General features: G+C 38.3%; 2 protein-coding genes across 4 annotated transcripts; one reads left to right on the top strand and one right to left on the bottom strand.

The window, feature by feature from the left end:
- Positions 1-25,745: 25,745 nt before the first annotated feature.
- On the bottom strand, positions 25,746-51,493 carry Atg3 (autophagy related 3). 2 transcript variants are annotated; one of them, XM_048422345.3, is made up of 12 exons: positions 51,296-51,492; positions 48,561-48,602; positions 44,502-44,551; positions 41,569-41,639; positions 39,828-39,935; positions 35,969-36,018; positions 33,179-33,260; positions 31,007-31,041; positions 30,734-30,889; positions 29,955-30,082; positions 27,627-27,695; positions 25,746-26,018 (listed from the first exon to the last, which is right to left on the bottom strand). In XM_048422345.3, the coding sequence occupies exons 1-12, from the start codon at positions 51,365-51,367 to the stop codon at positions 25,937-25,939; spliced, it is 945 nt and encodes a 314-aa protein (XP_048278302.1). In that variant the 5' UTR covers positions 51,368-51,492; the 3' UTR covers positions 25,746-25,936. The 2 variants fall into 2 exon arrangements, with proteins under 2 accessions (XP_048278302.1, XP_048278303.1); XM_048422346.3 differs by lacking the exon at positions 48,561-48,602 and having other exon boundaries at positions 51,296-51,493.
- Positions 51,494-51,807: 314 nt separating this feature from the next.
- Slc35a5 (solute carrier family 35 member A5) lies at positions 51,808-71,830 on the top strand. Of its 2 annotated transcripts, none has more exons than XM_048422440.3 (7): positions 51,808-52,031; positions 52,738-52,923; positions 55,412-55,510; positions 56,531-56,664; positions 60,611-60,678; positions 68,215-68,995; positions 70,252-71,830. In XM_048422440.3, the coding sequence occupies exons 2-7, from the start codon at positions 52,758-52,760 to the stop codon at positions 70,315-70,317; spliced, it is 1,314 nt and encodes a 437-aa protein (XP_048278397.1). In that variant the 5' UTR covers positions 51,808-52,031; positions 52,738-52,757; the 3' UTR covers positions 70,318-71,830. The 2 variants fall into 2 exon arrangements, with proteins under 2 accessions (XP_048278397.1, XP_048278396.1); XM_048422439.3 differs by lacking the exon at positions 51,808-52,031 and adding an exon at positions 52,117-52,270.
- Positions 71,831-72,089: the final 259 nt, after the last annotated feature.

Here is a 72,089-nt window from a genome sequence, read left to right as displayed (position 1 = left end):
ACATCTGGTCTTGTTGGAGGAAATGTATCTTTGTGGAGGGGGGTTTAAGGTCTCACATATGCGTAAGCCACACAAATGTCTCAGACTAATTCCTGTTGTCTATGGAATCAAGATGTAGCTCCTTTTCCACTCTCAGCTTTTCTCTAGTACCGTGTCCTCCTGCATGCTGCCTTGATTCCCAACATGATGATAATGGACTAAACCTCTGAAACTATAAGCCAGTCCAGTTATATATTTTCATTTATAAGAGTTGCCGTGGTCATGGTGCCTCTTCACAGCACAAGAAACTCTAAGACAGACAGACCGAGCTATATCTAGTTCAAGGTGTCATAATAAGGTCTGAGCCCACATGGATAACTAGGTTACTTTTCCATTTAAAGGGCAGGAATCACTCAGGTCTGCAAAATACCTATGTCCATTAGGGCAAAATCTTCAGAGTTTGAAGGATTAAGTTATGATCTGCTTTGGGTAGCCCATTATTCTGTACTGCATACGACTATTCTCATTGGCTGAAGATTAACCCCAAAGAAGTAGACTGTGCTCAGGGACACACAACCTTTCTTGGTTGTGCACAACCTTTCTTGGTTGTGATCAGAAAAGTAGATGTCAGCAAGTGGAACTTGAGCAGTTTTCAAAAAGTGACGAGGGTAGGGGATTTAGGTGGGAGTCAGACACAGTCTGTAATTCCTCTTAGATGCAAGTCAACACTTGGAAGGCATGATTATAATCTTTATTTAGTTTTTGTATTAAAACAAGAAGAAAGGAAGGAAAGATGGAAGGAAGGGCAGAAGGAAGGAAGGACACAAGGAAAGGAGGAAGGAAGGAGAAAGGAAGGGCAAAAAGACAAAAACATCAATTGTGTATAAAAATATCACCTATATGTAAAAGAAAAAAGATTCATATAAAGGTAGAAGAGGATCACCAAGTACATGAAGTTGACCATATTTTTAATACAGAAGGGGGGAGTGGGGAGGAAGAGAGAATCAGATAAATATAGAGAACTTTGAAAAATGAATGGAACTTCCTTCCCTTGAAAGAGGCTTATCAGAAGGAAGAGAACATAGTATTTTTTGGAAACCTTATGCTCACTGTTAAGAGTTCACTATTTATTTAAGGAAGATGGTGGTGGGACAATAACAGTGTTTTCTGTGTTACCAAATCCTCACATCAAAACACACAGAACATCTACTATAGCAAAATCCAAAGCTTGTAAGCAACATTTACAAAACTAAGGAGAATACAAAGTACCCCACAATGCACAGACCAAACATACGAGAAAAACCACTGACACTATAAATCTGTGTACCTGCCTTCTGACCAGAAGAAGCACAGAGAGGCTGGCCAATGGGATAAATGACACACAGAAGAAAAGAAGAAACACAAAGAGCCAAAAGGAACTCACTGGAGAACAGCATAGTCAAAGGCAAACAGAAGTTTAGCCTGGGTAGTTTGACTACTCCATCATCAAATAATCACAGGATCTTCTTTAAAAACCAAAGGTGCTAAGGAAGGGTGCTCACTGTGGTCTTAAAAACTCAGCTACCATGACTGCTTTCTAGGGCTGGACCCTCCCTACCACTGATGTGAAATTGACCAGACTCATCCAAATAGAATAGGACATGGATCATGAAGAAAAAGGGAGGGCTCATTAAAAGTAACTTTAAAATGAAACAACAATACTAAAAACTAACTTCTTGAAGATACACCTAACCCAAATCTTGAAGAAAAAATTTACAAAATAAACCATTCTGTCATACTATGCATATTTGTTTTGGATTTCAACCACAGTTCCTGGCCCATAACTAATCTCTCCAAAGAAGGCCATTGAGACTACAGTTCTTATATTTCACAGTGGGTCACAGATATTCTAATTTCCATCATGTTTCTGTCTTGAAGTTGATCATTAAAAAGTTCTGATCTACAGTTAAATTATTAGGAGGTTTTAAGACATTCTTTCCTGAGGAGTCCAGATCCATACTATTTAGGAAAGACTATTTCATGGAGAGGTCAAAAGGAAAATAAGAGGAGAGTTCAAGATCAGCCTGCTCTACAAGAGCTACTTCCAGGAAAGGCCATAAAGTTATCGGGAAATCCTGTCTTGAAAGAAGAAGAAGAAGAAGAAGAAGAAGAAGAAGAAGAAGAAGAAGAAGAAGAAGAAGAAGAAGAAGAAGAAGAAGAAGAAGAAGAAGAAGAAGAAGAAGGGGAAGGGGAAGAAGGGGAAGGGGAAGGGGAGGAGGAGGAGGAGGAGGAGGAGGAGGAAAGGGGAGAGGGAAGGAGAGGAGAGGAGAGGAGAGGAGAGAAGAGGAGAGGAGAGGAGAGGAGAGGAGAGGAGAGGAGAGGAGAGGAGAGGAGAGAAGAGAAGAGAAGAGAAGAGAAGAGAAGAGAAGAGAAGAGAAGAGAAGAGAAGAGAAGAGAAGAGAAGAGGGAGTTAATACATTCTAGACATATGGGTATGCTTGTGGGTGGCACTCTTAGAGAGGAGAGAACATCAAAGTTTTCCATTGGTCACGTGTGTTTTAATGTCCTTTATAAAAAAAAAAAAAACCAGTAAAAGAATTCCCTTGAGTTCTGTGAGATTCAAGCAATCTTGAGAGAAAAAAATTATAAGAGTTATAAGGTTAATATTCAGTGGGTCAGAAAGATAAAATAAACAGCATGGGGCTGTCACCAGCATCTGAAACAAGAGAAAACTTGAAGACTGAACTCTCGATCTGTGTCATCTGATTCAGTCTCAAGATAGAAAATGTCAAAGGTCAAGAGAATTAAAAGATACTCAGCCTTTTCCCCTAGAAATAGGGTGCCTATTAGTGAGTGATTAGAAAGCAGCATACTTCTTCACACAGTCTGTGTTGATTGTGGTGTAATATCAGATGAAAAAAATGAGAGATTTCCCCCAGCACACATGTAAAGGACATGAAGTTACCAGGGATATGTCAAAGGGACTTGAAAAAGTCCCATTAGCCAAAGCTGGGATAATTGAGTTTCTTCTAAATGGGTAATAATTGCAGTTTAAGACTCATCAAATGTGGAAGAATAAGGGAGGAAGGAGTGAAAGTAGAATGTCCATCTCAAGAACAAGAGAGGAGCTCATGTGACTTTGAGTTGGAGGTTTTCTCTTCTACACTGGATGGAGCAGTGGTTCCTGAAATGTCACAGAGGTTGCAAAGAGATTCTAGGCTGATCTACACGAGGAAGAGCAGATAAGCTATGGCCTACAAACTGCTATAAGCATTTGAAAAAGTGGCAGAATCTAAAAAAAAGCACATTTAATTGTAATCCATAGTCATATTTATTTAGCTTATTTGTTACAAGCACAAGATACAATGGACTGCCTCTGCCGAGCTAATAGCTTAGACTTATATATACACAAAAAATCTATAGTAGAGAAGAGTGAAAAATAAGTACCATCATAGAGGCACAATCAAAACTCTATAATTCAATAGAAACATTATTTCCCTAGGTCCCAGAGATAGGGATGGAAAAAGAGAAAAGACTTAGCACTGGTCTGCTTATGCTACAGACTCTAGGCACAACAGCTGAACAGAGAGAAGTAACTAAGCCAGCCTGACCAGTCTGGACATCCAGGGAGATACTCCCTCAGAGACCATGCCAAGTACAGCAGTACTTCACAGCCCATCTGCAGAAAAGGATCATTGTGTCTTCCTAATTTGTTGTGTTAAAATCAATAATGGTTGCTAGAAAAAAAATGATAGTGTTTAGATTGTTATAAAATTTTTTGCAAACTCACTTTCAATTCTTACATTTTCATTTTAGTTCATAAGAATAAACATGAGTGCACTGTAATGGAACTGCCGGATGGTGGGTCATTTATTGTCTCCGTGGTGCTACTACCTCTTTAATTTCAGTGTTAAGTATTTTCTTAAGAGGAACCTCTCCGTCAATACAAATAATCTCAATCAGACCAAATCAGACCGAATTAAAATATGCCCAGGTTTAATAAATGAGAACACTACCAGGTGGCCCCAGGAAAGCACTGAGAGAGTAAGAAAGAGAAGGGAAGACCATGCAAAACCCAGAGACTGTGTGTTCATGCTCTGGGGGGGACAGTTTAAATAGCCTGTGGGCGTGGTCTTGACCTTCTCAGGGGAGAGGTTACCATTTGGTGGGCTTTCTTGATCTCCCCTGGGGAGGGGTAACCATTTGCTGGGCTTTCTCAGAGATGGAGTTTGAACTGAAGTAACTCCCAGAGGAGGGAGCTTATGCCAGGAACTGGGTGAATCCCCCAGCCGAATAGTCCAGACTTTTTGTATAAAAGGATGCCAGGGAGCTGAGGTGACACTTCCAACCAAACATTCCAGACTTTTTGGATAAAGGGGAACTTGGAAGTGGTGGGCTCACGCTCAGCGAGAGGTGTGGCTGGAGCCCCATTCAGTTTATTGTCATCCTGGAGACCTCATTTGGAAACATCACCTCAGCTCTCTGGCACCCCTTTATACAAAAAGTCTGGATTGTTTGCCTGGGGGCTTAACCCCAGCTCCTGGCATAAGCTCCCTCCCCTGGAAGTTGCCTCAGTCCAAACTCCACCTCCGAGAAAGCCCACCAAATTGTAACCCCTTCCCAGGGAAGGTCGAGACCACTCCCACAGGCTATTTAAACTGCCCCCCACCCCAGAATGACCACATGGTCGTGTGATCTCCCCTTCTCTCTCTTCCCTCTTTCCATGTTTTCCCTGGTAGCACTCCATTAAACACTGGCGTCTTTCAATTCCGTCTGGTTTGTTTGATTGGGATTGTTTGCGTTGGCAGAGAGGTTCCTCTTGAGAACACACTTAACATTAAGTTCCTTTGTTCACGAATAAAACTTAAACATGCACTACAACTTTCTAAATTGCATGGTGCTTACAACTCTGGAAGTCTGTCCATGTCCTCTTCCTTCTTCCAACAGAGGGTTTGCTTCTGGGAGTTTTTACATTTTTTTCCTCTATAATATTTGAAGTATAAGGCTAGAGATTGAGGTCAGAAGGTTAGTCAGGGATAGACAGTCTTTGAAGGGACCATGTTGTCTGTAAAACTAATCTAGGCTGATCTGTAGTCACAGTGGTCTGAAAGTCACAGGAAACCAACAACAGAGCATTACCTTGGACCAGAGCGCCCAGCTTACGTAACAAGATCTGTGACTCACTCCAGATTCCTAGATAACAGCATCTTGCAAAAATCTGTCAGTGTTTTTACCATCTTTCCCCTACTTGAATGGCCAGAGGTTATTTATGCTTTTCTTATACATACCTAATTCGAGCAAAATGCTAGGCACATAAGAGGTACCTTTGAACTCTTTTCTCAAGTAAGTCAATGAATGAATGAGGATTTGTATCATTCAAAAGTCTTGACATCTAACTTAACCTCACTAAATTTTCTTTCCCTTTGTTTCTCTGGTTACTATTAGAATCACCCTGATTCCTGTGTGTGTGGTAAAGTGGAAAAGATGGTATAAAAAATGATAGGTTTCAGAGTTTTAAAAGACTTGAGTTCAGACTCACACTTTCTCTGTTTTAATCAGAATATATTAGACTTTAATACAACTGCAAACAACCTTCAAACCCCAGTAGCTTAACATATGTATCCCTTACTTTTCTACCCTCATCTAGAATTCCAAATGAATGTAAGGCAAATTCTTTCAGTAGTAATGGGGATGTGCAGGATTTTTCCTATTTGTATTCTCATTATCTCATGAGGGAAGCAGAGAGACTAGTAAGTTAACCATGTTTTTCTCACTGCTTCTTCCCCTCTTGCAGATCAGAACTATCAAATGGTTCACTCAACTGCAAAGAAGATACAATATAAGCTTTTCATGCCCAGGAAGGAAGAACACTAGCATGAATTCTAGACTGCAATGAGACTGTTTTAAAATTTTTGCAATCATAGAGTATGTACTTTGATTTTAATAACTTAGAACAATTTTAAGAGGTCTAGAAAAATCCCCAAATTAAAAGCAATAGGCTTCTTAAGAGTTCATGAGTCAAAAAAATCTTCAGAGAAACTATAAACCCCTAGAAAGTGCGAATTAGGATAAGTAAGTTCTGCATGTTTATTATAAAGAAAGTTGTTTATAGAGAAGAATAGTCGGTGGGGTAGTTTTACGTTACCCAAAGAGTGATCTCAAACATTTTCACAGTAATAAATAGGCAAGTATACCATATGAAGAGCATGTCCATGAAAATGATCTGATCGTTTCACTATATATAAGTATATCAGAACCTAACTGTCCAAGGTAAATATATATGATTTTACTAATAAAATCTTATTTACGCTTTGGTGAAGAATTATGAATTGAGTGTAAGTGAAGTATAGCACATCACAATTCGTGAATGAGGCTACAGCAGTGCTTACATGGAGATTTATAATTTAAAGATATTTTACTGTTAATTATGTGCATATGCCTGTATAAGGGTACATGTACCTGAGTGCGGGTGCCTTGGAGGCCTGAGGCATCAAATCCCATGGAGTCAGAGTGATAGGCAGTTGTGAACCACCTAAAATGGGTGCTGGGAACAGTCCTCTGCAAGAGTAGCAAACACTCTTAACCACTGAGCACTCTCTCCAGCCTTGAGATTTATAATGTAAATGCTTATTTTAGGAAAGAAGAAAAGTAAAAATCAGAGCAAAAATTTAAGCAAAAAGAGAAAAATCCAAAATAGTAGAAAAAATAATAAAAGTAAAAGAAAAAAGACCATGAGACCAAAAAAAAAAAAAAAAGGTATGAAAGCCAGAAGTTCAACAGCAAAGGCAAAGATTAACAAACGTGATTCATCTGGAGCCAAGAAAACTAGAGATTACAAGTAGAAGAAATGAAAAAGAAACATGTACCAACAGTTGCCACACATTTAAATGGTAAGAAAATATAGCGAATAACTTTATGCAAACAAATTTAGCATCATTGAATAAGCCTATAGGAAGAAGCTAAGTATGCAACAAAAATCTTCCCAGAAGACAACATTACCAGGAACATAGATGTAAATGGTTCTTTACAAAATATTAACAAAGCAAATATTGGATGAAAAAAACTCAATAACACATTGCAAATATATAGGACACATCCCAGGAATATCAAAGCAACTTAGTATTCAAAACTCAATGTAATTGGTAAAATATTTTAAATTAAGAAAAGAATTTTAATAGGTAAATAAGTATGCAGCAGAACTTATTTATTTGGAATAAATCCTGTCATCAAGTTATAATTAGAAGGGACTTTTTCCAGTGTGATGAAGTTTGTTGGCAAGAAATGAGTATGGAAATATTATATTTTGCTCTGTTTACAAGTTAATAATTAGTCCATCATACCTCATAGATGCTGTCAGAAGATAAGAGCCTCATAATTCAATGGCTAAGGATGTTTACTTTTTGTAGGAAAAACAGTATCAATTATATTTTTTGTCAGGGTCCAAAACCCTAATTACCAGAAGGAAATACAAGAGCCAGAGGACATTTGCTTGTCAGGTGATTTGTATTACAGAACTTTGAACTAAAGGAACCAGATTTTCTTATGATAAACAATAACTAAACATGCATCACACTGCCCAAAGGGAGAGACATTGTCTTTATTATATTGGGCAATAAGCAGAACATCCTTATTCTTTAAACACTGTATCTGCCAAGCTTTCACTAAGTATCTTTGAAAAATACAGTCCATAGGTAAGAGTGATTTATGCTTGTGTGCACAAGATACAGGAACACGAGAACCTCACAGAGAACTATCTTCTGATAATGAAATATTGAATACTCTTAACATAAAATCCAAAGTAAGACATTTATGTCATTTTATTAAGTCAATTCAGCATTTGTCTTCCCATATATCCTGGTGTAGCCCTTTCTTTTCTGGTTCTGTAATAAAACACAAAGATCTAGGAAATATAGAAGAAAGAATTTAACAATTATAATTTTAAAATATTGCAGCAGTTAATTAAATAATTCTAAAAATATTTAGAAAGAAATTTTAAAATATCAAAGTAAATAGAATCCCTAAATAAACAATGAGATATATCATTACTAATCTTAGAGTCAAGAAGCCATGTTCCTCCATCCACCCTCAAGAAGATGATTAGAACAGCCAAATTTAGTAGTAAAGGCAGGAAAAGGAGGTACATTCAATGTGGCCACCGTGGAAAGAGGCACAAAGAAATACAGTGATACCTTTCTGCTACAAGTCTGCCTTCTGCATTCTGAAGTGAAGGCCAGAGGTAAGAACATCTAAGCAGTCCTGATCAAGGCATGGTGCTGCACACCCATCACTGTCTTCAGAGAGGTAGTATAACAGTGGTAAATCTTTCTGTTTACCTTCCAGTTGGTCTTTTAGGCTTTTATCTCTTCACAGCACAAGATGCCCAGAAGAAGTCCAATATCTTGGAATCTATTATGTTAACAGTCTAGAAGCCAAAATAAGGGACACATGTTTCTTCAAAATATCTATTTCCCTGCCAGACTCATTTCTATACTGCATTCTTGCAATGAAATGTAAACTCACTGTTTAACTGTTACTTATCTACCAAATTCAAAACAATCCCAATTTAAAAATCTAGCAGAATAATCTTTATAGAAATGTATTTTATTCTAAATATTCTAAAAAATATTTTATTCTAAATTAAATGTTCATGTATATGTCTGTGTGTGGGTATATGCGCATGGGTGCAGGTTTTCTTGGAGATCAGATGAGGGTGTCAGATACCCTGGAAATGGTATTACAGATGATTGTTAGTCACCTAAAATGAGCACTGGGAACTAAACTCTGGTCTTCTACAAGAGAAGTATGTGCACTGAACCATCTTTCCAGCCCCTGTTTAAAATTTCATATGAATTTCAAAGGACCCAAAATATCCACAAAACTGCATATAAATGTAACAAATACATTCATGATTTTGTTTCTAAAAAGAGTAGAATCTACCTGTGGGTGGAGACACATCATCTTTTTCTTCCTTAAAGGTTAACCCAGTGGCCAGGTCAATCACCTGGTCTTGGGAAGGTCTGTTTGAAGCTATGTTAAAGAAGTAGGAAGAATAATTATCCCCGTAATGAGATAATGTACTTTTCCTTCCTAGCAATCTTCCCCTCACAGAGCCTGGAGATTTGATATGAAGCTCTGTTGGTCTCTGAGTCCTAACTCTAAAAGGTGTTAATTTTCCATTTTCCTGTCCTTCGTGCTGTTTGTAAGATGCTGGCCAAAGCCTAAGCATCCTTTCCCTAATACAGTGGACTTCACTCATTCTCTAACGGTTCCCTCCTTACCAGTAACTCAATTAGAACCCCTTTTCCTTCTTTTTCATCTCCCTCCTCTGGGCAGCCAAGATTTTGCAGCTTGCTTCCCTCCATTTATTTTTAAATCTCTAATAAAGTTTCTCAAGCATCCTGTTGAATCCATTTTTACATTCTTTCATTTACAAAACTAAGAACCTCAATAGATGATGCCAATTTACTCAGTAACAGGGGTGATTGAGGTGAGATACTCCAAAATTTTTACTAACAATTTGAGTGTAGAATGATTTCTGAGACAGAATACAGAAGCACCATACACACACACACACACACACACACACACACACACGCACACACACACATATGTATGTGTCTCTCTATATGTATATATATATATATATTCTAATACATATTAGAAAAACAACCTTATAAAAATTAAACTAAAATGCTTACTCTTCAAAAACTACATTTAAAAAAATGAAGGCAAGCATGGTGGTATATGCCTTTATTTCTAGCACTCACAAGACAGAGGCAGAACAATCTCTTTGAGTTTGAGATCAACATGATCTACTTAGGAAGCACCAGAACAGTCAGGGTTACCTTGTGAGACCCTGTCTGAAAAACAAATAAGAGAAAACAAAAAATAAAAACCTCAAAAATAACAAAGAAAAAGGGGAAAGAAGAGTCAACCCACAAAATAGAAGAAAATATATACAAAGCATACGTAAGCTAAAAGTCAAGTATATAGAATATATAAAAAACACAACTGAACAATTTATTAAAATTTCTACTTACATAAACTTTATTTTAAAGAGATCTATAATGGGTCAGTAAATATTTGAAAATTATCCTTACCATAATAAGTTATGGAAATGCATATTAGAGAGCATAAGTTACTACTATAAGTTTAGAGACTGTTTAACATGGAAGATGAATGCTGCCAGATGCTGGTGAAGTTTTGCAGCATCTCTTAAGTGTTCTCAGTAGGAATGCTAAATACCATAGTTTATCAGTTTTCCCATAAGGCCACCTGGACTATTTCCAGTTGTCATCTTTTTAAAAAAGAGATACTGTGAACATTCTTGTACAAGTCCTTTTTAATGTTTTCCAGTTGGAGGGTAATTGACTACTTTGGGCTACATTTTTTTGATCTTAAGGTAGATGAGTAGTTAGAAAAATTTAAACTGTCAATAGAACAATCAAGACTGACATGCATTATGGGAGAAAATATTTTCAAACCAACTAGTTGATTCCAAATAGTTAAGGAATATGTCTTAGTTAGGGTTTCAATTGCTGTGAAGAGACATCATAATCATGTAACTCTTATAAAGGAAATATTCAATTGTGGTGGCTCACTTAAACTTCAGAGGTTTAGTCCATTATTATCATGGTGCAGCATGGTGACCTGCAAGCAGACATGGTGCTGGAGAAGTAGCCAAGTGTCCTACATCTTGACTTGCAGGCAACAGGAAGTAGTCTGCCACAATGGGCATGATTTGAGCATATATAGAACCTCAAAGGCAACCCTCACAGTAACATAACTCCCTCTCAACAAGGCCATTTCCTCTTCAACAAAGTCATACCTCCAAAGAGTGCCACTCTCTTTGGGGCCATTTTCTTTCTAACCATCACAAAATGTCTACAATTCAGTAGAAAAAAAAATGATCCAGTTGAAATATGGAAAGAGATTTGTAAGACTTTCTCCACAGGAAATACATGGCTGGTATTGTAAATCTAGACAAGAACCCATGACTATGGAGCTCATATGCCCCAGGGATAAACCTACTACTATTATTTTGTTAAATCGACCTAGTATCAAACTGCCCTCTGAATTCACATCTCTAAACCCATAGATTAGTTCAGTTCTCAAATTTCATCAGGAAAGTTTCTTTGGGCAGTGAGCAGTGATTGATGCATAAATTCATAGTTGGTCAAAGTGTAGGAAATGGGTGTCTATATAGTGCTCACCCCTAAATGGAACATTTGCATTACACCTCTTCCCCGTCCCCCAAGACTAGGGACCATCATGGAAGAGGGCACAGAAAGATTGGAAGAGTCGAGGTCTGGAAGACCAGGGTTAAATTGTGTCTTCTGGAAACAGCAAGACTACCCTATGGATGAAATCACAGCAGCAGTGACTCTACACAAGAACTGAACAAGATCAAACCAGTCAACATTCCAACATGGAGTGGGGAAGGGGTCATGAGCCACCACACCTGAATAAGAAGCTATTGACATCTGATCACTTCTAGGTGTGGGAAGAGTCGATTTTAAGTGTAAAGCCTTTGGTAGGCTGACCATGCTCCAATAAATAGCCTGATTGTCATGGATATATGATCAATATAAATTTGATTCAGTAAGTTATAAAATATAGGACATGAAGTTGAGAGGTGGGTAGATCAAGGAGAAATTGAGGTAGTGGTAGGAGGCTAATATAATCAAAATACATTGTATACTTGTATGAAATTTTCAAACAATAAATAAAATATTAAGTATTTTGATTACTTTGAAGAAAATCTTGGCAGTAAAAAATGGGGTCGGGGGGACAATTAAAAGACATTTCTCCAAAGAAGCCAAGCAACTAATAAGCAAATGAAAAAATACTTACCATCAACTAAATCAAACCCAAACCACAATATTATTACTATCTCACAGTTGTTACAGTGGCTATTGCCACAACTTGAAAATGATTTGTGTGTGCTATCCAAAGGTCCATGTGCTAAAGCTTGGTCCCCAGCATGCAGTAAATAGGGGAAATTCTTAAGAAGTGAATGGTAATTAGGACATAGGACTGTACCTTCCAGAATGGATTAAATTGTTTTGTGAAATTGAGTCCAGTCTGGTCAGTGTCATTTGGTTCTGATGAGACTAGGTTGTTTCAAAAGCATGGATCTAGTGTTTACTTTCTTACCAAGCAATCTCTTCTGCATGAGCTCTGGCCACTGATACAATCTACTGCCAGGGCCGCACTAGAGTTCCGCAACTGTAGATGCCACCCTCTCCAACTTCAAGAATGGTAAGCTATGCAAGGTTACTTTCTTGATACAGTATCCAGTTTTAGATTCTTTGTTATATAGAGAATAAGGGGGTGGTGTGAAATTACATGGCACAAGTGAGAAGGAAACACAGAACACACAACAAACCCACTTAGGAGTTTATTAGAGGGGGCATGCACAGGCCTGGGAAGTCAGTATGCAGAGAAAAGGAGGAAGATGGCACTTCCACCTTTTAAAAGCTGCCTAGCGCATGTGCACAGGGGGTTGACATGGCTATATCATACACAGATGACAGGGCTCACGCATGTGTGTAAGGGCTTATCTGAGTCATATGTGGATCATGTGGGGCCCTTTAACATCCCCAGGGGTCATTAGGCCCTTCTGCCTCAGGGCTTGTCTGCACCTGCAGGACCCCTAGAACCTGGAAGTATCAGCCTTATGTAACTGAAATAATTACATTCAACCCTTTTATCATAAAAATTTGGGGATTTGGGGGTCTTTAATGACTGGGAATGGGGCATCATCTCTCGTGACTGCTTCCTGCTGATTTTGTGGGCAATGGAGCGTTGAGATGCTTGACCACATCCTGGGGTGGCTGATTACTTTTGTGTTTTTTCTGGGCTCTATGGAACTGGCTGGCTGGCAGATTGGACCTCACAAGATGCTATAAAGGCAGAAAATTATATCCGGAAAAAATTTTAGATCCCAATGATTAAGGGAGGAGAGTCAAAAGATGAAAGATAGAGGGTTTGGGGGGGGTGTAGGAGGGACTTTCCCAAGGGTTCCTGAGACCAGGAATGATAGGGAAGAATTAAATGATACATATTCCCTGGAGTTTATGAAAAAAACGTTTGAAAAGAAATAAATTTTATACATGTTAGAAGATTATGATGGTATAGTGTTGGAATGGAAGACAGATGGGAGGAGGGAGGAAAAGAGGGGGAATTTTTGGAAAAAGGAATTATTAAACCTCTTAATGTTTTACCTGAAGCAAATCTTATGGCACTTGTTTTCCTTTAGCATCAACGTATTACCTTAACATCCAGGAGACACTGCTGCAGACAGTGAAAAACCTGCTATGTTAAAGTCTGTTTTGTGAGTTTTTGGAGTTTGGGGCTCTGAATGTCCCCAAACTCGTTATTGTTTCTTACCTGGGCCTTTGATTGTCCTTGTACCTCCGGCTCTATGTTTATTGATGGTCCCTGTAATAACAGCTGAGTGGTTAACTGGAAATTTAAGCAAGACATTGGAGATATGCAGAAGCTGGTAAAGCAGATAGAAGGGAAGAGGGAGAGTATATGGAATTTTTGGCACAGCAGAGTTGTGTACAGTGATGAGACTTTTATTTCTCTGAAACTGGAGAATGAGTGGCTGATCTTGGTGCCCTCTGGAACTTAAGGGAGCAGGCCCATGTTTGAGTTACCATATACGAGGGAGTGTCTTAAGCTGAAAGGGTAAAACGTTTAAGGTGGGACAGGTGAATCCAATGACGAAATCCTGCAAGCTTGGCAGCTGTGGGGGTTACAAGAATTACTTTAAAGGGGCCCCACCATTTAGGGAAAAAGGATGAGGGGCATCGGTCTGGGGGAGAGAATAGTACCTGATCTCTTATTTTAATTGGCAGTGGGCATGAATTAGCACATGGTTGAGGTAATGACTAGTTGGTAAAATCCCATAATAGGGCACGAAGATGGGATAACAGCAGAATAAGAAGGTGATCAGGAAGGGGAGAGGTTTTCGGTGAGAGGCTGGGGATAAAAACCGGCCAACCATATATGAGTTCAAAGGGTGAGATGAAAAAGGGGCTTTTGGGGAGAGCCCTAAGCCTAAAAAGAGCCAGAGGCAAAAGTTTTACCCAGACAAGATGAAGCTCCTATGACATCTTAACAAGAACATTTTTAAAGGAATGGTTAGTTCACTCTACCTTCCCTGAAGACTGAGGGTGGTATTGGGATATGAAAATGCCAGGGAATGTTAAGAGCCTTAGACAAAGTTTAAGAAATTTGGGAAGTAAACTCTGGGCCATTATCTGATTAAAGAGAGGTTGGGATTCCAAACTGCAGGATAATTTCCCTGAGAAGAACATCAGAAACTCTCTGGGCCCTCTTGTTAGTGGTGGAAACACTTCAATCCATCCAGATATGGTGTCAAACAAAACCAGGAGATTTAACTCTCTGACCGTGGGCATATGAGTAAAATCAAGCTGTCAGTCAATTCCTGGAGGGGAACCCCTGGCCTGGTGGGTGGGAAAGGGGAAGCTACGATATTTGGTCTTGGGATCTGACTTTTGATAGATTTTACAAGAGGCAGTGACAGCTTTTACGAACTCAGGGGTGGGTTGGAGGTGGGCCTTGACAAAATAAAACAAAGCTTTGCTATTAGGATGAAAGAGCTGATGGAGGTAGGACAGAATTTGCCGGGTGTCAGGGGGTATCTGCGAGAATGTGGGCTCTACTGTATGAACCCCTTAAAGTGACTGAGGTAAGTTTGGGCTCTGGAATGCTGCTGTTCTAGCTGCTTGGTCAGTCCAGTTATTTCCCTTGGAGCTGATGAGATAGACAGTAAATAACTCCTATAGCTTTGGGAAGACGGGAGGCTTTTAATGGGTCCATAATGTAACCTGAGTTAGTTATGGATCTTCCTTTTGTTGTAAGAAGCCCACTCTCCCTCTAGATAGCTGCATGGGACAGGAGGATATGAAAGGCACATTTGGAGTCTTTGTAAACATTTAAAGATTGTGCCATTACTAACTGGAAGGCACGGGTAAGGACTATTAGCTCGGCCTGCTGATTAGTGGTATGGGCAGGGAGTGCCTGTGCCTCCACTACCCCAGTATCTGACACAATGGCATAGCCTGCTCTATGGGTCCCTTCACTTATATACCAGATATAAGTGGCCTGGGGCAGTTTGCCTTCCTGTATATGTGAGGGGTAAGGCAGTAGATCCTCAAAGGTCTCTATACAGGAATGAGATGGGGAATAATTAATGTTAGGAGATTTGAGATATTAAGGGATGGGCAGCATTGGAAAGTGAGTGTGGCATCTTCTACTAGTGCCACCTGGAGGGAAAGAACTCAAGAAGAGAGTAAGGTTTGTAAGCCTTTGTAAGATAAGAGATGGGACAGATTGTGGTGGGAGAAGACAGTGGTGGGTGACCCAAAAGTTAGTTTCTTTGACTCACAAATCAGAAGCTCAGCGGCCACTAAAGCATGTATGCGGGGTGCCCAGCCCTGAGTGGTGAGGTCTAGCTTCTTTGACAGGTAGGCTACAGGTGCAAAGGAAGGCATATCCCTCCTTCTCTGTTACATAGATAGAGAAAGAACAAGTTAAATCTGGAAGATGAAGAGCTGGGTGTATGGATAGGGGCTTGTTGGAGTCTCTGGAAGGGTTTAGTAATGGGATGGAGAAGGAGCTCATGCAGAGAGCTGAGAGCTGCCTCATATAAGGGGTGGGCAAGGAGAGAAAAAGAGGGGACCCAGGAATGCAGGAAGCCAGCTATTCCTAGGAAAAATAAAGCCTCTTCTTTTGTAGAAGGAACTGCAAGGGACTGAGTTAGCTTTTTTCTGTTTAGGGTAATAGTTTTTTTGGGTTGGGCTAATAGTTAATCTCAAGTAAATGGCCTGAGAGGTGAAAACAGTTGTGCCTTAGCAAGTGAGATTCTATAGCTCTTTTTGGACAGGAAATTTAAAAGAGTGGAGGTATCAGTTTTGCTGATCTCCAATGATGGGCTGCAAAGTAAAATATTATCTACATACTGTATTAATTTAGGCTTAATGAAAGATAGTGAGAGGAGATCAGAAGCTGAAGCCTGACCAAACAGGTGTGGGCTGCCCTGGAATCCCTGGGGAACGACGGTCCAGAAGAGCTGTGTGGAGAGGTGAGTGTACAGGTGTGGGCTGCCCCGGAATCCCTGGGAAAGGATGATCCAGGTGAGCTGTGTGGAAAGGTGAGTTAGGGTCAGTCCAGGTGAAGGCAAAGATATTTTGAAAATGAGAGTTGAGAGGAATAGAGAAAAAAGCATCCTTGAGATCTTGAACTGAGAAGAGGGAGGCTCCTGGGAGGAATAGTGGAAAGAAGTGTGTAAGGGTTAGGCACTACAGGATGAAGAGGGACCACTGCGGAGTTAATGAGCTGGAGGTCTTGAACCAGGCGATAGGTTCCATTAGGTTTTTTTTAACAGCAACTATAGGAGTGTTAAAGGGAGACGTGGGGCAAAGTAGCTTTTATCTTAGAAGGTCAGAGATATTAGGCTCTGGAGAGAGAGGGGGTGCTGAGCTTAGGTAATGTACTTAGTAGGATCTTGTAATAGGATAATGACAGGGGAATGGTGTTTAGCAACAGAGGCATTTTTGATATCCCAGACTTGGGTTTACCTGAGAGGCTGATTGAGGAAAAGACACATTGGAGCTGAGAGGCTAGAAGGAGGAGGAGGCGAGCTGATGGCGAGTCTGGAGTAAGGTGAATGGAAGGAGCAAATGAAATGGAAGCTCCTATTTTTGCTAAAAAAAAAAAAAAAAAAAAAAAAAAAAAATCTCTTCCCGTAAGAGGGACCAGGCAGGTTGGCATGACTAGAAATGAATGAGATAAAATCCCCTAAAAACACAGTTAAGTGGTGGCGTCTGCTGAGGTAGATAAGGCTGTCCCCCTACCTCGACAATAGGGAAACTAGAAGGAAAGGTAGGCCCCCAGAATTTTCTCAGTACCAAGTATGTCACTCTGGTGTCCAAGAGAAACAAGATGGGCCATCCTGATAGCGTGATATTTACCCATGGCTCCCTGTTACAGATGATGATTGTGGTCAGGTCAATGAAAACGCAAAAGATGGTGGTACCTGTTATACCCAGATCACGGAGTCCCCCAAACCAACTAGGAGACCAAGTAGGTCCTGTGTGTAAAAGCAAAGAGCTTTTATTCTTACACAAGTTTGCAAACTCGGTCTCTCTGTGTGTCCAATGTATTGGAGTGACCAGAGAGCAAGGGACTCAGTTGGGATTGGGTTTTTATAGTAGCAAAGGTGGGGTTGAGGGATTTCTAAGGTTCTGGACCCCTGATTGGCTGGACATTTGCCTAGCAGTGTCCTGGTTAAAAAAAAAAAATCAATGGGCGTGTGCTGGCAGGTGATCCTATCTACAATGGTTGGAATGTTAGGAATTTCCTTTGGGATGGTTTGTTCCTGGGTGGAGCCTGGGTAGTCTCAGTTTGTGGTCTTGGAACCAGGGTAAACTACTGAGACTCAGGCTTTCTATTCAGTCATGGCTGGGTCCTACAGTACCCTCCTATAATCCCAGTTACTTGAAAGGCTCAGGGGGATCTTAGTTACAAGGCATGCCTAAGTTACAGAGGGAGTTCAAAACCAGAATGAACCCAGTGACACCCCGACTTACAAAAACAGCAGGCTTAATAGGGCTGGATATTTAGTTCTGCACTAAAGCATTTGCTTAACATGTACAAGGCTCTAGTTTCAACCCGCAGCATCAAAGAAGGAAACACAGCCCAAGACAGCATGTTGGAGAGAACAGGGGTATCTATTTCTTGAGGTATAAAACTCTTCCCTCCCCGAAAATACTATGAGAAATTCCAGCATACCAAGCAATAACACACTCATCTTGGTAGATGGTGGTAGGGAGAGAGCTGGAGCCCCCAACTCCTGGCATCCCCAACGTAATTCTTAAATACCAAGCATTCTTGGAAACAGGACTTTAAAAATATCACCAGTGAAAAATAATTGGTTTAGTCAATTTCCCTCATTTTACAAGGGGACATTCAAGCATTCTGTGCTAAATGTGAAGGACAATAGAGGTGTGCCTACATGCTCCAATTGTGTGCTGTTATACTGCCCTCTGCTGGACAAATGGTTCTCAATGTGTGAGCCATGAAACTCCCGGATTGACATCATCATACAGCATTCCAAGCAGTAGGATTTATCCGAGGAGGCAAGACTTGTGGCAGAGGAATACAAGTGAGGTAGAGAAGGGGGAGGGGTATTAAGAGGGTGCCTACCTTTGGCTCAGCAACTGGGTGTTTAGTAGTGATGGAAAGAATTTGAAGGGACATGGGGTCTTATCGTTCGTTCATCCAGCTGTGGAAGTTGTAAAATCAGAAATTTTAAGCTATACATACTATCTCTGAAATTCCAAATAAATAATAAAAGTGAAATCAGAATGATAATAACTGACTTTATTCAGATTGATATTAAAGAACTAGTCAAAATTTTCTGTATTCAATTGCTATGTGGTACCTTGTAAATCTGCCCATGATTAATGACTAAATTTCTTTGAACTCTCACCACCACAAATAGAACCAGTACTCCTAGAAGTCCCTTATGATGCTCTTCTTCCTTTTCTTTAGGATGCATGCCCTAAAGTGGGACATACCAACTGTTATATGCACGTGCTAGCACAGTGTGCATCACCTGAATTATCAGCTTAAATTACTTACATGCAGAGAGCAGAATATCTCTCCCCATCTTTCTTAACTGAGTAACCTATTGTGGGATTAAAACTGGTGCTTTTAAAAATAAAATAGAGACTCTGTCTAAGAATGTAGAAAGCTGGAAATGCTAATTTCATCTTTAAAGTAAAGAACAGAACTAAATTCATATTTAAGACTTTATGCAAACATATAGGAAATCTGGAAACACAAATGAAACTAGCTGGTACAAAGTTTGGACTCGTCAAAGAGAACTGACTCTGTTGTGTGATATTTGGTGTTCTGACAATTAAAGCTTGCTTGGAGTCAGGGGGTGTGGCTACACACTAGCTGAGCTAAATTGACCATAGAGGCTTGGAGGACTGTAGACAGAGAGGAGACAGGAAGCAGTAAGGTGGGGCAGAGAAAATCTTGGCCCTTTTCAAGGGATGAGTGATAGAGGTAGGAGGCGAATGGTGGCTGCTCCATTTCTCTGATCTTTCAGGTTCTTACCCCGATATCTGACTCCCAGTTTTTTATTCATAAAGATTAACTAGTTTAACAATTCATGATTCACACTCCCTCCATGTATGTCAGCTAGAACAGATGACAAACTGGTGAAGACATGGTGGACAATGGGTTGAAAAAACTTATCTGAATATAATTTGGCAAGTCCACATTATTTTCCAGGTTCTCTTTCTATAAAGTGTACCTGGAACTCAACAGAAAACATCTTTCAGAAGTGTCTATTTTTGTATAAAACTGGGGTTAGGGGTAGGATGGTAGCCATGTATAATATGTAGAAATCCCATTAGGATACCCCCATTATGGTCAAACTCATTTAAAAAAAAATCACCAAATTCACCCAAGAAGAAATTTTCCTAGAATGTATGAAGCCCTGAATTTGATTCCTGGTACTGCATAAACTGTAATCACCAAACTCTGGAGGTAGAGGCAGGCTTGGGATTTCAAGGCCATTCTCAACTACCAGTATGCCCAGTGAGCACAGATGCAAAATTCAACACAATAGGAAGCTGAACTCAAGTAATATATATTGTATATTAGATAGATATGCAATTCATCCAAAGAATGAAAAGTTGTTTCAATAATCAAAGTAATGTACTAAGTTTTAAAAAAGATCATTTCAGTAAACATAGGGGGAAAACTTCAATTTTCACAGTAACTCTCAGTCTGAGGGCATTTATACAAACCTACAGCTGATGCTACAGAATTGGGAGCCTAATCTTTCTCAAAGAGCACAAAAGCAAGTATGTTCTCTGTCACTCCTACTTGACAGTTCCTAGACAGTCCAGTATGAGAAAAGGGAAGGATTAGAAAAAAGTAAAACTACTTGTGTGACAATTTTCTATGAAGGAGGATTTGAAAGGACAAACAAATCACTAGAATATCTTAAAAGCCTTTTTTATTTTTTAATCATGTGTGTGGAAGAGAATGCTTGACCTGCTCTGAAGGTCAGAAGAGGACAATGGGTCCTTTGTAATGGAGTTACAGGCAGTTGTGAGCCACCTAGTGGTCGTACTAGGAACCAAACTCGGGTTCTCTGCAAAAGCAACAAGCAGTCTTAACTGCAGAGCCATGTCTCTGCCCATTTAAAAATCACTGTAATTTAGTACAGTTCCAACAAGAATACACAATCAGAAATGTATCACAGTAAATTATATTCCCACATATAAGGAATAAAATATTGGAATAGGAATGACAAAAGATATAATTATATCCAAATCCAATATATAATATATATTATATACATATAACAAAATAAATGCAGGATGAAAAATCAAAATGCAAAATGCTAAACTTACAGATTTGAAGAGACGTTTTGTTCTGATATGAAATCTCCCTCACTTGACCTATTGACTCAATGTACTTTCTATCAAAACCCCAGCAAGTCCATTGTATATACAGGTTTATACTGTATACATGTGAAGGAGAGGATCTAGAATTGCCAAAACCAACTGATTAAAATAAAAAATTAGAAGAAGTCTCACACTACTCAATTCCAAGATTTATAGTAAGTCAGGCAGTACGGTAGAGGCCAGAAAGAAAAAATGAACATACCATTAAACCCCTACAATTATACCCGTTTCAAGGAAGAGCCACGGAAGAATGCTGAATTAATGGACAAATCTGTAGCTAGAAACTGAGTATTTGTGGTAACTCAAATTATCTTCCCCCAAAGCCTACTAAATGTGATGCACTTTTAACATAGGACACACTATTTGAAACTCCTTTCTCCAGGTGCAATGGAAAGACCATAGCCTCTCCCCAGTGAGCCCATAACCTCTGATATGTTATAGAAGTTCAGACTCATTTCTAAGGATGCAGACTAGAAAGAGTAGAATAAAAAGAACTTGGCAGACACCAAGTACTACCTGGTATAATGCAAAGGGCAGGCATATTGCACTCTCCAAAATCCCTAATGGCAGACTAGTCACCAGAAAACAGTCTGAAACTGAGGATCCTGAAAAAATTTCTACCATGAAGCTCTGAAGGTGTCAAGATCATGAAAACAAAAAAGATCTAAAACTTAAACACACACACACACACACACACACACACACACACACACACACACACGCACTGCCACCTAGTGGTTTCTGAGATAAACATGACTAGCTACTTAGCCAAAAAGAAAAGAGAAGGAATTAAAGCTATCTAATCTACTTTCTCGTGAGAAGACTTAACTGTGAGAAAACACGCCAACAACATCTAATAATACACAATTTACAATAAAGGTATATAAAGGGATTAAAACTATAATACTCCGGTAAAATCAGTTGAAAAAAGTCACAATGAAACCTGGTTTTAATAGAACTTTTAAAAAGTTAAAAAGAAGAGTGGCTTTCATACTGTATGAGAAGATGGCATTCACCATCTTTAAATCCTGGCTCTACATCATAACAAGCACCAAATTACAACTATTAAGTCATTATCTTCATTATGGCCTTTTCCTTTAAATAAGATATGGATGACTATTTAAAAAATAAAAGGCATTAAAGGTGAGGTTTCATTTTTCTTTACAGTTGAGTGACATCCGTTGTGTATACGTACACTTCTCATTCATTCATCAACTGGACAACTAGATTGATTCTACTTCCTAGCTATCGTCAGAGAGCAACAGTGAACCTAGATGTGCAAGTATCTCTGCTATAGGATGTAAAATCCGCTGGTTTCCTTACCCAGGAGTGGTATAACTGGGTCACATGGTAGTTCTATTAAGTTGAGAAAGTTACAAGCCGATTTCCAAGGTAGCTGCACTAGTTTTATGCTCCCAACAATGTGTTGCCACTTTCTCCACACCAATGCTGATACTTGCTGTCATTTGCATTCCTGATCAAGCCATTCAGACTATGGTGAGATGGAATTGTAAAGTGATTTTAATTTCCCTGACAGCCTAGATGTTGAACATTTTAAGTGTTTTCAAGCCACTTATATTTGAGAACTTACATTTAAGGGGAAAAAAAGGTTTTATGTACATGCATGTATATGTGTACACATTTACATGTGTGCTCGTAGAGACCAGAAAACAATGTCAGAACCTCTGGAGCTGAAGTTACACAAGGCTGTAAGCATCCAAATATGAGTGCTGGGAACTGAACTTGGGTCCTTCATGAGCTATCCAGCCCTACAAAGCCCACTTTTTAATTTGGTTGTTTCATCATGTTATTTTAGTTCTTTGCATTCTACAGACACTGTTGGAATGTAGACAACTTTCTTCCATTTCGTGTGCTGTGTCTTCACTCCAGGATGGTTTCCTTGGTTGTGCAGAAGCCTTCAAAGTACATGAGATTCCTTGTCAGTTGTTGACCTTACATCCCACATTAGGGGAGTCCTATTAAGTCCACACCTCTGCCTACAAGCTGAAGTGTTCTCCTTGTTTGATCCTCTTAACAGTTTCAGAGTAAACAAAATTGTCAAATTGGAAAAAAAAAACCACACTGAAGCCAACCAGAAAGGCAAATGCTGCAGTTCTCTATGTGGCTACCACCTTTGCATCATCTGCATGTTTAACTTGGAGTACATGTGAAAGCCAAGTCATTACCAACAGGAAGTGGAGACTGAGGAAAGGTACAATGCAGGTAACATGGAGGCAGAATGAGAATGCTGAGGGTGGAAAGGTCCAAACACGGAGGGGTGGGGAAGGCTTAGCCAAAATGTGCTATAAAAAAGCTATAAGGAAACTTATGATCTTGCATACCAAGTTAAAAAAGTAGAGGGGATAGAACACTAGTAGCGTAAGAGAATGGGAGTAGGAATACTGAGTTAAAGGTTTAAGTGAGCATGGGAGCATTGGAGAAATCAGATGGTAGAAGATGAGCTTATCAAAATTAAGAAAATATAAAGAAGCCTTATAGAAACACACTAGTCAATAAGCTCAAAAGATACACAAAAGGGGGGGGGGGTTGGGCAGAGGTACCCTGCAAAGGTGGACAATACTGCTCCCAGAAGATATGAGTTGCTTAATGAATTGAAGTGCCAGGCACAGGATACCTCCCTTATAAGTTTTTGGTGACAGATTACTTGAGGTATCCAAAACAACTTGTTACTGCCATTGTTCCTAGTTGCGCACCATAACTTAATACTAAAACCCTGTTTCTGAAGACACTGCCCACTTTGGTGTCCATACATTGAGTAATTAATGCCAGTCTGACCAGGAAATCTTATCCCTGCTAGGTAGCTTTCATATTGCTGGCAGGAGCTCATACAGGTTACAGCAGTAGGAAAGGCAGCAGCAGACCTGCTACAGCACTAACCCGCTGGGAGGGTTACACCCACTGATGCTACAGTGGCATTAGAGGGATAAACATCTGATCTGATTGGATTTGAGGTCTGACATGATGACCTCATTAAAACAAAAAGCCTATAACTGAGAGAGATCATAGGTCTTGGGGAAGGACAATTTACTGGTGGTTTCACAAAATGGTCTAGTGTCCTTCTCAGTATTTATGTCTATACCCATAAAATTATTCTGCTCTCAACCTTTGTCAGAGAAACTTTTTACATTGGGCAGCAGTGTGGAGGGCCGCAACCACATTCTCCATTACTTTAAGGGACAGAGGTAGTTGACCTCTGTGACTTCAAGGTGTGGTAGCACACACCTTTAATCCCAATGACTGGGAGGCAGAGGTAGTTGACCTCTGTGACTTCAAGGTGTGGCAGTACACACCTTTAATCCCAATGCCTGGGAGGCAAAGACAGATCTCTGTGAGTTCAAGGTGTTGTAGCACACGCCTTTAATCCCAGCATTGGGGAGGCAGAGACAGTGGGACTATAATGCGCATGTGCTTGGTAACTTTCCACTGCTGCGTCCCTGCCTACTCCCGAGGCATCATCTGGGTTGATGGGCAGCGGACCAATCCAAGAATGACACATCCGAAGTGAGGATCGTTTCCTATGTAAGGGATGGGTTCCCCTCATTCTGGGTCTCCACTTTGGAAGCTTATGCTCTCTCTTTCAAGACGCATTAAAGCTTTTCTGCAGAAGGATCCTAAGTGTGCCGCGTCGTTCTTGCTGGCGAGACGGTAGCGCGGGACACAGCAGTAAATGTAGCAAGTAAGAGACTGTAAGTGGGTCAGCTGTAGATGAGTCATCTATACCAACCTCCCCCATTCGAGGCTCAAGAAACATCAGGAGGAGTAAGCAAAAGAAGTAAGAGCTGGAGGTAGGAGAGATGGCTTAGAGGTTACGGGCACTAGCTGCTCTTCCAGATGTCCTGAGTTCAATTCTCAGCACACGCATGGTGGCTCACAACCAACTATAATGAGATCTGGTGCCCTCTTCTGAGATGCACATCCCAGAAGAATATTGTATGCACAATAAGTAAATCTTAAAAAGAAAAAACAAAAGAATGTAAGAGTTGGAAGATGCTGAGTTGTGAAATGCTGTCATATAGACTTGACATGGCTGATGTCTTGACAACAGCTATAACTGCCTGTACAAGACCAGCACAAGATTAGACCAGTCAAAACTCCAGCCAGGATAGGAAAGGGTGCCTAAGTACTGGCTGGTGAAGAAGGGTCACTTTTCTCTGGGTATATGGCCGATGACAGGTTATCCATGCCTCAGAGGGTGGCTCCATATCATTCAAATATGGTCGGTACTAATTGGAATTGGGGTTATTAATAAAAAAGATAATAATAATGAAGACATGAATTTGGGATGAAGGGCGGGGAGTTGAAGGGTGGTATTGGAGGGTGGTCAGATCAAAATACACTGTAAAACAGTACTAATTGGAATTGGGGTTATTAATAAAAAAGATAATAATAATGAAGACATGAATTTGGGATGAAGGGCGGGGAGTTGAAGGGTGGTATTGGAGGGTGGTCAGATCAAAATACACTGTAAAATTCACAAAAGCTTTTAAAGTTAAGGAGGATATTCTTGAATAATGAAAACAAAAAGGAAGTCAAGGTAAGTCACTCCACACAAACTGAGACAAACAGAGATTGAGAGACATTGCAAAGGTTTGAGTAGAATGTTAAAACACAAAACAAAACAAAGAAGTCAAAGGTCTGGGTTCTCTCCTACAACTTAAAGTATGCTGTTCCAGAAAGATCTGCTTTCTAAACTCCTTTGACCAGATCTATAAACTGACACAATACAACTAAAGATTCCTTCAGATCCCACTATGCTACTGGCAATTGTGTTAAGAAAAAATTTCTAAATCCTTAATAAAAAGTGATCCAGTGGTGGTGCACGCCTTTAATCGTTTAATCCCAGCAGAAGCAGCGGGATCTCTTTGAGTTCAAGGCCAGCCTGGTCTACAAGAGCTAGTTCCAGGACAAGCTCCAAAAGTCAGAGAAACCCCGTGTCGAAAAACCAAAAAAAAAAAAGGATCCAGGTGAAGTCAATAAATCAGGAAGGAAACAAGTAACAGTTCTTAGCATGTTTCTTGGCATACAATTAAGACTTCATAAACATGAACTACAGAGCAGACGTGGGGAAATGGCAAGCCAGGGAGAGGAGTAAGAATGGAAAGGGAAGAACACACAGCCTGGTATGGAGTACTTCCTAGAACAAGTTCTGACACCATTAGATAGATGTTCAGTACCATTCTGACTCTGCAATCATCCTGATGGGAAATCCTACTATAACCTTTTGATAGAAAATGAAAACAATTCTTCTTCACACTCATTTTTATTAAACAAATAAGGCTGGTAGTGGAACAGTTTTTATTTAATGCATAAACATATAAGTCCCTTTATTAGAGAAATTATACCTATTGGTAAATATGGTCAATGGTCACATCTATGTATTAATCCTTTAAAAATCAGAAGCAGTAATTAGGACACACCCTATGTCCTCTTCACTACATCGTGAAGTGTCTCGTGTAGTCATATTCTATTGTTGGAATGACAGCTTGTACAAATTTCAAAAAAATTAGAAGATACCTGAAGGTCTTTAGCTAAGGAAAATAAAATTTGTGAATAGTGCTGTTCTAAATCCATAGTAATTATTTTATTAATTTATGTGAAAAATAGGATAAAATCTTCTATTATACCTATTAAGGATACCTAGTCATGAAAATTTCTATCTACTTAACACAGGGGTTCTACAACTGACTGCTAAGGCATCTACTCCTACATCTGAATTTGAAATTTCTTAATAAGTTCACACATGTCAACTTGCTTCAGTATTTATAAGGACAATGTTGTCTGTGTTTAAAACTCATGTTTATAAAACTCATTCACTTACTTTGCACTTTTATTGCTTGTAAATTTTCTAGAATTTATGTAAACTTAAAATGAAACAAGTTTACAAACACTGTAGCAAATGAAAAATAAAGCAGAGGCAAACCCTTCATAAGGGACTCTGAAGCTAGGTCACACATTTAACAACCACATAATGAGTGATATTGTACTATTTTCGTTTCATAAAATGCTGACATTTTTCTTCTATTGAACCTAGAAACACTGAGTTTACTTAATTTTCAATAGGAAACAAAATTACTTTATTGTGAATCACCTAGAGTATTCTAAGCTGCTACCATGCCTTCCATATAGAGATGAATGTGAAAGTTAATGTATAGCAAGAGTCCAGAAATAAATCTTGTTGGACTAAAAGCTCCTGGTGTTTCTTGCAATATCAAATCAACCCGAAGTTCCTCTATGGACATGTTTCATTAATAATACAGAGGTCATCATAGCTTTAATACATGCGTACCCCTGTTTCTCAATGAATGGTATAAATCATACAATTCAATACACACCTATGTCCAAATCAATTCAGGCCATTTGGCATGTCAATCACTGACTGTGAGTGCTCTGATGAGTCTTATATGGACACAAACATCTCAGGATATGACAAGGTGCTTAGACACTGATACTAATTTACTCCTCCTACCTACCCTGGAGAACTGAGTAGGAAAGTCAGAATAATATGCTTTCCACAAGAGAAAATTTTATAGGTTGTACTTTTAATTAACCTGTCTAACTTGAATTCTTTGCTTTAGGGAGGCCTCAGGTTGACATAACCTTACCCTTACCGTCACTTGATGGGAACACACATTCGTTTATTAACCTTAACCACCTATGGGAACACACATTTGTGGTTAATCTTAACCACCTGATGGGAGCATACATTTGTGCTAAGCATTACATCTTTAACAAGGCAGACTGAACTGGCCTGCAAGTGTAGGATCAAGTCACTGAGTGTGAACTACTTTTCATAATATGACATAACCCAAATAAATTAGCTAGGACTTCCATACACAAGAAGCTAAAACAAATTATGGATTCTTTCATGAAAGTTACACTAAATTTCCAAAATGAACAAACAAAAATCCTTAGGAGCCACTGGATGGTGGTAGTGCACACCTTTAATCCCAGCACTCGGGAGGCAGAGGCAGGCGGATCTGAGTTTGAGGCCACGCTCATCTACAGAGCAAGTTCCAGGACAAGCTCCAAAGCTACAGAGATACCCTATCTAAAAAAAAATTAAAAAAATAAAAAAATCTGTAGAAGCCATTTGCCACCAATCCCATATACAGGTAAGGATACATATGGACACCAAGCTCTCCCCCACCTTCTGCAACTGTCTCAATAATTTTCTTCATCACTTCAGCATGCCTGAAATCAAACAATAAATCTTATTAGCATGGGTCAACTCTATCAAAATAGATTTTATTTATAAACAAACCCCAAAAAATCCTATGGTAATTGTTCATGGTTTAATTTTTAATATAAAATAATTATACTATAAAATATTCTTTCTACATTGCTGAGCCATAAAGACTCTCTCACTGGAGTGGATAGCCATTTCTAAAAGTTATAATCACAATAAACACAACAGCATCAGTCAGCTTTCTGATAATAGAGGCAGAAAATCCACAGGGCAAACCCTGCCAAATGGTAAATGTGAAGCTACAGTTGTTTGCTCTGGAAACATAAATATCAGGGTATGCAAATCAACAAAAGAAAAAGCCAAGAGAGTCTTGTGACCATAAATGTTTGTTATTACTGATGTGTAAGCTTGTGTGAGGTTGAATATGGGTATGTGCATGCCAGTGTGCATGAGAGGTCATAGGAAGATTTCCAGGACTCCATTCTCCTTCTCTAACAAGATTCAGGCGTGTGTAGCAAGAGCTTTTACCCACACTAGGCCTCTTAAATCTCACCAGCCTCTTAAACGTTTAAATATTTATTTAGCTTAGGCAAAAAAAAAAAAAATTTGTAACTGAAAGATTCAATAAAAGCTAAGAATCAGAGCCAAGTTTATATCTTCCCTTTGTATTAATGGGCATTATCTGATTCTACTTAATGAGAAAATTTTGAATCTACATGGAGATTTTGTCCTGTTAATTTGATATATAAGCTAAAAAAATCAATATACAAAGCAAACAGCTTTTCAAACTTCCCTAGCTTATACAATACTATTTAAGCTCTTACAAACAACCCTTCACCCACAGAAAAAGTTTCTCAGAAAACAATATATGGACTAGCACAGTCCAAGGCAGCCCCTGGAAAAGCCTAAAAATATGTCCCCATTTCTTGTTAGGATCTCACATTTTTAAATTTTATTTCATCCTCCTTTATCATAATTATGTTTGATTAGAATGTTTAATGTAATTATCAAGTACTTATCTCTTCTCAACAGAGTAAAACTTATGTCACAGATGGGCATTCAATTAGTACCTATTATAACATCAAACTGTGAGAACAGATTGACTCTTAGATAATTTAAAGTTAAAAGTAGGCCACCTGGTGCTTATTATAGGCTGTGTTCTCACTATATAGAAGGAAAAGCAGAGTATATCTACCTAATACAATTAACCCAAGTCCTGTGCATGGGGATATAAATGGAGAAACAGAAGAAAAACAAACACAGAACAACAACAATGAAATTCCACAATCAATGAATCCTAATAAATTGCTTTTTTACAGAAATATTATAATTCTTCATATAAATAAGCGGAAAAGAAAAACAGGCCTTCCATGAGGTAAAAGGGTCAACAAAAAGTTTGTGTAAAATAAGTGGACACCATCAACAGTTTCTGGCTTTGGTGTTGGGCCAGAATTTGCAATCCTCCTGCCCCAGCCTCCCAAATGAGAGTGCTGGAATTACAAGTATAGACTACTACGCTTGTCTAAACACATTTTTTTCTCAAAAGTTATAATCTAATTTTTCAATGAATTATCAGCATTCTCATGGGTATTTTTTAGTGAATCATGACTATTATTTGTTAAAAATTATTAATCCAAAAAAACAAGCATTTTGCTTTTTAGCAAGGGAAATTCAAAACCAATCATTCATCTAGGTCAGTTTCACTTTACTTGGCCTTATGAAAACATGCTGACAGATAAAAATTGCTAAGGTACAAAGTTCACCTGACTTGGGAAGGCTAAAGATAAGACCTTCTAAGTGAAGAATAAAGGCGTGTAGAGAGTCATCTCCTCCTGTTAACCAACAAGAGGAGATAATGAGGCCACCCAGAGAAGGACCAAGTTAGCCTTACAGGCCACATGGTGAAAAGACGCACTCACAACATGTACACCATGTCTGGAAGATGAGCGCTGAGTCCACAGCACAACTGCCCGAGCTACTGACTAAAAGGAGACATATCAACATATATAACTAAACAAAGAAAACTAAAATTAAGTTCTGAATACTTCATTTAAAATAAGTCTTTTAAGAGGAAGTCTTCCTTCCTCTTGCATACTACACTAAGTACAAGGAGAACATTTCTAAATATAAAAGAGATTTTGCTTATAAAGTAAAATTTTCTATTACAGATGTTTACAGATCCCCAAATAAAAGACTCGTCAAGTTTACACGTGCAGACGACACACAATCTCTCTCTTTCCCCATACACAGATATACACCCAGACCTGCATGGGTGAACTGAACACATAGGAGGTGGTGGAAGATGAGGATGGTTTTCAATGGTCACTGTTTTCTTCACATGATCTTGACTGATGTCTTCATACATGTGCTCAACTGTTAAAGGCTGCCGTTGCTGAAAGCATAAAAAATGCTCTGAAACCACTACTTAAGCTTCTAGTCTGCACCTGTTTATCATCTCATATCACTTATAATTTACAATTTCAGAGTTAGAATGAACAGAACCTTGGAGAAAGGATTCTGAACATTCAGGTTCTGTAATAGGAGCCATCACTTAATGCTGCAAAGATGCCACAAATAGGAAAGTTTACAGATGTCAAAACATTTTAAAATTTTATGAATTTGTCCCTTAGGTCCATTTCTTTTTTCCCCCTTTTGACAGCCATAAAATGACAAATGAATTGGTCTTATTTCAATTATTCTTTAATTCACTATTAGTAAAATAAAAAGTGTAAAGGAAATACTATATAACACAATAATTTTTTAAGTGTTTCCATTTTCCACAGATGTAAAATCCTGACAAAACATGAGGAACTCTACAGAGTTCAACTTCTCACCCTTTGCTTAGAGCAAGGGTCAGGAGTCAGTCCGCAACACATTATTTGTATTCAACACTTAGTACTGTCACACTGAATAATTTATTCTAAATGTGAATCGAGTTCTATGTCAAAACACTGTAAAACAAATGACTTGTTTGGATCTAATAAGGAAATTGGAGTAAATCCACCATTTTAAACATCTACGTTCAATTTCTTTCTATTTTTACCTCATCATAGCCGAACAACCATAGTCGTGGTGTCTGGTAATATTTGTCATAAGTGATGTACAGATCATAAGTTCTCGTTTGCAAAATAGCATCTTCCCCTCCAGCATCAGCTTTAGCTTTACAAGCTTCCACTATTTTCCTTGTGTCCAGAGTAGCCTGTTACACAACCGTGGAAAAAAATTTAAAGCTATTAAAATTATTTTGAAAGACTTATCAATATTAAAAACACTAACTCCAAGTTCATTCATAAAAGTCATCTTAAAATTTACAAACCTCATCTGTTTCCAACAATCCACTCTCTTCATATTCTTATATGAAAAAGGAAAAGGAAGAAAAATGTTAACTGAGTTAAACTTAATGTTTCAAGACTTAATCTTTTCAGGTTGACATATTATTAGCAAAGCAGCATAAGTTGTTTTTCTCCTTGAAATTTAGTAGACTGATTTGGTCTCACTAAAGAACTTAGAAGCGCTGGATAAGATTTTCTATTCTTACCAAATCATGGATTTTCACCGGCTCACTTAAAGTACTTTATAGACACTCTGCTCCTGTGTGAACATTTATTTATCGCATCTGCTCATATCAATAACAGGGTCAGCTTCACTGTCTTTCTGCAATGATGAACTGAAAGCTCTTAAAACTGAACCCAAACAGGTCTTTCCTCCCTTGCTCCTGCCAAGCATCAAGGTGATGGGAAAGGAACTAATACACTGTTCTGTTAGAATGGTCAGTTTGATCCTTTGTAAGAACAATTAACCAAAATACCCCCTCCTTGCTCTTTTAAATTCATGGTATCTTTTCTCATTAAATGTTGTTACACACACACACACACACACACACACACACACACACACACACACACTCCTTAGTCTGTATAATGTTACTTATAAAGTATGCCTTCAAGGCTATTTGGTATTGGATAACTAATTGATTGGTAAGCTCTTCCCAGGAAAAGACTATTTTTCCTATTATCAGCATTCCTTAGTTGTCTCTATAGCTTTGTATAAGGGGCGTCAGCTCATGATCTCTCCCCATCCACTTTAGCATGTCTAATGTTGTTCTTGTTCAGCTCATATTGGGCAGTTGTGTTAGTGAGACTTTAATGGATATAGTTTCTGACATTACTAGAAGACACAATCTCACAGCGAACTCCACAATCCTTTGGCTCTTACAATCTTTCCACTCTCTTTGGTAGTGTTTCCTGAATATTAGATGTGGGAGTTGTTTTGCAGATGATGATACTTATCTGGTAACCTGGAAATTATTTCATAATCAAAAGAACACAAGGGGATTCTACATTGCTTCAAAGTCCCCATTAAGATTCACTCAGGCATGATACACACCTGTAATCCCAGCACTCACAAGCTGAGGCTGTAGAATTATGAATCTTAGGCCAGCCTGAACTACATAAGGAGATTCTGCCTTAAAAAACAACAAAAACACTATCTTTCCAAGCTTAAAAACACAGGACTGCAGTCCTAATTCTTAGAAGACTAAGGTCAGAAGAATTTCTTGAGTCCAGGTGTTTTAAACCGTGCTAAGATAATTATCTACTGCACCCTCCAGAATTAGATTTATGACTAAGAGTCAGTAGAAATAATGTTCTCAAAATCATGTTCTGAGTAAAATAGAAGAACCTAAGATTTAAGTTTTACCCTGATCTGATAAAATTTAAAATAAAGAAAAATATTCACTAGGCTCTTAAATGATAAACCAACAGAATAAAATTCTATTTTTATTGAAATTACATAATTTTAATGGCTTTTAGATACCATATTATTCATTTCCTTTTTTATTCTTTTTTGTTTTTATTGAGCTACATATTTTTCTCCGCTCCCCTCTCTTCTTCTCCCCCTTCCCTTCTACCCTCTCCCATGGTCCACATGCTCCCAATTTACTCAGGAGATCTTGTCTTTTTCTACTTCCCATGTAGATTAGATCCATGTATGTCTCTCTTAGGGTCCTCATTATTGTAGAGGTTCTCTGTGATTGTGAACTGTAGGCTGGTTTTTCTTTGCTTTACGTCTAAAAGCCACTTATGAGTGAGTATATATGATATTTGTCTTTCTGGATCTGGGTTATCTTACTCAATATGATGTTTTCAAACAATCTTCCTCAAGACCCAGCAATACCACTTTTGGGTATATACCCAAAGGATGCTCACTCGTACCACAAGGACATGTGCTCAACCATGTTCATAGCAGCTTTGTGTGTCATAGACAGAGCCTGGAAACAACCCAAATGTCCCTTGACCGAAGAATGGATAAGGAAAATGTGGTACATTTACACAATAGAGTATTACACAGCAGAAAAATACAATGACATCTTGAAAAATAATGACATCGTGAAATTTGCGGACAGAAGAGAATTCCTAATCCACGTGAATTATAACTATTCCAGAATCAAAAATCTAACGGAATTGAAGCAATTGTAAAATATTGGTACCTTCCATGTCTGCTGCTTCCCCTTCATCTTCCTCTTCTTCCTCATCACATAGCGCTGAGCAGTCTTGGAGTTTTATACTATCCTTTGAAATTATATTTAATTTAAAGTATATTTAAGTTATGCAAGTTTGTACTCATTACTTCAAACATTAAATACATTAATAACATAAAATTGTTATTAGCAATATTCATTTATTTCCTTCACAAACATTAATGGAACGCATGTCACATACACAGTCTTGGTCTTGGCGCTGGAGATAAAAAATGAGGAAAACAGACTGTCTCCTCCCTCTGTCTGACTATGTATGCTTCTCTGTGAATAGTTTTACAACTATGGATCGCTTAGTGACAAGAACACATTCTAAGAAATGCACTGTTAGGTGACTTCACCAACATAGGATCAGAGTGTAACTAAGCCATGACATTACTAGAAGATACCACATTGTATAGGACCCCCAGCGAAATTGTGGTCATCTTCAGAAACATGTACACCAAACACTGAGCACAATAGTAAGTAAGCAATGTAAAATTATGCATCATCTAATCAGGTAGTTTATACCCCCAAGAAATTCACTTACCAGTGACAATGGCAAACCCATAAATAATTCACTGGAAGTAACATGCTAAGTGCTGGTATTGAGAAGTAGCAGAAGCCATTATAATAAGCAGTAAGGTTACCTTAGGTAACCACTTAAGTCATTGCCAACTGAACTCACTACAATAGTACATACATTTTTAGACATTTGTGTGTGCACATGGGTATGGAAAGCAGAGGACAAATTTTAAGAGTCGGGTCTCTCCTCCCACCATATGAGTTCTGAGGATTAAATTCAGGTCATTAGACCTCCCAGTAAGCATCTTTACCTACTGAGTCATCTCACAGGCCCAAAATAGTACATCTATGGATATCTTCTAGTTCATCAGCATTATAAAACTAGTTCTACGTTATATTAACCTGTCTGTTTACAATTTAAGGAAAAACTACACTTAAAGTTAAAATAAAGTATAAACCATTATTATATTCTAATTTACTAACAATATCTTAGCTGAGTTAATCAAAAGTTATCAGCTATCACAATGTAACATTATTTTCATTCAATGTATTAATATTGTCTAAGAAAGAATAATGCTAATGAGAGGCTACTTAGGCTTAATTAGCACTAGATAAATAAAATCAAATATATCCCTATTACATGTAAAATGTAAACCAAAGAAGACTGTCCGTACTCAGGTAATTATTTAGTGAATCAACGTGTCTGACATTGACACAACAGAATAGATTGAACAATCAACACTTGGGTTCAAATGAAGAATATTCTAAGTACTACATTACAAAAATAAGAAAGAGCAAGTTCTAAATAGTAATAAATTACAGAAAGCATACACCTAGTAAAAAAAAAAATTTAGTACACTGCTTTGTCCTTTAGAACGAGAAAGTTAAGCACCAAAATAACCATTAATGTACTTGTTAATAAAAAAAATTCTTTAGGCAGGTCTACTGGCTTAAAGTAGCTACTTGGGAAGCTACGGCAAGCAGAATTCAAGTTCAAAGTTTCTCTGGACTACACAGAAAGCTGTAGGCCAACATGGGTGACACAGTGAAACCCTGTCAACACAGAGAGTCAAGAGAGGGGTCGCTCGGTGGCAGAGCAATTGCCTGGTACTTGGAAGGCAAAGATTCCATCTTCAATTCCCAGTACAAAATAAACAAAAATGCCAGCCACATTACACCACCATCTGCCATTACAAATTTGAAGTAGACACAGTAATAGCAAAAATAAAGATGTTCTGAAGCAACAAAATCACTTCTGAAATTTGTTCTCAGTCAGACTTGCTAAAAACTAGAAATTCAAAAGGATAAATTTCCAGGCCAATGAACCATTACTTCAAAATAAATGAAAATAACAAAGCATATTTACTTTCTATCCTTTAAGTCCAGTTAACAACTCCCAAAGGATAAAATGACCAAAATACATATATAAAAAATGCCTTAGTTACTTCTGTACAGAATGGTTCCTAAAAACACTGGGACATGGTTGTTCCAGCCAAATATTCTACCTCTGAGAGATCTGACTATTCAAAAACTGGGAAAAGGTATGTTCAACACAGTAACACATGTATTAAAACTATAACAACACAAAGAAAATTTATACAATCACTACGTAAGGATAAAACAGAAGTTAATGAAGTATTCCATATTTTTTCAATTTGTTATATAAAAATATGAAGATAGATGCAGGCATCCCGAGAAAAGAGCTAATACACCAATGGGAATGAAAACAGACTAGCATAAAAGCTTCACCCGCTACACTTACATCTATTTGCCCAAACTTAAATGATAAAATGGCATTATTCAAAATGTGGCCATTTTGGTTGATAGTAAAGGACACATATAACCCCTAAAAACAGAATTTAAGAAGTTACTGCCAGTAATTAAAAATCAGAATAAAATTGCTTAAACAACAAAATGTAATACTAATATAAAATTAACACCTGTTAAATCAGCAAAGGTACCGCTCACAAATGCTCCACTTAACCAGCCACTATTCTGTGTACTTAAACAAGTAGTTTACTGCAATTTGTAATAGTTATAAGCCTGATGACCTGAATTCCATCCCTGGGGCTCACATGATGGAAGGAGAGAACCAAACACCTCAAGTTATCCAACATATTTCCACATGCTTGCTGTGACTCACACAGACACACACACACACTCAAAATAAGTAAATATAATTTAAAAGGTACATATAGGAAAAACTAGGTCACTGATTTTAGAAATGTTAAGCAATACCTTGCTTTCCAGGGTAATCTCCTTAACTGCTTCATTAACTCCTGTAATGCCTGTTTAGAATTCAACAGAAACAAAATAACTAAAATTAAAGTTGCAAACATCCCCTTTACTTGAATAAAACAATGTAAAATATTTTTCTTAAATTCCCACAACTCTGAAGTAGGCATATATTAACAGAATCTTTACAAATAAATTTTTATAAGTAATCCCAAAGGTAACTCAAAAACACCTAAAAAAAAAAAAAAGCTAAAAGAATTCTGAATTGATAGTTTACTTATATTCCCATGACTTGCCCTATTTAATAACTGATTTATGGTTACTCATTTGAAAGTTTATCACAACACACACTAAGATCAAAAGATTATATGACTTATATTTACATTTTAACTAGACCTTCACCAAAATTAGGATTTGGTTACTATCTATTTGTTTCAAATATCTTGGACATCTGAATGTAATAAGACCACATCACACTCTCATGGATCTTTTTACTTTACTAAGTTATTTCCACATCTTATTAATCCTTACAAAATCCACCTATAAAACAGAGTAAATATTCCTCTCTATGAAGAAATGCAGTTGACAGACAGGTTAAATGAGCTGCTTAAGGTTCATAGCAGCTAGGAGGAAGCTGGGATAAAAATCTATCCAAAGAGACGTTGGTTACTTATTCTCACTCTATTCACTGGGCACCTCCTCAGAACTCCCTTGTCATAGGAGAACACAATGTAGGTAAGCAGCAACTCCACACCACCACCCTGCATACTATTCTAGTCCCAAGCACCTATCAGAGTACTCAAATGGACAGTTTAACCACTTGGTAAGTTCAGTAAAATTAGAGTACCTAAAGTTACTACAGACCAATCCTACATTCAAAATGCATTTAGCTCCTAGTAAGTACAGCATATTTTCTGAGGCTCCTAATAAGTGAAGCATGTTTTCTTAATCTAAACCTGACATGCCGCCTTTAGCATTCCTAAACTAAAGGATAACAAGTTCACCTTCAAAAATAGAAGATGGCACACTCCAGAGACCAGCACTACAAGTTTTTATTTCATAAAAGTTTGGCTATCATCCTACAATAGATATGGTTATCAAGACAATAAAACTCAAACGTCAGTCAATCAAACCAATAATACAAGAGTATTTACTGAACCCAGAACATCAAAACAAACCTCATCTATCTGCCAAAATACCATAATGTAGTAGTATAACATTAAACCCAACCCCACGGCACCAGCTTCTCTCTGCAACAGGAAACAATCATGCAGAGATTCATGATGGTCAAAGTGCTAAGACTATGTTACTAGTTAAGTGCCCAGCCCTGAACAGGATGTCTTTATCAACACCCCCCGGGATCAGGGAACATCAAGGAAGTGGAAAAAAGAAAAGAAAATCTGGTGGACAGGAAGGAATGCTGACAGATGCTGAACTCTGGACAGGATATGGACAATGCACTCATGAACTCACGGAGTCTGTAGTTATCTATACCAGACCTACATAAGATTATACCAATTAATCTTACGCATGGATGGGAGAGGTGCTCATGAGGTTCCACCTCAGGTGAACACTATTGGAAGTTGACACTGCTTAGGGAAGTAGAATAAGGTCAGGCTTTATTTCTTTGTTTGTTTTGGAGGGAGGTGCCACTGGTGGGTTCCCCAAGCTCTAGTGGTTGTATCCATGCATATGTGACCTACACTAATTAAATGCAGAAAAAAATGAGGGGGGCGGGGCGGAAAGGTAGCTTAGAGGTTAAGAGCACTGGTTGTTCTTCCAGAGGACCCTGGTTCTGTTCCCAGCACCACATGGTAATAACTGTTTGAAACTCTTGTTCTAGGGATTCCAATACCTTATTTTCTGGCCTCCCACACACACTCCACTTCATGCACAAGGTACAGACATACATGCAGATAAGACACACATACACATAAAATAAAAATAACAAGGACATGTGACTTTTAAAAAATGACATGAAGATGAGAAGGAAACATGTCTGGAGGGAGTTGAGGTGGGGAGTGGATATAGCGAGATATGCTATACATAAGTATGGGGTTGTCATAAAGATCATTTAAAAATATTCTTAATTTTAAAAGTATGGCACACAAAAAAAGAAGGTTCAAGTAATTCTAAACAAGGTTATATTCTAGCATTGTGATGTTTTATTCTGTCAACCTGTTGTAACAGCCAGGTGTCCAGTGTTTAGTATTGTAATAGCCAGATGTCTGGTCAAAAACTAGTTCAGAGGCTGTAGTAGAGGTACTTTCTAAAAAGAGACTATGAATAAATATTAAAACCAGTTTTAAATAAAGCAGATAATCCTTCAAAACGTAGGTGGACTGTATCCAATCAACTAAAAGAGAAAGGAGGAAATAAAGGCCTACAGACTGCCTGCAACATCAACCCTTCCTTGGTTATCCAGGCTGCTGGAGCATACCTTACAAAATTCTTTTGTCATATAAGCCAATTCCTTAAAATAAATCTACTTATAGTATAGCAGTGATCCTGGAAGAACAGACACTAGAGAATTAAAATTTCTCCAAGGAATTCTATCCTATGAAAGAACCTGGCTATAGAGAAAGAGTTAGCTCAGGCCTGACAATTTATATCATAACTAAATCTACTTGATATTTCTTGAATTTTATCTTTTCTATAAAATTATAGCATCACTAAAGAGACAGTAAGAAGACAGTCTCTCCAATCTAGCCAAAACGGTAAATAAACCCATTCCTATATCCCGTGGCTTTCTTCTAAATGCCAGGGAGCTCCACTGTCTCTTGTCATACTTATCCTTAAAGCAATGTCATTATACACCCTCTATTGCTTCTGTTCCTCTAAACAACTGATGAATACAGGGGCCAATGATAGAAAACAGCAACAATGAAACCTCAATGAGGCAAAGCAAGGGAAACTGGCCTCAGTTGGGAGCACTGCCTTATCCTGAGATACAGCTTAAAGTTCTAACTCTACAAGTAGCTCTAATGAACATTAGAATTTATGCATTAAATGAACTGAAAGATATTATATCTTCCAGAAGTCCTGAGTTCAATTCCCAGCAACCACATGGTGGCTCACAACCACCTGTAATGAGATCTGGTGCCCTCTTCTGGCCTGCAGGCATACATGGAGGCTGAACACTGTGTACATAATAAATAAATAAATGTTTAAAAGAATATATTATAATAACATTACTTTATTATTTTCCATATAGGAAAATAGGGATGATGCTACTACTTGTTCTGTATCCTTAAGTAAACGCTTTTAGCTGTCAAATTTTTGAAGATTTTTGCCAAACCAAGTGTACTAATACCTACTTAGCTTTGTGTATTATGATCCTATAAGTAAATTCTTTAAGTTTAGGATACAGCTTCTGAAATAAAATACAACCAGAAAACAAAGTGCCTCTCCAGAGGAAACCAAACTCTAAGTAATCATTCTAGTCAGTCAACAGTCAAGTTACTACCAATGTGCTACTTATATCTTACAGCCATGAGAAAATTAATGAAGTGTATTGAAAGCTCTTTGACAGAAGGCAGGGGGAGGGACTAACTGGTTTAAGATAATGCTGAACCTACCACGTCCTCTAGGCTTTAAACAATAGATTCTGGGCAAACTTGTATGCACAGTCAGTGCTTTTTATTGGACATATTTTTTTCTTCTACATAGCAATAATGGAAAAAATAAATATTTCAAACTGCAATTAAGTAGTAGATACTACTTTTTCAGGGTGAAGTCTTTGGGGATAAACCTGTACTTTATGTACACTTTTAAAATTTTTCAATCAAACATATTATAAAAATTATTTTAAAAACTTTAAAATAATTTATATTAACTACATGTCATTCTGTACACCTCTCACCTGTGTTGTGATATGTGTCTACCCATCCCCCATCGCCATCATCCTCTTCAATGATAGCCTCCAATTCATCTGAATATTCCATCTGTTTACACCGTTTGTAGCATGGAACTATTAAAAAAAAAGCCAAATAGGAATATAACCACTAATAATAAGTCTGTCAGAAAGAGATAGCTTCTGTCATTAAAAAAAATACTAACAAAATATTAAGTAAACCTTCCCATTCCAATGAGACTGATACCTTAAGATTACACTCAGCCCACAGATACAATAATCAGAAGTCAAGTAAAAAGGTTCTCTGGTTTAAGCATCTCTGTCTTCTTTTACCAGGATCATTTGTGGGGAACAGCTGGCTGAAGCCAGATGACATTGACATCTATTCCAGCTACTGAATATTTCACACTAACAGTTCTGATCTCAAAATATGCAAACACCACCTGTCATACTGAGAAGTGGTAGAGGTGACCTTGAAATACAAAAGTTAAAGTAAATATCAATATGAATTTCAAAATTCATATTTAAGTTTAAGCTATAAATAGGTTAAAATTCAACGAACTGTAAATTTTTATTCCCTAATATAGCACAGGTGCCAAAATTTTCATAGAGGGGTATCAATTAACAAGTTTAATAGGTTTATTTCATAATGCTCAAGACACTGCTATTAATTTCCTGATTAAACAATCAGGATATGAATTATCAATCTTAAAAATAAGCATAAAAAGAAATAACTGCTGGGATTTTTTTGTTCATTTGCTTTGTCATACTGTCTTATCAAACCCAGGGCTTTGAGCTGAGCAAGCCCTCTACCAGAGAGCTGTATGCCAAACACTTGGCGTTTTTGTTTTGAAACAACTGAAAACATGGTCTCCTTATATAGCTCAGGATCAACTTGTACTTACTATGCAGCCCAGCTAGCTAGCTTTCTTCCACCCATATGTGCACCCTATGTGCAAGACAATGCTCATAGGCACAATGCCTGTAAAAACTGCTACTTATTACATACCATCTCCCTTCCCAGCGTGGGATAAATGAGAACAGAAGCCAATGCATTGTTACATGATTATTTTAAGACTATCACGATCTTCTGATGTTTTAAAAATTAACTTCATAAATAAGATGACATCTATCTTAGGAGTTTTTTTATGCCTGTGGGTACTTTTGGTGGCACAATGAATAATAAAAATCTTTAATTTTAAACTTTTCTATGTCAAAGGTGGGATCAATTTCTTTTCCATAAAAATACACAAAGATTAAAATCAAACAGCTAAATATATTTTATGAAACCAACTTAAAAAAACTAAGGGGTGTTGGGCGATGGTGGTGCATGTCTTTAATCCCAGCACTAAGAAGACAGAGGCAGGTGGATCTCTGTGAGTTTGAGATCAGCCTGGTCTGCAGAGAAAGCTCCGGGACATCCAGAGGTGTTATATGGAGAAACCCTGTCTCAAAAGACAACAACAAAAACAAAACCCTAAGAGGAATCTAAGTGTTTTCCAGGGACCTCTTCTCCATATTTTGACAATTAGAACTTTTCTGTAAAAAGAACTAAAGAAAAGAGGATAAAAATCAACTGCAAAGTATCCTGGGGTAGAAACCAAAGCTCCATGACATTTTCATGTTTCCGTTTTGAGAAGCTTCAAGTGTAACTTCAACCATAAATTAGGATCAGTAACTGTGAGTGGGATTTTGTTGCTTCAATATACTGTGCAAACTTTACTAATGTATACAATGATATAATTCTTACCATTTTTGGTTACCAAAAATTGTTTCCCTGTTGGTAGATATGCCTTCACTTTCAATTCTTCCCCTGTAGCCCTTTAAAAACAGTGAAAAGCACCAAAAGACAAAATATTTTAAAGTCAAATATGTAACAAGCTATCACATGTAAATCTCAAGACTACAAAATCTGCATTTCTGTGGAAATTGTTTTAGGACTTGTTAAGGAAGTCTGCCATTAAGTAAGGGTATAGAAAACATGCTAGCAAGAGTGAAATACATTAGGAGATGCAGACAGAGGGGGTTTGTATTTAATATTAGGGAAAATGGTAGAATAATAGAACTAGGAAACTATTGCACTTGCCTCTAAACAAAAAGAAAATGCAGCTCTTCCATAATCTAGTCCATTATATAACCTCTCAGACTGTTAATACTGCTCATTTTGATATTAGGGTTAGGAATGGAAAAGACTGAAAGATACTATATACAAAGCAGACAATTAGCAAGATCGCTTGTCCCCTAGAAGCAGGGAGCGGTTGAAGAGGGTAAGGTGGTATATGAAGGAAACTTCTACATGAAGCCTATCGCTCTGTACAATGATTATACTCTAAAAATTTAAAGCCTCCTCCTACCAGTATTTAAAGATGGGACTAAAAGATAAAAGATGCTTGAACCAAAGATGGTAATACTGAAAATACTAATATTTAAAAGCAAACAACAAAAAATCCAGTTGCAGCATATAATTATAGGACTTTCAGCTCTAATATGAGCTATTAATGATCAGTAAATTCTTCTAACACTAAAAGGCAGGGAATACTATTCCCACTTTATAGGTAAGAAAGTAAAGTTTAAAGGGGATCAGAGTGCTCACAGTCAGGAATACAGGCTGGAGGAGCTAAAATCAAGTCAACTGACTCCAGGACCCTTCTTCATCGCCTCCTTCTTTGACTAGGGACCAATTGATTGCAATTCTGAGCTACTGTGACATCTCTCCCTAACAATTTACTCAGACTTCTGTGCACCATCTACTAGACCCGACCAGGACAGAGCAGGCATATGGTGCCTTAACAAGTATCAATACATAAACTTTTAAGTTCTGCTGCCTTTTCAATCTTTTTAAACTTAAACTCTACAAATTTGAGAATGAGATAAAGCAAGGAATATCATTTGACAGCCTTATATTCTTCTTCCAATAAGCTCAATTATCAGACTCAACATCAATGCCTGAAGATCTGAGGGAAGAAGTTAAAATAAGATCATGACGGCACTTGTGTACAAATATATTAGCATGGCAATATTTGCTTCTAGCATTAAGTCATTATTCCTTGGTCCTAGCAATTCAAACAAAAGTGTGGACACTAGCATGAGGTGTGATTGAGTTCTCAGTTAGAGTATAGTTATTTTAACAATCATAATCCATAAAAATAAAGCTGGCTTGATAGTTTAGCAGCTACAGGCACTTGCCACTAAGGCTGAGCATCTGAGTTCAATCTCTAGCACCCAGGGAGTGGAAGGAGAGAACTGACTCTTGTACACTGTTCCTGACCTTCACATGCTTGCTCTGGCATGCTATGCTCAAACACACAGTCACGTGTACAGTCACTTTTTAAATCTATAAACACAGCAATCTTAACTACTAATACCTGTTAAAAAGTATTTTCTCTATATACTGCTCTGCACTGTACAACATCTAAACTATGTGGATAACTTAAGCCATCATGAAAAACTCTCAATAAGGAAATGTGGGTCTATCATAGTAAAGTCTAAGAAAATTTCTCTAATCAAATAAGTGTTAGCTTGTTTCTACAATTATTTGACTTGAAAAATATGGGGATATGTATATGTGTATAAATATACACCAGAAACTAATTGTAGCAAAAAAATTTAGAACACACACATGGACATGTTGAATCAGAAAGCATCTATGACAAGAACTTGACTTTTAAAATTTAGAGCAGAAATACACACACATGCACACATAATTAAATGAAGCTGATAATCTGGCATTTCTTGGAACATAAGAATTAATGCCCTGAAAGACGCACAGAAATTGATAAAAGCCAATGATGAAAGGAACTAAAACAGGTCACAAATAATTTTCTACTTTTAGTTTAAAAAATATTTTAGGGGGCTGGAGAGGTGGCTCTGAGGTTAAGAGCACTGACTGCTCTTCCAGAGGTCCTGAGTTCAATTCCCAGCAACCACATGGTGGCTCACAACCATCTGGCCTGCAGGCATGGAGGCTGAATACTGTATTATAATAAATAAACAAATCTTTAAAAAAAATAAAATAAAAAATATTTTAGGTAATTAAATTCTGTAGCCAAAAAGGAAACTGGTAGAAACTACAACATTGCCATTCTAGAACCCAATAATTAGAACTATAATTGAAAAACATCTTTAACAAAAAGATATAACATATTAAAGCATATGCAAGAAGATAGTTGATTAGTTACAGATAACCGTGCTTAGACAAAACAGTTCTGCCAGTACTGAGATAACATTTTAGAACCCTCTCTCCATTCATTAGTAATTAAAAGTAACAAAACTGCATTTATTCTAAAGCATATTTGTATTAAATTACTTTAATATTTCAAAGTAATGTTAATGAAAAAATTTAACTATATATAATTCACTATGGGCCTATTGAGTGGCAATAAAAGCCTTTGGTATTAGCTGACTTCTAAAGAGGGCAAATAACATTCACCTGTGATAATAAAGTTTAGGTATTATAGCTTAAAGAACATAAACTCCAAAAGGTATCTCCATAAGTCATTAAAATGTTCAAAAGCTGTTTATAGGATTAAACTCCTAAACATATTTTTTCAAGCACCCACAAGATCAGACGCAGAGAGAACAAAGGGAACACGAGCAGAGAGTAAGTGGATTTGAGCATGCCCATGCTTTGTGCTAACAGGGCAAAGTAAAACAGATAACCAATCTTTACACAACATTACGTACCATTGCCACGTCGGACAGTGGTGGACTAAGTGATCTCCAGCTGCCACAAACTATTCAGGGTTTGCAAGGAATATGGAAAAAAAAAAAGAAACATGAACATCACTGAGTACAGGGTGGCAAAATGTCAAACTGATCACCCTGGGTAACTCAGATACTTGATAATCAATTAAAACACAAATAGAACAAAACCTGTTTTATCAACCTGAAAATTTATTTTCAATTAGAAAACTTAAAGTTTTAGGGTCTATAAAAACTCAAGTTAATTTTGGAAGAAAGAAGAACATTGTTATCTTTTTGTTTTGTTTCTCAAGACACGGTTCTCTGTATAGCCCTGGCTATTCTGGAACTCACTCTGTAGACCAGGCTGGCCTGTCATCTACCTCTGCCCCCAGTGTTGTGCCACGACATTCAGCAAACACTGTTATCTTTAATTCAATTTTCATCATCAAATCATATTTCAAAGATGATACGAAATCACTACAGGGAAGGCAATAAAGTTCAAAATCCATCTTGCAGTTCAATAAGTAGTCTTACTAAAGACTGAAAACACAAAGAAAATGTTTAAATAAGCAAATAGATATAGGTCTATAATGTCAATCCATTTCATTAAATCACAGTGGAAGTTTCTGCTTCCTCATATAATTACTTAAATTTTACAAGTATTTCACCTGGATGTAAGTCTTTGTACTACATGCACTCCTGGTGTCCACAAAGCTGAGAAAAAGGCATGAGAGTCCCTGATATTTATAAGTCCTATGTGGTTGCTGGAAATGGAACTTGGGTTTTCTGCATTACAAGTCAACTTAATAAGTAAGGTGTCTCTTCAGTCCTCTATTATTTTTTAAGAAACTTTTAGTTTTTGTGGTTCTGGGGGATCAAACCTGGGCATGCAAACTAAACAAGCACTTTGTGGCTGAGGTATATGCCCCAGCACTAGGCCAATACTGAAAGTTTTATTACAGTCTTAAAAGAATTAAGGGGAAAAAAAAACAATTATAGTAACAAACAGTGGGGGGAAGTTTGAGTTATGAACTAACTATGATACATCTACAAAATCAGGCTTGGGTTCTGGCTGGTCCCCAGCACCTGGCCCACCAAGTGTGGTGGCACATGCCTGTAATCCCAGCACTTCTGAAGTGGAAGGAGGAGAAAAGTGTTCAGGGCCTTTTCCAGCTACCTGGTGAATTCCAGATTAGCCTGGACTACTTAAGTCCTGTCCAAAAAGTCCCGAGAGAGAGGTATAGAAGGAGATAAGGAGAAAAACGGAAAATAGCTAATGGATTCCTTGAGCTTTCTGAGCAGGCTGAACGTTATTATAAGCTTTCACTTTTCTTCACAAATAAAAATCACATCCAGGGAAAAGGAATTTAATATGTGAAGAATGTTCAGTTCTCGTAAAAATAAAGAAACCTTACTGTAGGGCACAAATCTTCCTTTTAAAAACAGAAAACAAGAGTCTGCTCAGCAGAACTACAGTGTAACAACTGCAAAGCTGTGTACATCTTTCCCTTTGCTATGTCACAACAGCTCTAATTGATAACTTTGAATCATTTATGGATTTATTACACAGTAAAAAATAAGGATATAGTTCATCTTCTCAATATCTTTTGAAGAAGTATATATATCCAAAAGTCTACTTTCATTTGAGAGTAAAATTCAACACAATAAGCATTCTGAAACTAGTCTACTCTAAGATGATATATCACCAGCGTTAAGATATGGCAACTTTACTCCCAACACAAACTTTTTTCTTCTTTCATTTAATACTTTTTTAATTACTTAAACTGGTTAATTAATAATAGAAGCCAAAACAAAAACAATAGCTTCTTTCTGCCTTCAGTTTTGAGCATCTGGGCATTTGAACACTGCCAAGTATTACTTTTAATTTTGTGGTCGCCAGGAATTAATTTATCGTCACCAAAGTAACAAGTTAAGAAAATGCAAGCCAAAGAAATTATTTAAAATGGAGATTCTTTAATTATATTGCCCTTCAAGTCATAAGACATTAATTTTATTTAGTGGTCTCATGGTATTAATTATTTAAAAATAACCAAACATTACGAAATAAAACTGAAAAAAGAAACTCACAGAATTGCACCAATAATTAGCACATGTGAATGTCTGTCCTAATTAGCAATAGCCATCATTACTTGTTTCAAAGACTCAAGCAAAATAAATAACATGTTAGAGTTAAATTTCAAATTACCAATTGCTTACATCTTTCTTATAATAAATATTCTCTTGCCATATTTTTCAATATATAATACAGATTAATACTGTGTCCAACAAGATGTAATCAATATTTGCATTTTAGCAAACAGTATTATTCCTAAACTGTAACACTATTTAAGTTAGTTACACTAGCATTTGTTTTTCCCCAAAGGATACAGCAATAGATATGGGCTGCCCTCTTTTGAAACATAAATACTTCCACATTTCTCAATGAAAACAAAAAGACAGCTAGAAACTGATGAATAAGAGCCCATAAATTAGAAGAAACAACAACTCAATTCAGTATGTAGTATTTATCCTGGGCAAATCATACCTTCCTATTGTCTCCCTTGGTCTCATTTAACTCAATCCTCTAATTATGTTCTATCTGAGCCTAAAATTACATGCTTTGTATCAAATTAAGCTAGTTTTGCCTTAGATTCTTTTAAGGGAAACTCATACTTCATGAGGTTATTTAGGATGAATTTTTGTTTGAAAGTAGCTTAATTCTATAGAAATGCATCCAACAATGAGTTATTTTCACATAGCGGAGATAAAGTCAAAGTGTGCAAACACAGCATATGCTTATCTCTGCTCTTGACTTCAGATAATTCAAACGCCCTGGCTAGAAAATGCCTGTTTGGGGAGGAAATTAATAAGAGCCATAAGAACAAAATGGACTCTGAATTAGCATTCAACATATTACACTGAAGACATCTAAGGCAAATAAGTTCTTTCAAGAATGTCTAACAACTCAAACCCCTCATTTGACAGATGGGTAAGTATGAGGCCTAGATGTAAACAGCTAACTGATTTGTCTAAATTAAGAGAAATTAGACAAATGGTTCTAGAAAGAGGGTTCCCTACGCTTTTTCAATACCATCACATGTCTTTATTAAGAATAAAGGCAGTTTCACAAACAAACAAACAAACAAATCAAAATCAGTGCATCAAGCCATTCTTAGGACTCAGAATGAACTGGACTAAAGAGGGTGTCATCATAACTGAAAACTGAAAGATCAATTAATTCTCTCATTTGAAGCCTTTTAATTTATAGCCACAACCAGAGCCTCATCACACAACACAACTTATTTTATTATGGTTTTATCAAAACAAAGAATATGATTCTGTTGTTAATGAATAGTGTTTTAGTAAATGTTGAAGACCAAGTATAAACAAATATGCTGCCTTTTATTAAGAAGCAAGGGCAGTGAAACTGCAACTATTCATAAAGCTGAACTCTCTGGAATAGGTTTCTCTAGGGATAAACCTCCTAAGCGAATGACAAATCATAATACAGATCTGGTGAACAAGTAAAATAATTCCTCAAAACATTATTCTATGCAAAAAAGTTTAAAAAGTATAGCGAGCAGGTAAAATCCCCATAGTTTCACCATTACTTAGCTTTCAACATAATCTGGAAACCATGGTAAAATAAGATAAGTGTCTACTATGCAAGAGTTGAGCTGAATGTCAGGAGAAAAAGCACCATCAAGGCTTCCAATACAATGTCATAAAATATACATTTGGTTTAACAGAGTCAGGGCAGCCAATTCCAGGGCACAATCTCACACAGCAGTACAAATAAGCGAATACAACAGTAATTTCCATTCCCTTTCACAACCTACATTTCCAGAATTCAACTACACAGAACTATGAGAAGCAGAAAAATGAAAAGATATTATACCTTATCTGCTCAGGAAAGTAGAAATTCTCTCAACCTAATTACTATAGTTACCTAAACATAATTTTCCTCAAAAACTTTAGGATGTTTTCTAACAACGAGGAAAAGGCACTAGTATAATAGAATTGTAAAGGCAAAGGCTTCAGGGTGTCTTCAACGCTCACCTCTTCTGGGGTGAGTACACCTGTCTCCTTAAATTTTGATTCCTAAAGAGAACAAAAAGAATAAAAATATTAGACCATCTTCATTCATTTAAAAAAAATGTCATGAGGGCAAAATGCTGCCCCTCTTAGACAATGGAGAGTATGCTACGAAACAAACAAAACACTAAAATCTAAATGTGCTATGTAAAATAGCACTGATCCTCGATTACAAAGATATATAGGTATAATGTAGATAAGTTACATGAAATTACTTGACGTATAATTGATCAGTACTACAATAAAACATGAGGGTTAAAAAGCATATAAATATTTAGATTACAGCGACCCTGCACAGTGAACAAGTCATTCTGCAGCACATTAACAGCCATGTTTTATTTAAACTGAGTAATATTAGAAATCTACAGTAGTAATCACTTAATATTTAATATTTTCCATTATTCTCATCTCTACCGTAAGTTTTTTCTCTCTTTTTCTTTAATTTTTTTTCTTCTGGATTAAGTTTTATTATGCAGGCCAGGCTGGTGTGTAACTCAATCCTCCTGCCTCACTAGACTTCTAGCCAATGCATCACTACCACCATGTCCAGCTTCACTAAAATTTTAAAAAAGTCTTTTCTCCAATAGCAAGAAGCTATTGACTAATTTTTATCCTACATTTTTACTTATAAGATTTTGTGGTAGTCTACAAAAATAAAAAGATCCATTTGTGAATATTATTTATTCAACAAATTATCACTATATGACAGTACTACTGGAAACAATGGGCTGCATGCCTGAAAACCAGATAAATTTCATCTTCACACTATAAAGAAAAAAATAAGTTATGTAGAGGAAAGGTGGTATTAAAATAACTCCTCAGTTAGGGGCTCAACTTAGTGAACACCTCCAGAACCCACTGGAATCTTGATTGGCTTGATCATGACAAGTAATCACAGCCACTCTGAGTGCAGCCGCCTTGTAACTCCAAAAGATTCTCTCGAAGCAGTCCTCCCAGCCTCTGACAGTCGAAGATAAGTCCTGTGCAAGGTGTGGCCCCTGGAAGGCTGTCCATGCTCCAACTGTAGAGGCAGCAGCATGCCTTCTCAAACTTCTACTTCCTAAGAAAGGGCCATCACTTCTTTCCAGATATTTCCTCCCCACCCCTTTATGTTCCCTCATCTAGAAGGAATCTAGAAGGACTGTCTCTGCAAATCAGGAGTGACAAGAAGTCAACCATTAATTCTGCTTTCGTTTATGTTAAAAACATATGCCACACATTGCCTTTGAGCATGGTGGCAAATGCCTTTTATCTCAGCACTTGGGAGGCAGAGGCAGGTGGATCTATAAGAATTCAAGGTTAGCCTAGGCTACATAGTGACTTCCAGACCAGGTAAGTCTACACAATGAGACCCTGTCTCAAAAAATAAACATAAAAATATATATTATACATACTGATTTTTTAACATTCCTTTCAGATTGGTGAAGAGAAGAAATGATTCCTCAAAACAGTCCTAAATCACAAATTCAATAAAATCCAAGTGGTCTACAAAACAGTCATTTTATATTTAATTGAGAAGTGTTTTGCCCATGTTTCTCCCTTAGACTAAAAGCTGAATTAATGGCACACAATTAAAATACTGTTTACCAGGTAATACAATATTCTGGAAACATAACATACAATAGAAGCATTTGATTTCAATGTCGAAATTGTTCTCAATTTCTAAATAGATGAGTAATCTTAACTAAAACGACTTTCACAAAACAAAGCAAGAATAAAGCTTTTTATTTACACTTGTAAAACATTTACAAGTGTTGCAGACTTTTCTCGCTTGATCCAAAGGGCTATCATTTTCAAAGATGTCTTAGAAATAATATTGAAACAGTAAGATCAAGACTTTTCCTTTGTCAAAGAAAGAGATCAAAGAGTCTGCTCAACCTGTCTGTGTATTTCTTGCCTGCAGTAAGATTAGTAAAATTCTTACAGAAAGCTAAATACTGAACGAAAGCAAAAACTAAGCAATTACCTGCCACTCATTAACTATTATTACTGCTCGTTTTTCACAAGGCAAAACCAAGTTACAACAAAAAGATGGATCCCAGAAGTTGTAAGGAAACTTTGAAGGCAGTGCTGGAAATTTACTTTAGAAGTACAACGTGTCACAACTCTCCCCTGAAAAGGTTCTACTGTGTCCAATCTATACACAGACTTTCCTGCGGAGCTGCTGTCACAGGATCACACAAATTCAGGGCTAATAATCAGTTGCGGCTACTTTAAAAGCTTGGGAAACCAGAAGTTTCGCCTAGTTCCGCTCAGAGTTACTAACATGTTACAATTCACTATGTTCCTCTGAAACCAAAAGAAGTTGGAAATCTATATCACCGGATAATCAAAATTCCCTGTGAAACTTGGAAGAAAAGGAGGCATGCCGCTGGCCACCGAGCTGTCATCTTTTCAAAGGTTAACCCAGATACCTGTTTAAAAGACTGTGGAGGTCAGGATTCAGGGTTCTATCTCTGCTCCACACCACCTCCCATAGTAGTCCAACGCACAGAGGAATGACCGGTGGAGACAGCAGGTACCCCGTCGCTCAAGTTCAAGCCTGGGAGCCAACAAGCCTTGGGACCGGCCCAGAAGCCCAGGGCGAGGGGCGGCACACGGCGGCGCGTTCCGCCCCATCCAACCTTCTACACCAGCCCCATACTGGGGACCGGGACTTAGGCGGATGGTGCAGAGCAAGCCAGAGCCGCCCGGCTTACCTTGAGGACCGGCGTCAGGTACTCGGCCACTTCCAGAGCCTTTCCCTTCACCGTGTTGATCACATTCTGCATCCTGGGGCTGGAGCAGCGATGAGGCAGGGAGGGCGATCCGGGCCGCGGACTCAAAAACTGCCCCGGACGTGGCCGACTGGCATCGAGCCCCGCAGGCGGCACCCGCAGGGCCGGGGGGGAGGGGCGGCGGCACGCGGAGGCCGGGCCCGGCTGTCACCTGGCGGCGGAGGCAGAGGCCCAGCCGGCCGAGCGAGAGGCGGGTGCGCGCGCAGCCCCCTGGCCTTTTTTCCCCCCTGAAGCCGCCTTTTGCCTCCCGGCTCCACTTCCACCCCTTCCGACTTCCCCTTCCTCTTTTCACTCTCTCCCGACAGCGGCTCCGCCACCTGGGCCTCACGTGACTCGAGTCTCCCCCGACACGTGACAACAGAGGGCCGCGGGGGCGGGACCCACCGCTCGCTCCTCACTCCGGCCCGCCCCCCGGAAGCGCCGGAAAGAGTGCGCTTGCGCAATGGGCGCGGAGGCCGCTCTTCCCGGCCGCCCGGGTCTCCGCTTTGGGTCCAGCCCTGGAGGCCGGCGGGAGGAGGGTTTCTGTCGCCTCTGTGCCCGGCTCATACTCTCCCCATCAATGGGCCCTGAAAGCCTCCTGCTGCTGCTACGGAGCTAGGCAGTCACTATCTCAGCTCTATGATGTCCGTTCCGCTAGAACCTTCCCTGAGCGCCTGAGGTAACCGCGCCCCGAGGACAGGGCAGAGCGATGCTGGCGCGTGAGGGTCGTCGGTGCCGCCCGCCGCTCCTATTGCGCATGTGTGCGAGGGTTTCCCTGACAGCGAGGGAAGCCTGGCCACGGTAGAGGGGCGCTGACCCACTGGCCTTCTGCACGCTTGCGCCCAGTCGGTCCCTAGTTTGGGCCTTTGTCGGCGGTCCCCAACGGCTCCATGTGTCCATCCTACTTGTGCACTTTGGGCAAGTATTTACCCTGCCTGGAGTTTCGTGTCCACCTGTCATAAAAGACTGACCAGTTAGGCTCGCTGACCTGAGGTTAGCTCTCCGTTCCTTTCTGGTTCAGAAAAACTCAGTAGCCATGCTTCTGCTGTTTGCACTGTGGTTGTTACTGTAAAATAATGCTCTTTTTCTGCTCAGAAGGAAGAACAGAGTAATTACCTACCCCCCAAAAAGACGATTCCAAAATTCATTCCTTCTGGAGCAAAGTTATTACAAATAAACAACTTTCCTGCCCCCCCCAACTGTCCGTTACTCCCTTTCTAACGTTTCGAGAATACCCCCTCCTTTAAGATTTTCTCATTATCAATCATTTCCTCTAAATTTCTTCTGTCCCCTCAGCTTTCTTGGTCCTGATTTAGTCGTGGCCGAACATCCACAGGCTTCTGTTCTGCGCAGACTATAGGATTTGCCTTGTGCTTACTCCTTAGGTCTGCCAACAGGGTTGCTCATGAAGGTGTTCTTGTTACGACAACTAAAAACCAGTGGAATGGAAAGAAAATGCTTCCGGCGTCCTGGGTTAGGCCTGTCCACACTGTACCCATTCTTGCTAGGCGGTATATTCGTTACTCTAAGTTCAAGTCGCATCTTACTGGTAAAATATTCTGCCAATGAAGGTGAGTTAAGATGTGGATTGTCTGTGGTGTCCCTATGAATAAATTATACATGATTCCTTTAAAGTACTATGCTTTGTGAATGATAAAGTGTGTTTAAGTTTGTACTTTCACCTTAGCAATTGGTTTTTGACCCTGAGTGAGATTTGGATCATTCAGGTGTAAAATAAAACACAGTGTATCATAATATCTGGTTATTAGTTCACCCAACAAGTATTTCCTAGATCTCTAGCAAAATGTACAATTGTAGCTTATTTGGAAATAAAGTATACTTGTTTAGTTTCTTGCATCTGTGAGTCAATATAATTATTTTGTCAATGGGATAGTTAGAATCTAAAGTTTGGTACATGTACCTTCAAGAAATCTATTTTAATATAAGGGTTTATGCAAATATTTAATTTCACAAAACTGCACTTGGTTACTTCCTAACTATTGACAAATATAAAATCGTGACATCATGATTTTTAGTAATCAACTTGGAGAGCCTACATGTGAATGTGAGTTTTAACTTCAGTTAGTATTTATCTTTCAGGTCCTAGGCCGAGCTTTAATATAACTTTTCCGTTTCTTTCCTCGTAGCTCTGACAAAAATACCTGATCAAAGCAGGCTAAGGAAGAAAGGTTTCTTTTGATTTACTGTTTGGGAGTACAGTTCATCATGCCAGGGAGGTCATGGCAGGAGAAGCTTGTAGCAGTTACATGGCATCCACAGGCGTCAAGAAAGAAGAGATAAAATATGCTTGGGGCTAAAGAGATGGCTCAGCAGTAAAGAACGCTGGCTGCTCTTTTCAGAGGATGTTGTTCATGGCAACTCGAAACTTACTGTGCCTGCAGTCCCAAGGAGTGTAATGTTCTCCCCACCCCAAATATCAGTACTCCGCTAGCAACACTTCTCCTACTCTAACCTTCTGCCACCCATTAGCTATAATCTTTCAAATAACTTCTTATTCTCCCAGACTCTAGAACATTAGCCCCAGCAATTCAGCACGACATATGAAGCCCTCCACTGGTCTCCGGTATACAGATGAACATGCAGCCAAAACACCCATTCACATAATATGAAGGAAAAATATTTAAAAAATAAAAAAAAATAAAAGGTCACACTCAACTCAATTTCACATTATTTAGTCACAGACCCCAGCCTATGAAATGCTGTTGCCCACAGTTCAGGTTGCTCTTCCCACCTCAACTAATCTAATCTACATAATCCCTCACAGGGAGACTCAACTGCTAATCTAATTAATCTACATAGTCCCTCTTGGGCATGCTCAGAGGCTACTCTAATCTAGTAATTCCTCAGGGATGTGACCAGAGGCCCAGTTCCTACCCACTTCTTGTGTCACATTTTGGTTGATTGGTTTGTATGTCATGATAAAGATCATGAAAAGTATCTTCATGTGATTTAAGGCTACCTTTGTACAGAGAAAAGGAAGAAAGTATTTGAACTAGGTTTTGAATAGTTAGCATAGTTGAATAAGCAAATAAATTTGAGTGGATAATTATTAAATGTCAGGTATAATAAGAAAGTAACCAAAATCTGGTCTTTTGTCATTAGACATTTACTTTCTAAACTATGACATAAGCACAATAAGGAATTACAATACAGTTTTCAAATGCTGTTATAGAGGCTGGTAGAGTGTGCCTGGAAACAAAAAAGTAGTCAATTTGGCAAATGTTGAGTGTTCAAGAGAATCTGCAGGAAAGAGGGAGGAAGTATCCTGGAGAGAGAAGGTTAAGTTGGTGCCCACCCACCCCAGTGTTTGCCAAGTTGTAATATGACTAGAGAAGTTACCAAATGTTTTTAAAGTGGGGGGGAGGCAATGCATCCCTGAAAGTAGTAGTTAATAAGATTTCGTTTGTCCTTGTCACTGTTCAGAAGGTAAATTGTTGTTAAGCATTTAGAAAAGCTAGGTAATAACTAAGACCAGGCGTGCTTGTCAAGCCTTGTTCTTAATTCAGTTGCCCTATTACCAAGGCTGTACTTTAATAAATGTGGGTGACCCACTGTTACTTCCTCTCAGCCCTAAATGTAGCCCAGTGCTTTGCCAGACGGTTTTTTCTACCCAATTTACCATTTATGCCAGGGGCAGGAGTACTGTCCTGTATACACTATGATGTGAACCAGGTTGGAAAATTCTGAGTTAAAGAAGTGCCATAGGCAAGATGTACCCTGATTTTTCTAAGGCAAACAAGTCAGGTTTAATGACTCATAGGCTGAATACTAATTCAACTGATAAACTCATAACTTTTGATGAGTCAGGTGCTGAATGGTAATTATCTGTTTAGAAGTCAGTCTCTGCCTCTTTCCTGTGGAGCTTCCTTTGCCCTTGATCTAATCGTAGTTACTCAAAGATTGAGAAAAGCTGTACCCACTAGAAGACATTTGATATGATAAGTATTAAGTTTGATTTTTAAATCTAAAAAGTATTAATTACATGTAAAAACATGCAGAATATACTTAATAGTTTTAAATTTTTCTGTTGTATTTCAGAGAACAAGTACGACTATCTCCCTACTACTGTGAATGTGTGCTCTGAGCTGATAAAGCTGATTGTCTGTTTATTTGTGTCATTCTGTGTTATAAGGAGAGGTAATTATTAAGATATTATATATTTGTTAAAACACACTATCCACAAAACATTGGGCCTGCCACAACATTTGTATTGTTTAATCTAGTTCAAGCATAAGTATGTTTTATAGATAGGTAAAGAGGATCAAAAAATGTTTTGCAGAGTTGTATTGGAAGGAGGGAAGCTTGATTTTCCATTTTGTTTCCCAATGTCCTCCCATTGTTCTACCGCATCGCTTGTCCCTGGAATGGTTTTACTCAGTGGGTTTTACTAATTTTCTGTCTAAGTTTCTTGGGCTTTGATGCTATCTTTTTACTCTTTTTTCTCATGTGAGGCAAACAAAGCTTTTACAGCGTTTGTGCTTACACAGGAAGTCCTTTCATGCCAAACCTTTTCAGGTTATGATGCATATCTGGATAGTAGAGTACATTTTGTAACTTCATGAAACTCATGCATTGCTTGAAGGGCTTGAATTTAAACTGCCCCTTTTCTTTATTTCTTTGCATTTTATCTATTGCAGTGTGCCTTCCTAAGTCTTTGGACGCCTGGAGCTGGAATATTAACTAAAATCAGGATTAGTAAAAGTTAAAGGTCTCATAGTCCATGCATATAAATTTTCACGTGTTGCTTCCCTTCTCTGATCACCCGTTGAAGGGAGAGTGAAAGCATAAAGGTCTCATTATTCTTTTCTACTTTAACCTGTTCTCTTGGTGGCTCGTGCAAAGAAGTAAACACACTTCTGTCTGGAGTTACCTTAATAAGTGATACTTCTGCTCTGAGTTAGTTGGAGGTGTGATTCTGTTTTGCCAAGGGTCTGGCTGGTTGCTCATTGGCACACAGGTGGGAAATGAAAGAGATACTAATAAATGCCATATTATCTTTTGCTTCTGTAGGCTTATAATCATTTAGCAATTTAATAAAGCCCATATTATCGAATTGTACTAATAATCAAGTTTAGTGTGATCTCAGTGAAAACAGAAGCATTCTTAATAAAGGTGATTTGCTTATTGCTCTGTATGATTGATATATTCTTTCTTCAGACAATCATCAAAGTAGACATTTGAGATGTACTTCCTGGAAGGAATTCTCAAATTTCATGAAGTGGTCCATTCCTGCCTTTCTCTACTTCCTGGATAACTTGATTGTCTTCTACGTCCTCTCCTATCTTCAGCCTGTAAGTAAAGCTGTAACAGGAAGTGACTTTGAGAAGATACAAAGAGATAAGTCCCTAAACTGACCTTCCTTCTTCCCTTCTTCTTACTTTCCACTGGCCTTCCTGACAGTTTTCTAGAACTATCTGGTCTGTGCCAGATCTTCACATTGCTAATGATGTCTATGCCGGTACGGGGGGGGGGGGGGGGGGGGGGTGTGAGTTGCACCTAGGCACTCAGAAACCACCCTGATTTATATAAATGATCAAGTTACTATTACTTTGAGCTATCTTATGACCATTCAAGACCTCCACTCAGATTTCCAGTATTAAATCAAAAAATAGTACAGTTGATGGACCTCTCTTTATTCTGCCTGCTTTAATGTAGTTTATCCATATCAGTATGTATTACACATATATTTACTATGACTTTTTCTTATTTTTTATTACATTTATGTATGTATTTGTGCGTGTATATTTGTATATATGTGCCGTAGCTCAAAAGTAGAGGTCAGAAAACAAGTTATGGATGTTGGTTCTCTTCTTCCACTCTATGGTCCCAAGATCAAACTCAGGTCATTAGACTTGGCTCTAAGCACCATCACCCACTGAGCCATTGTGTTGGCCCCTTTTTGCGTTACTCTTATCTACAGTTTCCTTAAGAGTGTGGAACTATATAAATTCATAAGATAATACTAGAAATTCACCTCTGATGCTTCTTCTGTATCAATTTAGAAATGCATTGGTAATCACAATTAAAGTCTGTCTTCTGTTTGAGAAGACTCAGACCTTTATTCCTAGCACTCTGGAGGCAGAGGCAGGCAGATCTCTGAAACTTTGAGACCAACTTGGTCTTCAAGGTGAGGACAGCTATGTAGAGAGACCCTCACTCAAAATAACGTTTTCTACTTTTACCTGTAGTTCAATTGAGTTCTGCTGTTCCCCTCCCCCAATATTTTTTAGGATGGGAATTTTTATCGCCCATGTTGTATTTTAAGTTTTTAAAAAGTAATAAAATTAAACACTTTAATTGTAAATAGTATTTTTATTGGCACTGATCCTTTATGTGAAACCTCCCAGATCTGCCTTAGAACTGGATGAAAGGAGGGAGCAATAGAACATAGTAGGAATCAAGAGCTTGGCACTTTCTCACCTGCAGTAGTCTGTGTACCTGGGAAGGCCCTGTCTGTCCTCGGTTTCAGTTATTCTACCTATAAAAATAGAAGGAAAAATGCAAAACCCGCTCAAAGACTGGTGCTTATGCCAATGGAATACCTGAGTTCCTGTTTGCTTTGTGATTTGTCATGATCATAAGTATTTGGTTCATATAAAATGCCTTCTCCTAAATGCTATCTACTTTTCCAGATAATTCCTATCACAACAATATGATTATTTACATTCAATAATAAATATTAATTATATTTTTTGGAAACCCCCGGTACATTTATGTCCTTTTCTACTTGCTCAGTATTAAGCAAAATTGCAACTTCCTTATTCTTCTTCCCTATTTATTGCTTGGGTCTTCTGATCTGCTGCAATCACAAATATTGTGAAACCGATTATATCATTAATTCTATGTATTTTTTGCCTAATTCTACTTAAGGAATGTAAATAGAAGGTAAATAGAAGATGTAGGACAAAGAATTATGATTAGATTGATTTTCTAGTATCACCATGGGAAGTGTGTTTATGCTGCTCTTAATGTGATCTCTCAGGACCACTTTCCTCATCATGCCTTCCTCTGCTCTTAATCTGAAGCTCACAAGCATTTGTATATAGTGAGGTACACTGAGAAAATCCCACAGATCTGGCATCTCTAACATCTTGAGATCTCCAAGGCAATCCAGGTTTCAACTTCACAGCTTCATGCAATGGCCTGTCTAACTAAGCCTCCATTCAGGGACACCCCTGACACATGCCTGACTGCAGCGGCTTTTATTAGGCATGGTTAACTCTAAACCCAGAGCCACGTGGCAGAAGCTGCCAAGGTCTGCTGCTAACTGAGGCTGGAATGTGGACCCCTCGTTCAATTCCATCTTCACCCACTTTCTATCTTTTACTGCTTAAGCTTTCTTGTCCTGAAACTTGCTCTGTAGACCAGACTGGCCTCACACTCAGAGATTCACTAGCCTGCCTGCTTCACTGTACTCAGTTCTAAGCTTTTCTTTAGTTCCTTTTCACAAGTTGGAAACTTGGTTGGGTGGGATCTTGCCCTGGGGTCACCACTCCCTTTATTTCCACTTCTCGATTACTTTATCTTGAACACATGACTTACCTTCATTCTATTTTCTGGTGCCCTTTTTCTCCTCAAATAGTTTTCCTTGCTCAGTTTGCTCCTTTTTATTGTACATCTTCCTTAGAGTTAACACTAGTAACCAAAAAACAGAGTCCTATACTAAACTATTTTGAGATTTCCTATGACAGTGGAATTAATCCAAAAGTCATCACTTTAGCCTCAGGCAGACTCTTCAGTCAAGAGCAGAAAGCAGCCACTTTCTTTGCCAAATTATCACAAGAACAGTTTCTAGGCAACATACTAAAATCCTCCTCGGAAACCTTTTGATCCAGCCCCAGACTCAGCTCCACTGTCTTCCATGCTCCTACTAGCATGGCCCATTAAGCAATGCTTAAAGCATTCCGCTGCTTTCATAACCCAAAGTACCAAAGTCCAAACTCATGGTCAGGCCTGTCAACAATACCAGTCCCTAGTACCATCTTCTGTCTTAGTTAGGGTTTCTATTGCTGTGAAAAGACACCACAGCCATGGCAGCTCTTTTTTTTTTTCTTTTTTTCCTTTTTTTTCTTTTTCTCTTTTTTTCTCTTTTTTTCATTTTTTTTCAATTGTTAATGAAAACATTGTTTTATTAATAGACATTATTGATGTTTTTATTACCTGTATATATTGTATATAGTTATTTTACTTAATGTATATAGTTTTTCTTATATTAGCTAAAACCTTCTTTTTTTTTTCCAAAGTTTATTAAATTATAAAAGTTTCCATTTTCGCCCCCCTCCCACTCCCTCCACTCCCTCTCCTCCTCCCTCTCCATCCCTAAGAGCAGTCAGGGTCTCCTGCCCTGTGGGTAGTTCAAGTTCCTCCCCCCTCCCTCCAGGTCCAGGAAGGTGAGTATCCAAACAGACTGGATCCCAAAAAATCCAGTGAAATGTCTAATTGGGTGATCGCTCACAGAGGTTGAGTCCATTATCATCATAATAGGGAGCATGACAGCATGCAGGCAGACATAATGCTGGAGTAGTAGCTAAGAGTCTTACATATTGCAGGCAACAGGAAGTCGACTGAGATACTGGGCAGTGTCCTGAGCATAGGAAACCTCAAAGCCTGCACCCATGGTGACACACTTCCTCCAGCAGGGCCATACCCACTCCAACAAAGCCATCCCTCCTAAGAGTTCCACGCTCTTTGAAACTATGGGGATCAATTCAAACTACCACACCATATAAATAGGCCTAACATGTTCCCTTCTCTGCCCATAAAGCCAATATTGAATAACTATAAGGGGGCTGTGATAAGGTTGGTAAGGTGCTTGTCTCATATGTATAAGCTCTTACTTGGATCCAGAACCAAACACAAAAATAATAATCTTAAAAAGTCAATAAAGTATTTTGACAGCTTTAAGGAAAACAAAATATGTATTTCATAAGCATGGTAACTTATTTCTAAGCCTAAGCCTTTAGAATTTGTATTGCTTGTTATCTGCATGGAGGTCATTTATGCAGGTGTGAACTGCATATAAAGTAAAACTTAAATATGTTGTCAAATCCTAACAATAACTTGATCATATCTGCCTAAATTAACAAGCAATAAAAATGGAATTTAATCCCCCAGTGAAACAGCTGCCCTAATAACCCTCTGCTTTTGACTAAAAGGCTTTTTGTGTTGGGTGCACTAGCAGTCTGGGAGGTTCTGAGGTCAGGGCTTGGACTGTAATTCTACCTTCTTTCTTTCTAGGCCATGGCTGTTATCTTCTCGAATTTTAACATCATAACGACAGCTCTTCTATTCAGGATAGTGCTGAGGTAAGTAATTCACTGAGGAAGCATGTATCATCCTTTAAAATGGGCCAGTCCGCCTTTAGATAATTTACCCAGAATGCTGAGCTTTTAAAACCTTTAGTCCAAGATTTTATTTCTAAATAATCTGTATATATTAGATACCTTGTTTATCCAATGTGGAATGCAACTCTAGTGGCTATTTAAATCCTTTGCCATCAGGTACATGAAATATCTTTAACTTTTCAAAAGTAAGATATTTGATTACTTTTTGTTGGTATTTTAATTTTTAATATTTTTTAAATGTTTGTTCTGCGACAAGGTCTTATTTTGTAACTCAAAATAGGCTTGAATACATAATTCCCCTGCCTCAACCTCCCAAGTGCTAGGATTACTAGCCACACCCAGTCTACCCGGGGCTACACCATTAAAGAATACTAATCCTCCCTCTCCTAGCAGTTTCCAGTTACTAACAGTCTCTTATGTAGGAATGGGACTTTGTTCCCACGTGCCCATTCCATGCTGGAATTTCTTCTGGTTTGAGCTTGCATAGGTCTTGTGTATGCTATCACAATGGCTATGAGTCCATATGTGCAATTGCTTTGCTGTGTCCAGAAAACACTAATACTTTGAAATTATTTATCTTCTTTGACCCTTACATTCTTTTTTTTTTCTTTTTTTTTTCCCTAGACAGGGTTTCTCTGTAGCTGTTGGAGTCTGTCCTGGAACTAACTCTTGTAGATCAGGCTGGCCTCGAACTCACAGAGATCCGCCTGCCTCCCAAGTGCTGGGATTAAAGGCATGTGCCACCACCGCCCAGCTGGCCCTTACATTCTTTCTGCCACCTCTTCCCCTGTCAGCCCTAAGCCTTGGGAGGTAGGGGTGTGATACAAGTGTCAGATTTAGAATGAGAATTCCACAATCTCTTATTCTCTGAACTTTGACTTCTTGTGGGTCTTTGTGTTAATCACCATCTAATGTAAAAACACACTTCCCTAATGGGAGTTAAAAGATACAATAATCTATGGTATAATAATATGGAGTCAGCTTAGTAATATTTAGCAGAATAGTAGTAGCAGGTTCTCTACTAGGGCCTCTGGCATGTCTAGCCACAGGTTCTTGGCATGGAACAGTGCCAAGTATGCGTTTCAACTTGTGGAATGGGCCTTAAATCCAATCAGAAGATGTTGGTTACCCCTGTGATATTGTGCCGTGATTGTATCAGTGAGCATGTGTTGCCAGGCTGATGGCTACTGTATTTCCCAGGGTTCACAGTTGGGTAACGTTCTATGATAACATGCAGGACACCTCCAAGTACTATGGAAGCTTGCTTAGTGGTCAGAAACAAGCACAGAGCCTTGGGAGAGGATGAAGGCTCCTCAAGGAAGAAAAGAAAGAACACAGAGTTAAAGATGAATAATGGAACAGAAAGGGTTAAGTGGGGTGGAGAAGTGGAGGACCTGTTAGAGGAGTGACTATGGGGTGGGATAATGAACACCAAAGACCTTTCAAGAAAGTCATATGGAAATTACTATAGAAATTTCCTAAAATATAGACCTATAGACAAATATATGTGAGTCTAGATAGGGTTACTTTTCATTGTGGCAGTACCGCCGCTAGACACTTAATGCTACCAAAAAGACAAGCCTAGTTTGAGTTGTTGGCCAGTGATACCTGCCCCCTCATTGGTTTTTTTGTCAGCTTAGCACAGCTGGAGTTATCTGGGAAGAGAATCTTCCATTTGGGAAAATGCCTCCATCAGATTGCCTGTAGGCAATTATTTGGGTTCGTTTTCTTACTTAATAATTAATTAATATGGGAGTGGGAGGCCCAACTCACTGCCAGCAATACTACTTCTTGGCAGGTGGTCCTAGATAGTGAAAAAAAGCAGGTTAAGCAAGCCATGGAAAACAAGCCAGTAAGCAGTCTCCATGGTCTCTTTCTAGTTCCTGTCTCTAGTTTCCTGCCTTGCTTGAGTTCCTGCCTAGGCTTCCCTCATTAAGGAACTATGATTTTGTAAGCCCAAATAAACCTTTTCCTCCCCAAGTTGCTTTTGGTTAGAGTGTTTATCATAGCATAGAAAGTAAATGAGGACATCCCCCAGATGTCAAGAACATTGCCAGGGTTCTTGATTACCCTCCAGAACTTGCAACAAGACTATTGCTGAATATACCATGTACTTTTATTCATGGAACATGAAGAAGTCAGCTGGTACTCACCAGGAAATTGTATCTTTTCTGAAGAACCCTATGTAAACCTAATTATTTTCTAGTTTGTATGTGTGCGTGTGTGTGTGGTATGATATAGCACTTATGGAGATCAGAGGACAACTTAGGAGAATTGTCTCCTTCTGCTGTGAGATTCCATAATCATCTCAGGTTGTCAGACCTGTTACCGACTGAGCCATCTCACTACCCAGATTTATTCTGTTGAAGTATAGCCACTAGTTCACGGTGGAAACTGATGACAGACATGCCTCAAAGCCCCCCTCACTGGTTTATTCTTACCTTTGCATAATTGTGTTGTTGTGTTTCCTTGACTCTGAGAAATAACACTACTTGGAGATTAAGATTTAGGGAAAAGAATAAAACTGACCAGTAATATTTTATCTGCTAACTGTAAGATTTCTCCACTTTTGTCAAAGAAGAGTTGTAGGAAAAGATAATTAAAAAACTCCAAAGTCAGCAGGGTGTGTTAGCACACACCATTAATCTCAACATTTGGTAGACAGAGTCAGGCAGACCTCTGTGTTTGAGACCAGCCTGGTCTACAGAACAAGCTCCAGGACAGCCAGAGCTACATGGAGAACCCCTGATCCCCACCAAAAATAAAATAAAATAAAATAAAATAACCCCTAAGTGTTAGGGATCCTAGAAGTTATAAAGGCAATACTGTTAGAACGAGAAGAAGAATAAGGTATTACTCAGTAATACAATCATTTTCTCCAAAACCATTTATTTAACAAATCTTTATGATTTTGCATCATAATTCTGCATCACTGGAAACTCACGCAGTGCTACTTGGAAATGTGTTTTGTGTAATTTTCTTGAGAAAGCATCACCAAATGCATAAGATACACAATAGAACTGCCCTTACCTGACACAATTTAACCAAATTTCTCACTTAATAGGTAAGCTAATAATGGTAAATTATGCATAGTTACCCCTAAGAATCCACAGGATTGGTTCCAGAATGCCACTGTTCAAGTTCCTTAAATGGTGTAGTGCCCCATGTAACCTGCCACATTTTCCCAAGTGTTTTAGATTGCATATGCTGCCTAATACAATGTAAATGTTGTAGAAATAGTTTTAATTACTTATCGTGCAGTCTAAAATTTTTTCTATTTTATATTGCTTAGGAATAATAAAGTCTGCACATGATCTATCTTTTTCAGATATTTTTCATATTTATGACTCAATATTTCATATTTATGACTCTCTGGATATAGAACTCAGATCACTGGAAATACAGTAGTTCCTCGTATAGATGAGGAATATGTCAGTGCCCTAATTGGATTCTTGAATAGTTGTGAACACTGCATATTGCTTGGTTTTTTTCTCTATACACGCACACACACTCAAAATTCTTTTCATTTTTGAACTAAAAACTTTTAACCATAACTTTGTCTCCCTAACTTCATATTTTTTGATACGCACTTTGCAGGATGACCTCAGGGCTATGCAGATTGAGTTAAAGGGGTGTGAATCATGTCTTAATGTCTCCGTAACTGGGTGGATGTGGGTACAGTTTGCTGCAATGGACTTGTACCCATGATTTTTATCTCAATTTGGCATTTTTTAAATGGGCCTTTAGTTACCTGGATATTATGACAGCACCTGCTCCCACCATGTCACAGACCTGTTGCTCTAATGGCATCTGTACGAAGGACAGCTGCTGGCGTGTCTTCATTGGCAATTTGAACTGACCAAGGAAATGGGCTTTCAGAGTCAGCAGTCTTTGGGGTGGTTGGGAGTGCACTGTCCCAGGTATGTAGCTGAGCTTCTCAGACTCTGTGAATCTGGGTGGATAAAGAATGTCTTGGAAAGCTACCTGATACATAAGCTTTTTAATGCTGTAAAATAGAGCTAAAATTAAATGCCACTTTTTCAGAGATGATTAATGGACAGCCTGGCCAAATTCAAAGCTTTTTGATGTATAAAACTTTATAAATGGAACTACTCCATCAATAGGCAAAGTGTAACCAAATCTGTCTAGATGGATAGTGTGTAATTTCTGCACAGGACTCTGTTTAGTAAATACATCACTGTATACGTCAGGAATCTTGCTCCAATAAAGGAACATAAAGATTTAAAAAAAAAACTTTTAACCATGCATATCACTGTAACTTTTATAGTTTGAGACATAACAGCAAAATTAGGGAATATTTCATTTTTCTTGAACTTCATGGACAGATTTTTTTTTCTCAAGTGATCACAGCAACCTTAGCATATTTTCTTCTTTTCCCAGTTAAGATGAAATTTTTTCTCCTTAGAGGAAACACTTTACAGCATTTATGAAAGTTAAACTGTCAGTATCACACACTCCCTTTGCACTTTGGGGCAAACACTGTGATATCTCATCAGTCCATCAGAGCGAACAAATGTTGAATGACTGACAGGAAGGTTACACACAGCTTAGACACAAGGAGTATGAGGTGATTCACATAGAACAGCAGTTCTCAATGTATGATTTGCAACTCCCTTGAAGTCAAATAACCCTTTCCCAGGGGTTATGTATTACAAACCATAACAGTAGCAAAACTACAGTTATGAAATAGCAACAGATGTTTTTTGGTTGGGGTTCACTGTAACATGAGGAACTGCATTAAAGAGTTGAAGCATTAGGAAGATTGAGGACCATTGATGTGAGGATAAGGCAAACAGAGCAGGAGATTCTGTTATGATCCTCACACAGTGGACAATTTAACTTTGGGTGGACAAGATGGTTAAAGTGATTGCTGTAAAGACTGATGGACTGAGTTCAGTCCTCAGGATCCACATGGTGGAAGGACAGAACCATTTCTGCAAGTTGTACTCTGACCTTCACATGTGCTTATGGGCATACACACACATTCATGTGCACACACACACACACACACACACACACACACACACACACACAAGTAAATGAGGTAAAAGAAAGATTTTAAACAAAACAAATGATCTTTTCATAATTTATCATTTATGTAAATGTTAAACTACATAAGATACCAAAAGGTCACTTTGTAAAAACACATCTAAAACAAATAATTTTCATGGGAGAAGCAGCCCTCAGCCATCCAGTGACAGTCTGAACATCAGCCACTGTCCTACAGGGCCTGTTCAGTGAGCTGCTGTTCTTCCATCAACTGAACAGTGAACAAGCCATGTGGAGTCAAGTCATAACCATATACACAGATCCTTAGCTGAGTAGTTCATGAATCATCATATTCTTTTTCTGGAAATAGCCCGTGTTTAGCCAAATCCTTAGTAATTTTTATCTTCCTTCCAACATTGAATCAATAGTTATTTGCATTGGTTACTTTTGACTTTATGGTCTTTTTTTTTAAGATTCTTTTCTTCACAATATTAGCAGAAAAATCATAGCTGCCAGTATTGAGAACATCTGAAAGCTGTAAAATTGTCTCATTTGGCATGAACAGTGATTCATTACATAAATATTTTTATAAACTAGATATCCATTCTCCATGTTTATGTTATCTTTTCAGTCATTACTTTCTACTACTTAATGCATACACTTGGACCTTCAGCAGTTTTGTTGATGTTCATGGTTTTAACATCATGTCATAGGACCATTGCTAACCCCATCCCTGGGATCTAATCTAGTTATATGAAGATAATACATGAGAAGAAACGATATACAGCCATGCTGCTTCCTAAGCTAATGTGTGTCTTTAGCAGTTTGGGAGAATGAAGCTGTAGAATTGAAGTCAACCTCATTCTTCACATATGTCCTGCGAGTTTAGAATGGCTCTTAAAAGTTGTAGCTATCTATGAGGAGAAAGATACAGAAAGCCTTAAGACAAGTCTCTTATTTTTTCATAAACATATGAGCATATCATTTACCTCTCACTGAACTTTTCCCTAAGAGCAGGAATTGCCCACATGTACTAGGTTCTCTGCGTGCTCTAGTGATAACATTCTTATCACTTCCGGTTCTCACTTTTACACTTCCCCTTTTGTTTGGTTTTTCCTGTCTGCTCTTGACTACCTGATCTTCAGACATCAAGGTTTTGGATTTCTTCTCAGGGGCCTTGTAGACTGCCCTGAGAGAGCTGTCCTTTCTTTGTTGCCTTTGCATAGAAATTTCTCTGCTTTAACCTGTGCAAGTGTCCTTCCTTAATATACCTACCTGGACCATGTGTTTCACATTCTGCCATCACTTAGCTTTCTCCTGATTGTAATGTAAGCTCCCTCAGTAGTGGTGTTGTCTATAGGAGGAAGGCCCGCCTGTTCGTCCCAGCTGCCTGACTAGCTTAGCCTAGAAATAACCACAGAAAAACCGTATTAATTAAACCACTGCTTGGTCCATTAGCTCTAGCTTCCTATTGGCTAAGTCCTACATCTTAATTTAATCCATTTCTATTAATATGTGTATCACCACATAGCAGTGGGTTACCGGGTAAAATTTCCAGCTTCTGTCTCTGGTGACTCCATGAATCTCTCTCACTCTGCTTTCTTCCTCCCAGAATTCAGTTCCGTTTTCCTTGCCTAACTAAGTTATGCCCTATCAACAAGCTAAGGCAGTTTCTTTATTCATTAATGAAAGCAACACATAGACAGAAGGACCTCCTACACCAGGTGTCAAACTTGATCAGTTCAGTTTGCCTATTTATTACTTGTCTTTGAACTAAGTATATTGACAAATAGATTAACAGTACATTACAACTTTACTGTCAGGAAAAGCAAGCAAGGAAAGCTTAGTTGGGCTTCATAAGTGAAATACTACCCAAGTATAAGTTTTGGTTTTCCTTATCATCCAGTACTTTGCTCTGTGGTGACTTATTAGGCCCTTCACCCAGAAGCTAATGTCCTCAAAAATTTCATGTGTCATGAAGTCCTTAGAGAATGGTCTAGTATCCCTTGGGAAATTTTATCTACATTGATTACTAAAGCTTATCCATACTGCTTTTCCTGATTCTTCAAAATCGAGGTAATGTCCTCTGTCAGAATTTAGAGTTTATCACAATAAAAATCACTGTGCTAGAAGTCCAAGATAGAGCCATGGAAGACAGGAAGCTGGGCTGCACTTCATGTCCAAAGCTAATCTGTAAAAATTATGATAAATCTGTAAAAATATGTAAAATTCCTACATATGTAAAATATGTAGGAAGAGAAGTTAAGAATGTCTGTAAGGCATTTTGAAGGTGAATAGAGAGGTCAGGTTTGAGACACGGGCCAAACAGTTTATGCTGTGCTTGAATTATAAGAAATGCTAGCAACCAGTTGTAGGTTATTAAATCAAGTATTCAAGCTTCTAAATTTTCAATAGAACAGTTAACAGGTGGGAAAGACAGAGTGAACAAAAATGTGATAAAATCTTTCTTCCTTTCCCTTTGGATAGGCGGCATCTGACCTGCATACAGTGGGCTTCCCTCCTGATTCTGTTTTTGTCTATCATCGCCCTAACTGCCAGTACCAAAACTTCACAGAATGACTTGGCGGGACATGGATTTCATCACGATGCCTTCTTCACGCCATCCAATTCCTGCCTTCATTTCAGAAGAGAATGCTCCCAAAGGGACAATTGTACAGCCAGCGAGTGGGCTTTCAGTGATGTCAAATGGAACACCACAGCCAGAGTTTTTAGTCATATCCGTTTGGGCTTGGGCCACATTCTGATTATAGTACAGTGTTTTATTTCTTCAATGGCCAATATCTATAATGAGAAGATCCTGAAGGAGGGGACACAGCTCACAGAGAGCATCTTCATACAGAATAGCAAGCTTTATTTCTTTGGCATTGTTTTCAATGGGCTGACCCTGATCCTTCAAAGTAGTAACCGTGATCAGATTCAGAACTGTGGGTTTTTTTATGGCCACAATACATTTTCAGTAGCCCTTATTTTTGTAACTACTCTCCAGGGCCTTTCAGTGGCTTTTATCTTGAAATTCTTAGATAACATGTTCCATGTCTTGATGGCCCAGGTGACAACTGTCATCATCACAACAGTGTCTGTCCTGGTCTTTGATTTCAGGCCCTCCCTGGATTTTTTCCTAGAAGCCCCAACCGTCCTTCTTGCCATATTTATTTATAATGCTAGTAAGCCTCAAAATCTAGAATGTGTGCCTAGGCAAGAAAGGATCCGAGATCTAGGTAGCAATCTTTGGGAGCGTTCCAGTGGGGTAAGTTGGTGAAATTACACCTGCTTATTATTAAATTTAAAACTTTTATTCAAGAAAGAAAATTGATATCATTTTATCATAAAAGTGTGTTAGATATATATGACTTATAGAAGTCATGCACTGGATTTCTGGAGCTGGCAAGGGCTGTGAAACCATAGTGCCTCAAGGACTTTGTGTGTTAGCTATATAATTGTATCACAGAGAACCACAGACCATAGAGGGACTCATTCCTTGTCTCATCCTGTCTCCCCTGCATTTATGGTTAGAGAGTGAGTTAACTGGTTTATAGACAGTAGGTAAAAGGATGGTAATGGTGCTGTGTGGTCTGACTTCTGGTTCCTTGCTTTTCCCACTGCACAGTGGCTGGGGAAAAAATTTAATCTTTTACATTGATAAATCATATGAACTAGAAAAGCTGGTACCTTAATCCTCCCTGTGATTATGAAAATGGTTTTTAACAAGGACTTTGTCCTACAAGAATATATTCAAATAAATCATGCACTTATTATGAATTTATAATTTTTATTAACAACTCATGAAGATCTGTCACCTACTAGGTTCATAGAAAACCTCCAGGTGTTGTATCTCTGGATTATTGCTACAACAGATTTTAAGATTTAAAAAAAAAAATAGGCCATGTGTCCCAAACCCCTGAGTCAGCAGGAGTACACATGCACACTGGGGAAGTCCTCTGTTCTGTCTAGTAGACTGGTAATGACTTACTTGCCTTCATTTTTAAGGAAAATAAAATCCTATTAGTTACCAAGGATACTTTGTGTCATTCACCATCCTTTGGTCACTTTCCTGCCAGGCCAGCAGGTGGTGCCCTTGGCCTGAATTGAATGCAGTTCACTTTTAAAACTGTTTAGATTTATATTATTATACATGTATGCATGTTTTGCTTGCATATATGTACACCATTTGTGTACCTCAGATTTAAGAAGATGTCAGATCCCTCAGGAGCTGGAGTTGCAGATGATTGTTAGCTACAGATAGTTGTCCGTGTGGATGCTGGGAACATGGACAATAAGTTTTGCAAGAACAATAAGTGCTCTTAACCACTGAGCTGTCTCTCCAGTCCTCCCCCTTTGCTTTCTGATTATCTCATGTGCCTCTAACTGTAGCATTTCACATCAATTGTTTGACCAGATTACATTCAAGTTATCTTTGATTGATGTATTTTTTAAGACGTTCCTTTAGTAATTGTTGAAGGTGAAACATTTCTAATTCAAATAATTTTTTATGTTTCATTTTAGGATGGAGAGGAGCTGGAAAGACTTACCAAAACCAAGAGTGATGACTCAGATGACGACACTTTCTAATCGTCCCTTGTCTATTCGTGGTTGATGGCTCCCACAAACTATGTTTGAGCATTTTCAACATTTGTGGCAATTGTCTTTTCTGATAAACTGATGATGTTTGAAAGTATAATACTCTTTACATGTATCTAACCACTGCATAAACCTCTCCGTCCAAGAGTTAGAGCAGCCACAGGGTGGCAGGTTTCTGAGGCATGAACACAGGACTGTGAATAGCCCAGTGCTTCATGAGTCAGCAGGACACATCTGCAGATTATGTTCCTCATCCTTCAGGTTCCAGAAATCACATTAACTAGACCTGACATGCTAATAGAGACCCTGTGCCGGATACTAGGATACTAGTCATGTATCTTATTGATTGCTGCAGTCTCCTCTTATCTTTCTTTCCCTCTTTCTACCTCTCTCTCTCCCTTCCTCCTTTCCCTACTCCCCTTCTACTCTCCCTCATCCCACCTTCCCTCCCCTCTTATTGTTATAAATATTGTCTACATTGTCTCTCAGATTTCAAGGTCTTAGCAATAGCCATTTTGCTTTTATTAAAGCAGTAAGACTCTAAAACTTTGGGCTAATAGACCTAAGTATCTTGCTGTACTATAGAATTTAGATAACATCCTTTGTGACATTTTGTAAGCTATTCTGAAATAAAATATCAAAGTTTAGGGGATTTTTTAGAACTTATGAGAAATTTTCTTCTTACCTTTTTTTAGGCTTTATTTATGTGAATGTTGATCAACAAGTTATCATATGATATAAAGTCATATGACATTTTATATCATAAAATACAATACCACTTGTATTTTAAATCACCTAAGCCATTGTGATTTTTTGTTTTATTTTGTTTTTTTATTCCATCTTCCTCAGTTTGTACATTTATAAAATCTTGGCATCATTACTTTTTGATGTTGAGTTATTCTGTTGAGAATTAAGTTGTTTTTCTTTTGGGTTACTAATTGGATCTTGTAACAGTTAGTTATCTTTGTATAATACCCTGTCCTAAAAGTCAAGATCCTGGCTTTAGGACTCCTTTATAAGAATCCTTTTTTAAAAACAATAACAACTTTTAATGAAACAGAGTAGTGTTTCTCTAACAGAAGACCAGTAATCAGTAAGCCACCCCTAACCATAGTTCATATTTAGAAGTGCATGGTAGTTTTCAAGAGATGTTTGCATGTAGCCAATTGACTCCTCATTGACAGTAATTTAAAAGTTAGAGTGATTTGTCCCAGGCCCTACAGCTGGGTGGTGATGGAAACAAGCTTCAAGCCTGTATGTTTACAAAGTCCTGCTGTAAATGTGAATTACCATGCAGTTTGCACTTTCCGTCAAGTTTCCGTGTATTTATATATAAGAAGTTACTATTATTAAAATTCAGCCATCTACCCAAAATAATATAACTGGCAATAATTGCTAAAACTTTTTAATTAAAATAATTACTGAACTTGTATCTTGTATCTGTCCTGTGCAGTGAGATATGAAGTGCTTTTATATTAAAAAATGAAGAAAGGTGAAAACTCAAGCAACTTTAAACTTTGTCTTTCACTAAACCTTGTTGTCTAAAGAATGGTTAAATTCTCTGTCTTATCATAGGTAGTCTTACCAGAGTTCCATAAAATGGAACAGTCTGAGGAAGAAGTCTGAGGACAGGATTGCCTCAGGATTGGTAGGGCTGAGCCTTCTTTAGTGGCTTGTAGTCAGAGGCCACTTGTTTGTTGGAGGGGGGAAGTGTTGAGGGACAATGGTCTTTTATCCTGTCACTTGTATTATTTTTAATAAAA

The sequence above is a fragment of the Myodes glareolus genome, chromosome 2, assembly GCF_982192425.1.
Source record: "Myodes glareolus chromosome 2, mMyoGla1.1, whole genome shotgun sequence".
Lineage (NCBI taxonomy): Eukaryota > Metazoa > Chordata > Mammalia > Rodentia > Cricetidae > Myodes > Myodes glareolus.
The sequence above is the reverse complement of the archived record's forward strand: the minus strand, read 5'-3'. Positions and strand labels throughout refer to the sequence as shown.

Excerpts from the sequence above, each read along its gene's own strand:
- Atg3 (XM_048422345.3), bottom strand. The coding sequence starts at position 51,367 with ATGCAGAATGTGATCAACACGGTGAAGGGAAAGGCTCTGGAAGTGGCC. Across the intron at positions 31,042-33,178 it reads GGAAGCAGCAGACATGGAAG|AATATGAAGAGAGTGGATTG; the intron begins GTACCAATATTT and ends TTTTCATATAAG. Across the intron at positions 26,019-27,626 it reads GGAGAGCTTGGTGTCCATAT|GTATCTTCTAATTTTTTTGA; the intron begins GTATCCTTACCT and ends AAAGACCTTCAG.
- Slc35a5 (XM_048422439.3), top strand. The coding sequence starts at position 52,243 with ATGTGTCCATCCTACTTGTGCACTTTGG. Across the intron at positions 55,511-56,530 it reads ATTCTGTGTTATAAGGAGAG|ACAATCATCAAAGTAGACAT; the intron begins GTAATTATTAAG and ends TTCTTTCTTCAG. Across the intron at positions 68,996-70,251 it reads TTTGGGAGCGTTCCAGTGGG|GATGGAGAGGAGCTGGAAAG; the intron begins GTAAGTTGGTGA and ends GTTTCATTTTAG.